We start from the raw sequence: 72,089 nt of genomic DNA, 5'->3' as shown, positions 1-72,089 counted from the left end.
TGTTTTGTGTGTGAAAATATTTTAAAATACTTACTTAATATTATAAAAATATGAAAAGCCATTTTCTATATGGATAATATAATTTTGCATATATATAGGCTATTGTTACAAAAATACATAATTCTAGCCTAAAAATGCAAATATGATTGTAAAAATATAATTAAAATATTTAAGGGTTTATATGGGCATAAAATGATGAATTTATATAATCAATCTTCATAAAAAATAATATGAAGAATAGTTATTAAATATTTTTATAAATAAAATACATAAATAAATTAGTTTTTAAGTCCTGTAAAAATTATAGAAAAATTATAAAAATATTGTGCATGTTTGTAAGTGTGTATGCAATATTTTAAAAGTATGTATGCATATTTAAATATGTAAAGGAAAAAATTGCGTATCAACAGCGAGTATTGCAGTGTTCGCTCCGGGCTAGAAATGTCTAGCGCACAGCCGTCGAGGATGACAACGGAGTGTGGTGGTTTGTTATGGTTTATTTTAAAAAATGTGACTTGAGTCCCACATCGATATATTAAACTGCTGATGTGGGGTTTATATAGTCTTGGGCTCTCCTACCTCAATAGCTAGCTTTTGGGGTGTGGTTCTCCGTAAGTTTTATCAATGTTTCTCTCAAAGAATTAGGAGAAAATGAAATTTCATAGGCATTAAGAGGGAGAAGGGAGGGGCCAAAGTTTCTGCGTTTTTCAGTAACTGTAGAAAAGAGGAAAGAAAAAGGAAAGATAAATAAAGAAGTTGTAGAAAAAGGAAAAAAATAAATAAAAAATAATAGACGATACAAGAGAAGTATCATTTTTGCAATGAGAACCTTATTTAGGGGATGAATAGAGAGGGGGTAAAGGAATATGAATGGAAAGAAAAAGAAGTGAAAGAAAAAGTTTGAGATGGAAAAAGAATAGGAAAAGAAATATATAACAAAAATGCAATTCAATTTTGCATATTTATCTTCTTTTTTAAAAAAATTTTTCTTAATTATTCATTTCACGTTCTCTTTCATTTGACTAAAAAAAAATTCAGAAAAAAAAAGTTTCACCATCTATTGAGTGAAATTGAATTACTCTATACATGTATATAATGCATATTAGATATATTCAGAAAATTATAATAATGAAAATGAAGTTCATCTTAACTCTATTTTAAGCAAATATTTAAACCTTTTGATTTCATCAATATGTAAAACTAATTATTGAATACATGTGCATGCAAATGTTTATCTCTTTTTATTGTGATTACACTTATTAAAAAAATTATGTTTAAATTTATAGTTGTCTTTAATAACCACGCAAAAACCAAGGGCATATTTAAAACAATGGAGGATTTGAGATTATATGTTGTTCAATGAGTCGATCACCATTCTTTTTCCTTGCTCCTAATTAAGAAGAAAAAAAAAGAAAAAGAAAAAGAAGAAAAAATGAAAAACAACGGAATAACAAATCTGACAACAAGGAGCTAAAATTGGTAATATCATTTGCTTTCTACTTTTTTTTTAATAATTTCTTTTTTTATTTTCTTTGAAATATTTTTCTATTTTATTCTTTATATGCAATTTTTTCCTTGTACATTTTAATTTTCTTCATATATATATATATATATATATATATATATATATATATATATATAGGTATTTTGTGTGTTTCAAAGAAGTTTTGTATCAATAAGAAATTTCATAAAATATATGCTTGAAGCAATCATACACTTTTTTCCATCGCTTTATCCGTATATAGTTATTATTGTTATTTCGGATAATTTTAGAAAAAATTTCACCCTATCTATTATTTCCATGTAAACTACTACATTTTGATGCTAGACAGACACAACACCAAGTAAAATACATCTATATAAGTAAGAGAAAGTGTAAACTTTTATATATCCAATTTATGATTTTTACCTATACTTATCTATCTATAAATATCTTTATGTCACGATCCAAATACTTAACCCGTTGTGATGGCGTCTATCGTGGTACTAAACAAGCCGACATTTCCATAAAACACATCAATATCATAAGAAGATAGTTCAAAACCTTTTCATAACAGAGATTTCATAAAAAGAGTTAAACTCAAAATAAAATGCGAAAAGATAGCCCGACATCGGGGTGTCACTATGTCATGAGCATCTAAAATCAATCTAGTATCAGAGTTTACAATAATCCGCTAATACTAAACAGAAAGAAAAGATAACAATGGAGGGAAAGACAAGGGCTGCGGATGCCAGCATCTACCTCGTATGTCTTCGATAGCCAACTGCGCACGAACTCAATGAACTCTGCAACCGGTCTCACCTGAATCTGCACACAAAGTGTAGGTAACGTGAGTACTTCCTTCTCAGTAAGTAACGGAAACAAATAAGGAACTGAGAAGCAGTGATGAGCTATGCAAATCCAGTTTATTCCAAAAATTTAGCAGTTTTCTAATCTAGCAGTTTAGGACAAATCAGCTCAGGCTCAAGTAGACCAGATATCAAGTCTTCCAGGAATCTGCACAACAAGGACAGATAACAACTTTAGAGCAACAATAATTGAAGGCAAGTACAGTCCCTCAAGACAACAGTCTCTCAACTCAACTCAACAGCTCAATCACTCGGCTCTCAGCCCTTAGTACTCACACTCAATAGGTACATGCGCTCACTGGGGGTGGCAGACTCCGGAGGGGCTCCTTCAGCCCAAGCGCTGTAATCTGCACGAACAACTCACGTGTTGCACGGACAACTCACGTGCCATAATATCAATATCTCACCACTTGGCCCTAAGCCTCACTCAGTCATCAACCTCCCTAGTCTCTCGGGCTCTCAGAAATATAAAACAGCCCAAACAGAGATAATAACATCTATCAATAATCAACAGTAAGAGACTGAGTCATAATAAGCAAGAAAAGCTATGATTGAGTACAAAACAGCCATTACCAACTAATTTGGCAAGTACATGACCTCTACAGGTCCCAACAGTGATATCATAGGGCCTAAAACATGATTTCTAACATGAAGTACAATCAATTTCTATGAAACAGAGGGGACATGTAGCAAACTGGGAACATAGGGATGTATTCCCCTTAACCCAATCAACATCGAATGCTGAACATCCCTGGATCTGATAATGAATTCATTAGTAGGAACCACTCGAACATCCAATGAACCTGGTCCTCGGTCAAATTGCTTAAAACTGTGCCCATTCTGTAGCATTCTCTGGTTATGCAAACCTGTCTGGGATAAAGGTCATTCTTTTAGGATGGTGGAAAGCTATGTGATCGTTCCATGGTCTCCGTGGAAACTCTTGGCGGTATTGGCTCCTCTGAAGATGTTCTAACAACCAAATCTACAATAGCAAGTTGCAACCCTCAAAATGTTTGAACCCTTTCTTGCAATGATCCAGATCCCGGTATTTGTCTGCTACAATCATCGGAACAATAGTATATGTTTGTCCCTCAATTCCCTCCATTAAAGCTTTAGTTACCATGGCCAACCTGGTGTAAATTCTGTCCCCTTGGTTTGGAAACACTATCATACCTAGAAAGCAGACGATGAATATAAAAGCCCTACGATGAGTCCAACCCAGGGAAGTGATGGTTAATTCATTATAAAAGATACGGTAAGATTTACTGTGTCCATATCGTTCATATAGGAAGCTGAAGGTTATGTAGGACATCTTCAGGCACTCCAAGTCATCATTCTTTCTCAGAACCATCATCTTTAGAAACCCCTTGGTAGTGCGATTTTCTGGTACCAGTAAACCGGGACTATCCCATGATAATCCAGCGAATCTTCTTATTTTTCTACTCCTCCGAGGTTAGTCTTGATACTTACTAGGTACCGTTGTGGTGTACACATACTACGCTTCTGCAGAATTTTTGTACAGATCCAAATATTTGATCGTTAGTAGTTGTGCCTATCGTTGCCGTGGAGACTCAAGGTAAACCTACTGCTGCGTTTGATGGCTTCAAAGTCACCTTCTTATTTTGTATTTACATTGTTCACTCTTATTTCGAGACAGTTCTATTTTAGAGGTTTTCTAGCAAACTCTGTAGAGCTTATGACTTGTACTATCAATTTTGGGTATGTAAATTTTAAAGATATTTTTATTTCAAATTGTTAGATGTTATTTAAATATTGTTGTTGTTTCATTTAATGTTAGGCTTACCTAGTCCCTAAGACTAGGTGCCATCACCATACCCAACGGAGGGAAATTTGGGTTGTGACAAAGTACGTATGTTAGTATTTAAAACAAGGTAATAATTTATATAATATAAAACTTAATCAATTATAAATTTCGAAATATTATAAGTTTCTACAGAGTTCAAATAAGAAATGATTTAAGGTCCAAAATTCTAGGTGATTTCAAATTCCTAACTATAGGAAAATAATGAAATGACCATTTCAACTAGTGGGAAATTATTTTTTAAAGGGTAAATGAGGAACAATCAAGACACCTACTAAACTAAATAACCTGACACGTATAAGTACAGAACAACAGAGTACAATATCTATATAAGACTACGCATAATGATAAAACGATACGGTAATTGCAGTAAGAAAAGGAAAACAACAACTAACAACAGAACATCACAATAATAACATAGTAGGATGAGCGGAACACAGTTTAAATTCGGTGATCATAGATAAAGGACATTCAAATAATAACTTAACAAAAACATGCGCTTTCACACCAGGTTTTAGCCAATAACCATCATGAGGTACCGAACCTCCGAGTATTCACAATTCATGGGTCCAAATTCGGGAAACCTAACCACTTGGCATACTGTGCCCTTATTACAAATTTATAACCACACTGGTGACTCACGTATCAAGAGAGTCATTCTCACATAGAAGGCAAGTAACAAAGGTAAGCATCAATACTCAACAATTAGACCTGTCAAATGCGCCGGATCGACCCATGAATCGGCCCACATAATTCATTAAAATTGACCGGTTAACCGGACCATGACCCATGAAACCCTAACCGGACCAACCTATTAATTTAATGTGCCTGGGCCGGGCTATCCACTAAACCGGATCGGACTGGACCAGAACCAGTAGCTGACCCACAGGTCAACCGGCCCGGACTAGCTCATACACACACACACACACATATATATATAAGTTGTTAAAAAAAAATGAATCTAAACATTGAAGAAAGAGTATAGTACCAAACACTACGAGGCGTCTTGTCGAAATAGTTGAATTCCATATGGTTTAGACTATTAGTTATAGAAATAATAGAATTCCATATGTTTCTCAAGTCTTCATGTTAACAAATTCATTTTATTCTAACGGGTTTCAAGGACATGTAGTAATTTCAAGTTCGTATATATGTATAAAGTTTGAAATTGTTATTGTTTATTAATTTTTAACTTTTTTTAATTAAATTGGATTCGGCCCATAAGGGCTCGAGTTAAGAGATTATGGGTTACGGGTCCGGGTCGGGTCAACATATTTTGATTATAAATGGGTCAAATCCGTCCCGGCCCCTATAAGAAAGTGAACCGAACCGGCCCGGTTGAGGACCCATCGGCCAAGAGTCAACGGGTCCGGGTCAGGTCGACCCATTTAAAAGGTCTACTCAACAATATTAAGATCCATCCTCTTAAACGATAGGAGTGCTTAACTACATGTATTCTTGTGCAAGTGTTCTAATATAGATCATGCCATCTAGTAAGTATAGAAAAAGAAACGGACAACACGTAGAATGTTCTCCCACAATTTCCACAAAAATAGAACTCACACAGGTAAGTGCATCACTACACAAATATCAATAACAAGAATGCCCTCAGGCCATCACAAGTCATCACAAATCAATCCCCGACATAGCCCACCTTGTCTCGCCACTTGTACAATATTAAAGTAAGTGACCACCTTGTCTCGACACACGTGCAATATAATGTTCCCACCTTGCCTAGTATCACAGGCATATTTAAGCCACACAAAAACAGCCCGTGCGGCAGCCAAGTCTCACACTTGACTTCAGCCTACTCCAACACTTAGTCAAAATTTCAGTAACTTTGGACTTAGAATATTTTAGGCAGCTTTTCAACGTAGTAAGTTAGGACTGATTTTAGGCAACCAAAAATAAGTAAAGGAACATAAAATATAGATGAACACAAGGCACAATATACAGAAAACTCTTTTTCCAACTTTGTATTTAACTCGAGCTTACAAAGAAACTCAACTCAAGGTACATTCGGGTACAAAAAGAAGATCACTCTTCACCCTCACAAGACTACTCTTAGTCTTAAACGTTTCCACTCTTTGAAAATAGACTTAGGACTCTTTCCTAACTCAATTGTGCACTACACACGTTTTTTTGTCTTATAAAAGCATAAGGGTGCTGCATTTTATAATAACATGAAACAGCCCACTTTGCCCATTTTAGGCTTAGACACTTGCCCACTCAACCCACTACTTTAGCCTAGTGTAGCTGATAACCCCCAACTACTAGGATCATGCAAATCATGCTAAAGAATAGTGGGATCATGTCCCCAAAAACGTGCTAAAACTCCTGCCAGCATTTTAGCAAAGCTTAACTGCTGCCCATGTGCACAGCATGTGCCGTATTGGCCCTTGACTTAGTCAATCTAAAGCTTGGTGCCCATTTTCATGCGTTGGCTTAAATTAGGAACCAATGCCATTGTATCCAGCTATATTTTAGCCACATTTCCCTATGCCATTGCACACGAACTTGGCCCGTTTGCCGCAACTCAATGCCATGACAAGTCTGCCCGCACACTGCCTTCCCGTTGCACTTTGGCCTGCCTTTGCCACTTCGTTTTTGCCTTGCTTTGGAATCAATACCTCATGCCTTGATGCATTTTCCATGATCAAGGGTCATCCTTAGCCCGCAACTCATTGTCAAACCCTTGCCAAGCTGCCTCGCCTCCATCAAAGCTATTGGCCATCACTTTCCCGTTTCCCTTTTTATCTTGGTGCTACTCGTGCACCTGCCTTGCAACACTCTTGGTGCCTCATAACAATGCTTTCATTGTCAAGTCAAGCTCAAAATGGCGGAGGTCTAACAAACCACCCACACCCTTTGAAACTCGACGTCCTCGTCGAGGTTAGCTCAATTTATGAGTCCTAAGGGGTTGACAAGAAACTCCCCTTGGCCTCCCTTCTCTTCAGCCACAATTGCATTGACACCAATAGTTTATTTTGTCACTGTTCATTGCTCCCAATGCAGCCCTCTCGTCCGTGGAAGTCATAGCATTTAACACTGCCTTCTTCGGGCAGTCCCTTGCTCGATGTGGTCCATCACAAAGGAAACAACCACTGAATTTGCTTCCCTTCTCCTTGCATTTTAAAGTTCCAGCCTCATGCTTTCCCTTCCCTGTCTTCATTAGCATTGTTGTTTTCATATTTTTTCCACTCCTTAGCCTTGTCCTTCTTTCCGTAGTTGGACTTTTAAGTAAAAATCTGATCACCCAATGCATCAGCCGCAGCCACAACACTTGCGAGATTTTGAATATTCTGCCTTCGCAACTCAAGTTGTGCCCACTGTTGCAGCCCGCTCATGAAGTTGTGCAACTTGTCTTCTTCCGACATGTTGCTGATGCTCAAATCAAAGAAGTGAATTCTTTGACATATACTCTAACTGATCTGGTTTACCTTAACTTTTTTAGTTTGTCCCTAGTAATCCAAGATGTATTGCTAGGAAGGAACTGATCCTTCAATTCCTTTTTAAGCCGCTCCCACGACTCAGTCATTGGTCTGCCCAAACTTTCATCTTCAACCACACGAGTGCGCCACCATAACTTAACATCGTCACTCAAATACATGCTAGTCAAGGTTACTTTCTCCTTCTCATCATGCACACGAATAGCATGAAAGTAATACTCCATATCCCAAAGAAAATTCTCCAATTCACGTACACTCCTTGCACCACTAAATGCCTTAGGTTTAGGAATTTTCACCTTGAGACGTTCAACACTACGTTGAGGAGCATCCTCACCCACATCACGTCGTAGAACCACTGTCTCGACCTTCAGATCTGCGTTCTCTTGAGTTAGCCTTGCCAGTTCTGCCTCAAGATAGGAAAGCCTTGTCACGAGAGTCTGAATTTCTTCACCATCAGGAAGAATCCCATCAATGCCTCTAGTTTCGTTGGCCTTTCTTGCAGTTCGTTGTTACCACCAGCCATGTCTTCAAACAAGACCATGAAATCTACCACTGCCCGTCGTGTCTCTATCATGAACATGGCTTTGATACCAGTTGTCACGGGCGTGTTTTATGTCACACAAAAACAGCCCGCGCGGCAGCCAAGTCTTACACTTGACTTCATCCTCTCCAACACTTAGCCAAAATTTCAGTAACTTTGGACTTAGAATATTTTAGGTATCTTTTCAACGTAGTAAGTTAGACTGATTTTAGGCAACGAAAAATAAGTAAAGGGACAGAAAATATAGATGAACCCAAGGCACAATATACAGGAAACTCTTTTCTCAACTTTGTATTTAACTCGAGCTTACAAAGAAACTCAACTCAAGGTACATCTGGGTACAAAAAGAAGATCAGTCTTGACCCTCACAAGACTACTCTTAGTCTTAAAAGTTTTCACTCTTTGAAAATAGACTTAGGACTCTTTCCTAACTCAATTATACACTCCACACGTTTTTCTCTCATACAAAAGCATAAGGGTGCTGCCCATTTTATAATAACATGAAACAGCCTATTTTGCCCATTTTTAGGCTTAGACACTTGCTCACTCAGCCCACTATTATAGCCTAGTGTCGTTGACAACCCCCAACTATTAGGATCATGAAAATCATGCTAAAGAATAGTGGGATCATGGGCCTAAAAACGTGCTAACACTCCTGCCAGCATTTTAGCAAAGCTCAAATGCTTCCCATGTGCACAGCATGTGCCGTAACTGCCCTTGACTTAGTCAATCTGAAGCTTGGTGCCCATTTTCGTGCCTTGGCTTGAATCAGGCACCAATGCCATTGTATCCAGCTACATTGTGGCCACATTTGCATATGCCATTGCCCACGAACTTGGCCCATTTGTCGCAACTCAATGACATGACAAGTATGCCTGCACACTACCTTCCCGTTGCACTTTGGCCTGCCTTTGCCACTTCATTTTTGCCTTGCTTTGGATTCAATGCCTCAAGCCTTGATGCCTTTTCCATGATCAAGTATCATCTTAAGCTCACAACTCATTGTCAATCCCTTGCCAAGCTGCCTCACCTCCGTTAAAGCCCTTGGCCATCACTTGCCCGTTTCCCTTTTTGACTTGGTGCTACTCGTGCACCTGCCTTGCAACACTCTTGCTGCCTCATGACAACGCTCTCGTTGTCAAGTCAAGCTCAAAGTGGCGTAGGTCTAACACCTAGCCACATGCGCAACCTCCCCCCACACCACACACATATATAGATCACCTTGTCACGCCGCATCTGCAATTATCAATGGTAACAATAGCACGGCAGAAACCTCGTGCATCATAATGACAATAACCGCATAGAAGAAACCTCGTGCATCACAATGACAACCGAACGGTAGAAACCTCGTGCATCACAAAATAAGTACAACAACAACAATGACAATAAATATAAGAGTACGGCAAGAAAATCAACTCAAGAACTTTCGATCGCAAAGAAACGGTAAATCTAATTCACAAATGATAACCACAATAGAGAATACTAGGCGTAATAAGAACAGCTCAATAAGGGAGAAAACAATATGTAACAACGATCCCACAATATGCAGTTCAACAACAAAGGAGCTAATACGAGTCAAATAATTCCAAATAAAGACCTGCCAACTAAGATATAGGATATCTAAACTTCTTTTAAGGTTGGAAAATTACGAAGAAGATACAACAAATTCAATTAAGGATAAGCACCGGAAAGATAACCATAACCTCAATTAAGATTAAACAATTACAGGATGAGATAATACTAATTTCAAATAAAGATAAGCAGTTATGAAAAGATAGCATGACAATAGAAGAGGTAAAAATCTTCAGTTAAGTCAAATAAGAGTCAAATAGGAAGTAAGAGTGAATCATAAAGCAATTAATTCCAATTAAACTATGTAGAGATGAAACTAGTAAATAGGAAACTCAATCATATCAAGAACAACTTCATACTCAGTGAATATAAGGACCTAAGAATCCTAAAAGGCCAACTTTCCAAAAATAAATCTGAGCACGCACTTGTCACCTCGCGTATACGGACTGCAATTAGCATAGGAGACTCAAATCTTAAGGGGTAGTTCCCCAACACAAGGTTAGACAAGATACTTACCTCGAACCAAACTCAATCAATCAGTAAGAATGCTTCTTTCACGATTTTCCAACTCTGAATGGCCAAATCTAGTCACAAACAATTCGATACAATCAACACGAGCTAAAGGAATCAATTCCATAAGAAAATACCACGCTTTAAGTCAAAAGTCAAAAAGTCAACACAAAACCGAGCCCTGGGACCACGTCTCGGAATCGAGTAGAAGTCACGAAATCTGAATACACATTCAACCACGAGTCCAACCATACCAAAATTAGTCAATTTTGATCACAACTCGACCTTCAAATCCCCAATATATAGTTTATGAAGTTTCTACAATTTTTTTTCCAAATTTCCATCTCAAAGTACTAATTAAATGATGAAATTAATGATATATTCATATATATTAACCAAATCCGAGTTACAATCACTTACCCCGATGATTTTCTTGAAAATCCACAAAAAATCGTCACAACTGAGCTTTCAAAGTCCAAAATATGAAATAATACTGTAACCCTCATTTATATAGTACCAAACCTGCCTTCCAAAGTGCTGACGGCACATTTTCAAGTACAGTCGCACATCCCAGGTCCTGCGGCCGCAATCCAAATTGTGCGGTCGCACTTCAGCAAATTCTGCCCTGCCAAGATTTAGTAAAATGGTCATAACTTTTTGTACAAATGTCCAAATGATGATTTCTTGTGGATCAAAAGATATAAGCTTCTGAAATCGGACCAGTGAACCTGCAGAACACCTTGAAGTGCGACCGGAAGAAGAATTGTGTGGTCCACACTTTCCTCTGTGGTCCCCATTTTTCCTTTGCCTTAGCACTTTTTCTTGTGCCTCAACACTCCAAAATGTGCGGCTCGCACTTCCAAAAGTACCAGAACAACATCAGAGTGCCGAAATACACGGACTCGCTCAAAACTCACCCCGAAACACACCCGAGGCCCCCAGGACCTCAAACAAAGATACTATCAAGTCCTAAAACACCATACGAACTTGGTCGAGCCCTCAAATCACATCAAACAATAACGAAAATACGAATCGCACACCAATTCAAGCTTAATGAACTTCAAACTTCTGCAACCGATGCCGAAACATATCAAATCACGTCCAATCGACCCCAAATTTTGCACATAAGTCATATACAATATCATGGACCTACTCCAACTTTCGAAATCGAAATCCGACCCTGATATCACCAAAGTCAACTCTTGGTCAAACCTCTCAACCTTCCAAAACTTCAATTTTTTCATCTTTCGTCGAAATGCTTCAAATTACTCTACGAACCTCCAAATCCAAATCCGGACGCACGCCTAAGTTCCAAATAACCATACAAAGCTGTTGAGATCATCCAAAACCCACTCCAGAGCCGTTCACACAAAGTCAAAATTCCGGTCAAGTCTCACCGCTTAAGCTTCCAAAACTAGAATCATTCTTCCAATTTGACTCCAAATCATCTGGTAACTGAACTCGACCACGCACGTAAGTCATAAAACATAACACGAAGCTGCTCAAGACCTTATACTGAACGGAGCTTAAATTCTCAAAACAACTGGTCGGATCGTTACGTACTTATTGTATTATATATAATTAATATCTTTCACGTTAGTTTTATTACTATTTAGAAAATTGAAATGAACTTAAATTAGTTTTAGTTCATTGCAGAAACAAGTTATGTACAAATATGTATACACACTTTTTTAAAAGTTAAAGAAAATTGTATATTTAATATTGTAACTAATTAATCGATGTGTATTGGTTTCGAAGTTTGAAACAGCCTCTCTGCCCTTCTAGGGTAGAGGTAAAGTTGTGTATATCCTACCTCCCAAAACTTCACATGCGAGAATATATTAGGTGGTTGTTGTTTCTGTTGTTGTTGTTATGTATTAGTTTCGAAGTCAAAGTTCACCATCTTCGCTAAACAAATATACGTAAATATACTATTAAATATCTTATTCAAATATGCCATCAACTCGATCATTCAAAAATAGCTCGCAATATAGCAGAGGGAAAGAAGAGATAGGATTTTTTTAATACTTTTAATCAAATAAACTAAACAAAAAATATATATGACCTATTGCACGTTTATTTTACACTTAACTCAAACAATATCGAAAATCACAGTAACTTCATCATATGCCTTTCTGTAATTGTAAATTTGTTGGCGAAGGATAATTCTCACGGCACAAAATGTATATGCAATAATGCAGTTTATGTTGCAACCATGTTGATTAATATTGATTTTTCTATATCTATATTGATTGGGTTTTTTCCTTTAAATATATATTTCACATTGCACAATAATATCATTTAATTATTTTTATAATATTTAATACTTTGATATCAATAAAAAGTATTGCTTATTAAATCTTTGTTTATTGAACTATTCAAAAGTCCTGATATTTTGGACTTCAATATCGAGAAGGTGGGTGGTTTTGAAACAAAAATGATTTCATCCAAAAAAATAAAAATAAGATAACTATCTTGGAAGTCTTGATATTCAAAATTTCACAAATAGCTAAGAAATTTTGAATAATATAACATGGCTGTAATTCGGTTGATATTATATTTGCACAATTTTTATATCATACACGCAAAATTATTCTCTTCAACGATTTTTCTTATGTATAATATTTGAAAACTACACTCAACAATTAGAAAAAATAACAAGAAATTATTAAGAGTATATAAGACAATAAGATAACTATGATAATTAGAGATAAGGCCAAAAATTACAATAAAATATATTTCTTCCTTTATTGAGCTGGCTAATGAAATTAACTTTCATTATTTTCAAAACCTTATACCTGTTATACATTATTTAATAATTTTTAAAAATTATGTACTTATTGATATATGGTACATGCACCAAATGCATGCCTAAAGACAAAGAAGGAAGTATTTATTATAAATAAAAACATGATAACTTGTGATTGTATTGAGAAAATTGAATTTACATATTAAAGTGATTGGAAGATGACATGTCATGACGCGTAGACCGGTCAAAGAGTTATGATTGGCAAAGAGGCACGAGTTGCAACAGATACGAGCAGAGGCATAAGGGGAGGCACGAGCGGATACTCAAAAGATTTAACTCCCGTACCTATTTAAGTCCAAAAATCAAGAAGAATGAATCTGACAGCACAAGAGAGTACAGATACAGTATTTAATGAGCATTAAATACTAAAAACATTAGAGGATCTGTATTAAAATACAATGATTATGTAACATAGCATTTAATGTCTTTAATTGTCTATAATGGCCTTATTATGATAAAGGCAAAACGCATATTTCCAAGATAGCTATAAAAGGGGAAAAAATGGGTCAATTGTAAGGACACGAAATACAATCTGAATACATTGATTTACTTTGTTATCTTATAGTTGGCAAAAATCACTTTTCTTTATTCATTCTTTGATTATCAGTAACCCGAGTTCTTCTAAATTAAGGCTTTAACCGAAATTTTACTTTTTGGTTAAACAAATTGGTTCTGTTACCGAAAATCTGATAATCTATTCTATTTTAGTTTAACTCTCCTTGTTGCATCAATCATGTCGAACAATAATGACAACATTCAAGGAAACCAACAACTTCAGGGAAATTTACAGGATAATCACAACCCAGTCCCTTCTCCAAAAATCTCTCCTTGGCGGTCTCGAGAAGGCACTCCTAATGGATCTCATGCAAATGGAAACGCTCAATTTGAAAATGTTGAAGCTATCGATGAAGCTTTGCAAAAACTAATTGCTGAACAGATCAATAAAGCTCTTGAGGCTTTTGCTAGCCAGTTATCAGCAGCACCACCCACACCCACTCCAAATAACAACACTTTGGAGAACCCTCGCTCTAGGCTTGTTAATTCAGGTAGTGGTGAAACCCCCAGCGAATCATAAGAGGGAGTACCAGGTAACTTAATCTATTCTGTTTTACAAAATTTAGTACTAACATTGCAGAAACAGCTCAAGGAGAAAAGTGACCGCATAGAGCAAATACCCGGGGTGCCGCCCGTAATCAAAGGGATAGATATAGATAAATATTCGCAACAACCCTGGAAGCCAAGTGCTGCTCCCCTCACAATTCCAAAGAAATTCAAAATGCCCGATATTCCAAAATACGATGGAACAACTGATCCACGAGACACGTGACTGCATTCACAACAGGCGTAAAAGGCAACGACTTGACCAAACAGGAGATCGAATCAGTATTGGTCAAGAAATTCGGTGAAACACTCACTAAGGGTGCATTAACATGGTATTCTCTTTCACCCGAAAATCCTATAAATTCTTTTGCTGAGCTTGCAGATTTTTTCATCAAAGCACACTCGGGAGCACAAAAAGTCGAAAAAAGAATGGAAGATATTTTTAAAATCAAGCAAGGGGACTCAGAATTGCTTAGAGAGTTGTGGATAGATTCCAACGTGAAAGAATGACATTACCGCGTGTACCTGACAATTGGGCAGCTATAGCCTTCACAAGTAATTTGAATGAAAAAAGCTCAGAAGCTACGAGGCGACTCAAGGAAAGTCTTCGTGAATTCCCAGCTACAACATAGAATGATGTTTACAACAGGTATAGCACGAAGCTGCGAATAGAGGAAGATATTATCTTACAGTCTCAAAAAGAAGAAAAGGTAAGTTCGAGATGGGCGAAAATCGAATAAAGGTCTGGTAAAAATAGGTACGAACCATACATGGGACCAGCGGGAAAAGACTCACGATCAAAACAGGACAATCAAAGGTATGATCACAGGTCGAGGAATAGAGAGTCGGGCTCGTCATCAAGATTTGAGAATGATCGAAACACGCGTGAGTCACGAGATGATGATAGAAACTTGAAGGCGAGGTTTGGTGGTTATAATTTCAATGTGAGCACTTCCGAACTCGTAGCTGTTTTGAGAAGCATGGGTGACAAGGTACGATGGCCAAAAGAGATGAGATCGAATCCAAACAGGCGCAATCTTGATCATTGGTGCGAATTTCACAACAATCACGGGCATAAAACGGCAGACTATAGGTTTTTACGAAGAAGTTGATCATTTATTAAAACAGGGTTATCTCACCGAGCTATTCAGTGAGAAAGGTAAGCAAGCATATATGAAGAATAGGCAGGAGCCCCCTAAACCACCTTCTCCCAAAAGGACCGTCAATGTTATAAGTGGAGGTGAAGACATCAATGGTGTGACGTATACAGCAGCCAATAAAATTTCCAAAGTCACAATTACCCAAGGGAAACGGGTGTGACATGTCTTAGAGGAAGAAAGCATTACGTTTGATGATGCAGATGCGGATGGCGTATTATCTCCTCATAACAATGCACTGGTAATATCTCTACTTGTACATGATACTAATGTAAAACGAGTTTTGATTCATCCAGGTAGCTCCGTGAACATTATGCTGTTAAGAGTATTACGTGAGATGCAAGCTGAAGATAAATTAATACCAAAGGGGTATACTCTATCTGGATTCGACAATTCCAGTGTCGTGACGAAAGGAGAGGCAATACTTACTACATTCGCAGAAGGAGTTGCCAAAGATACAAAGTTTCAGGTAGTAGATATGGAGATGGCTTACAATATGATCATTGGGAGACCATGGATCCACGAGATAGATGTCGTCCCGTCAACCTTGCATCAAGTTATTAAATTTTCATCACCATGGGGAATATGTCAAATTCGTGGGGACCAACATACATCCAGGAACATCAACTCTGTAGCGGATTCAATTACGAAAAATAAAGAAAAATAGCAATCACAGAATCCAGTTGAGGGTACCACAACACAAACCTCAACTGAACAAGGGCGAACAGATATGGACTCAAGGCCAGATACCATTCAAGAACCAGAGGAAAATGAAAATATCAAGACAACAATTGAAGAACTAGAGGCTGTGGTGTTATTTGCACAAAGGCCTGATAGGAAAGTCTATGTAGGGGCCAATCTAAGCCAGGACATGAAAGGTAAGTTGATTGAATTTTTAAAAAATAACGTGGATTATTTTTCTTGGTCCCACTCTGATATGACAGGAATACCACCGGAGGTAATGACTCACAAATTAAATGAAGACCCGTTGTATCCTCATGTCAAACAAAAGAAGAGAAAGCAAGGAAGTTTCAAAATCAGGTGATTCAAGATGAGGTTCAAAAATTACTAAAGATTGGGTCTATTCGTGAGGTAAAGTATCCTAATTGGTTAGCCAATACTATTGTGGTACCGAAGAAGAATGGTAAGTGGCAAGTTTGTGTAGATTACACAGACCTTAACAAAGCATGTCCTAAAGATTCTTTTCCACTACCACATATAGATCAACTAATTGATGCTACTGCAGGACATGAATTATTAAGTTTTTAGATGCGTATTCAGGATACAATTAGATCAAAATGGATCCGATAGATGAAGAAAAAACTTCCTTCATAACTGACAGGGGGACTTACTGTTATAAAGTAATGCCTTTTGGTCTCAAAAATGCTGGTGCAACATATCAAAGACTAGTGACTAAAATATTTCAAGAACATTTGGGGAAAACTATGGAAGTCTATATAGACGACATGCTTGTCAAAACGCAACATTCAGGGGACCATATATCACATTTGTCTGATGCATTTCAGATTATGCAAAAATTTAATATGAAATTAAATCCTGAGAAGTGTGCATTCGGTGTTGCATCAGGTAAGTTTTTCGGTTTTTTTGTTTCTAATCGTGGTATTGAAGTGAATCCCACACAGATTAAGGCCATTGAAGAAATCCTTGACATACTTACAAGTAAAAAAGAAGTGCAGAGGTTGACATGAAGAATTGCAGCCTTAGGAAAATTCATTTCTAAATCATCAAAAAAGTGTTTTAAATTCTTTTCAGCTCTTAAAAAGCAAGATCATTTCTAATGGAATGAGGAATGTCAACAGACACTCAAAAATTTGAAGGCATATTTATCAAATCTGCCACTACTCCCAAAACCAAAGGTTGGGGAAAGACTGCTCATCTACCTGGCCGTCTCAGAAGTAGCGGTAAGTGTTGTTTTAGTCCAAGAGGACCAAGGTAAACAACCTCCGATCTATTATGTCAGCAAATCTTTATTAGATGCGGAGACGCGGTATCCTCAATTAGAAAAGCTTGCACCTGTATTAATCATGGCATCTAGAAAATTAAGGCCTTATTTCAATGTCATCATATTGCTGTAGTAACTGCTTATCCATTACGCAATATATTACACAAGCACGAGTTGTTAGGTAGGCTAGCCAAGTGGGCTATAGAATTAAGTGAATATGATATCACATACCAACCTAGAACTGCTATAAAATCTCAAGTGTTAGTTGATTTCGTGGCTGATTTTAGCCAAGGGATGCAATTAGAAACAGAAAAAGAATTGCAGGTGCTCAACGGAGCTAACCCAGGAATTTGGACCTTATTTGCTAATGGTTCATCTAACTTAAAAGGTGCAGGCTTAGGAATCGTTTTGGTACCACCTACAGGTGAAACCATTCGACAAGCCATTAAATGTCATTCTATAACTAACAATGAGGCAGAGTATAAGGCAATGATTGCATGTTTAGAACTGGTACGAGAACTTGGCATTAATCAGATTGTAATCAAGAGCTATTCGCATCTCGTGGTTAACCAAATTCTAGGAACTTATACCGCCAGAGAAGCACAAATGCAACAGTATTTAGAGAAGGTACGGGATCTAATCAGGCAATTCCAAACCTAGAAGGTTAAGATAATACCAAGAGATGAAAATGTTGAGGCAGATGCCTTAGCTAATCTCGCATCTGCAGCAGATGTGGCAAGCAATGAAAATGCTTCTGTAATACATTTGTTTCATTTAGGCTCAATCCAGAAAAAAATGAGGTAAATTTTAATAACTTAACCTGGGATTGGAGGAACGAGATTATTGTCTTTTTGCAGAATGGTATCGTTCCTGAAGACAAGAGGAAAGCTCACGCGCTTCGAAAAAAGGCTGCTCGATATTACTTAAAGCAAGGCAATCTTTATCGGAAAATGTTTGGTGGTCCCTTAGCAAGATGCCTCGAACCTTCTCAGACAGAATACGTAATGAGAGAAATACACAAGGGGTATTGTGGGAATCACGCAGGATGAAGATCACTGGTAAGAACCCTAATCAGCGCAGGTTATTAGTGGCCCAAAATGGAAGAAGAAGCGAAACGTTTCGTGGCTAAATGTGATAAATGCCAAAGATACGGTAATAATATGCATAGACCTACAGAGTTGCTACATCTAGTCACTGCACCGTGGCCGTTTATGAAATGGGGGATGGATATCATGGGTCCACTACCACAAGCAAAAGGACAGGTAAAACTTTTTCTCGTACTCACTGACTATTTTACTAAATGGGTGGAAGCAGGAGCATTCAAACAGGTGCGTGGAAAAGAAGTTAAAGATTTCATTTGGCGGAATATCATATGTCGGTTTGGTGTACCAAAGGAAATCGTATGCGACAATGGCCCTCAATTTATAGGCAGGCAAATCACAGAGTTCTTTCAAAGTTGTCAGATCAAGAGAATTACATCCACACCTTATCATCCGGTGGGTAATGGGCAAGTTGAGTCAACAAACAAAATCATTATCAACAATTTAAAGAAACGTTTAGAGGAGTCCAAAGGTAATTGGCCAGAAGTGTTACCTGGTGTTTTATGGGAATACCGCACAACAACAAAAACAAGTACGAGAGAAACATCATTTTCACTAGTTTATGGAACTGAAGCTTTAATTCTAGTTGAGATAGGAGAGCCAAGCACAAGGTTTACACAAGCGTTAGAAGAATCTAATGGCGAAGAAATGCGCATAAATCGTGATCTACTTGAAGGAAAAAGAGAAGCTGCATTAATAAGAATGGCAGCACAAAAGTAGGTCATAGAACGATACTACAATCGAAAAGCACGCCTAAGATTCTTCAAGATTGGGGACTTCGTGCTCAAAAAGGGTTTTCAATCTACGAAGGTAGCCAATGCGGGAAAATTGAGTCCAACCTGGGAAGGACCCTACAGGATTCATGGTATTGTAGGAAAAGGAGCATATGAGCTGGAAACGATAGATGGCAAGATACTACCTTCGCACTGGAATGTTGTTCATTTGAAGAGATACTATTTCTAAGGAATACCCACGGTCAGGTATCTATGTTTTAAAATTCTATTTTTGAATTGTTAAAGTTTTACTAACGATTTTAGATGATAGGCAAAAAGCTAGCCCATACTAAATGATGAGTCACGACCTGCAAGGCACGAGGAATAAATTAAACTTCCCGGTCTAGGGTTACAATTATTCTGATAGAAATTCAAACGGGTTAAGCAGTTTTCATCTATAATCGCACCTCCGAGTCTCTTATGTTTTTCCTTTTCAGAGAAAGGACCAAATGAGAGGAACAATCAAGTGCTCGAGGCTTCATACTTCAATGCTCAAACACTTGGGGAACTATATAATATACGCATGCATATGTATAAAGAAATCAAAGAAGATTGGGAAATAAACAAAGATCAAGTCTGAAAAGTTCACTCAATGAATGAGTCAAGTACAGAGCAAAGTCACAAGCTAAGCCTAGAGAAAGACCTTACCATAGATAGGGTAAAGTCAATGTACTGAAACGGGTTATAAATAAAAATCTCGTGTTTATTTTTCTTTTAAATCTGTTATAAGAAAAACAGTTACGAGAAAGTTATAGATGTAATTCAAATACATGTAAAGTGTTATTCAAAACTAGACAAAGTTCAAATAAAAACTTGTCAAAGTTTTTTCAAGAAACATGTGTATTCCTATTTCTTTTATCGTATATTAACGTCGTTATGAAGTTGAGACATCTTCTTCATTAAGTGTCGAATATAAAAGGGCCCTCTTTTATAAAATTCATGATTAATTTAAGTATTCATGAAGTTAACAGAAGCAATTTTTTAAGAGTAAAAATGCAAGTTATTTAGTAAGTCCTTAGAAATAAAAGCAAGAATAAACAAAATAGAAGTTCAAATAATAACAAAAAACTTCTTAATATTAAAAAGTTTAGACTAAATATGAACTTAGTCATAAACTGAAAATTGTTTATACATATCTCCCCATAAAAGGTCTGGGGATTAAGTTTCCAAAGCAAACCCTCAAATGAGACCAAGGGTTTTAAGCACAATTTTCCAATAAGGAAAAAAGAGACACAAAGGAATTTAAACAACTTAAACTTGTCACTGAGAAGATGAAGGAACTGAAGCAGGTACATCAACAGCAGTGGGTTCAACTTGGCTTGAAGGAGTGGGGATACCCGTGTCATCTTCAACATTTCCGAAAGCTTCGACCACGGGAGAAGGAAAATCTTGGTTCTGTTGAGTCTTCTCGATAGTTTCCTTGATCTTAGCAAACTCAGATTCCAAGTTAAAATTCTCTTGGATAGCTTCAACAAGGGTATCACGGCAAGAATTCAAAAATGCCCAACTCACTTCAATGGCAGACTTATCTTCAAGGATCTCATAATCTCTTTCCCATTCAGTGATTTCGTTCTTTAGATTTTCATTTTTATCCAAGGCAGATTCATAAAAAGCTTGAAAAGAGGCGTGGGAATTTTCTAAGGAACAAACCATATCAGAAGAAAACCGGATGTCTTCTTGGGCTTGAGTCAAATTCTACATGAGTTCACCAGCATAGGATTCTTTTGCATCCAATAGAGCCTTCAAATCTCTTATATCTTCACTCACCTTGGAAAGCTGCTCGAAAAAAGAAGTTTCACGACGAGCCTTTTCCTTGTCTGATTGACTAGAGGAAGCCTTTTCAACTGCCAATTTCAAAGTCAAAGCCCACACCTGCTGCTCCAAGGTCTTTTTGCTTTCTTCTAAGTACTCCACGTCGATCTGAAGACTTTCATACTATTCCTTCCAATTATATGCCTCCAATTGATAATCACGCACTAACTGCTCTGAGAGGGTAACCCTTTTCATTATCTCCATGCCGATGAGATTGGTCTAAAAAGGGGAAAGGGAAGGAAATGAGAATCCCAAAGATAGAAAAATGACAAAGTAAAAGTTAGAAAAAAGGAATACCTTTAAAGAAGCATGCACAATGTCATTCATCAAAGTCAAAGAACTATGGCTCTCTAGCTTGGCTCTCTCAACAGGACCAATTAAAGGCTTTATCCACACATCTGCTTGACCTGAGTTCCTTAAAAGGTTTCCCTTAGCGGGGACTTTAATAATCACTTGCCTCATAGCACTACTCCTATTTGAGGAGCCAACCTCAGCACGGTGAGTAGGTGGAGGAGGAATTATCGAAGGAGGAATAGTAGAAGTAGTAAAAATAGCATGGGGAGGAACGGAAGCAGCCATAATCGGCAAAGTAGGAGTCACAGGCACGGGAGCAGAAAAAGAAGCCAAGAGAGCTTCATCAGAAATGGGACCTAAACTTTCACTACCAAACCCGCAGTCAAAAAGCTGCTCAACAGAATCATGAGCAACAGCGGGAACATCATCAACATCAACGAGGATCACTACCAGGTCTTCAACAGATTCGGTAAGAGGAATAGAACGGCGGGGGGATGCTTCTGTTTCATCATCGGAAATAATGCGTCTACGAGCCCGTGGCCTTGTTACCAAGGAACCCCCGTCTTCCTCTTCTTCGGAGTCTTGGTCGTCAACGGCTTTTTATTTTCGATGAAGAGCCTAGAATTATTTCTTGAGCCCTTTCCAAAGAGATACGAGAAGCCGCAACCGCCTCAGCAGTAACTCCTCGAATAGCAAATCCTGATAGAAAGAAGGATTGAGATAGGTTCAGGAAAAAAACAATATGTAAAATGAAATAAAAGCTCTTACCATAAGTTTTTACTTTCCAACCAAAATGTTGGGAAGGGGTCTTCCAAGATCTACCATCCATTGGTGCAATACTCAACAACTTTCCTACCCAATCACAAAAATTGGGAACATCTTCCACAACTCCCATGGTTGCTGGAAAAGAAAAGTAAAATTAGAAAAATCAACAAAATTGAAGAAAAAGGTACGAGAAAGTTAGAAGACTCACGTGCAAAATTCCACTTCTCAGGAAAGGGAAATTTCTTATCACCCACTAAACCAACAGTGGGGGGGGCAGCAACAAACCTGGCATACCAGCCACGGTATTTGTCATCTTCAGGGCTAACTAGAACTCTTTTGCTCCTGGCTACTAGTGTAAAAACACCATTACGAAAGAGTCTAGGGGAGTAAAGATGAATTAGATGCGGGAAAGTAAAAGGCACACTGGCTATGTTGGTCAAATGCCTCAAACAGGAAACAACCCTCCATATTATTGGGCCAATTTGACCTAAGTAAACATCAAAGAAATGACAGAACTCGAGAATAACAAGATCGATAGCAGGTTTGGATCCTAATGTGAAAGGGTATGTACAGATAAAAGAAAAACCGGTTAAGTAAGAGGTAATTCTTTGATTCGAAATAGGAATAATGATAGGAAAGTCATGACTCCAATGGTAGTCTCTACGAACTAAAGAAATCAAACATTCAGTGATTTGAGTGGGATAGATATCAGCACGATCTAAAGAAGATACTTGATTTCTAAGAGATTCTCTGTCATTATAGAAAGATAGTTTCGCAGGAACTATCTCCTCTACTAGAGGTTCATGAAGAGATTCAAAAGATTTCTTACCTCTAGAAGAAGATCTGTGTGAAAGAAAACCTCTAGTTCTAGAAGAAGGGCCAGAACTAGGCAAAGGAAGAGAAGAACCACGCATGGATGAAGATCCTAAATTACGAAGTCTACCTCCTCTTCTGCTCCTACTGGGGGCATTAGGGAAGTTATCAACTATGTGGACCCTTCTAGGGTTAGGGTTTGATGAAGACATGATAGTACGAGGAAGAAACAAACAAAGATTCAAGAACTGAATATTTTGAGAACTTTACGTGATAAAGACAAAAAAGAAAATTATATTTATACTGCGAAGCAACCGTCAAAGGAAAAGGTGCAATGATGGAAAAGTCATAATGAGAACTGACACTTCATGGTTAGTGAAGCTGTGAAAAATCCCTAAAAAGCGCTGCAAAGTTGCAGAACCAGTAAAAGGGGTGCCACGCGTGAAGAGCATTAAATGAAAGTGACAAATGAAGCGTTGATTCTGCTATAGTATTAATGGTGACAAAAATTCCCATTTTAATGAATTCCACTTCCCAAATATTCAATTGATGAATAAATGGCAAGTGGGGGACTATCTGTATTTGGAAAAATTGAGTTTACATATTAAAGTGATTGGAAGATGACGTGTCATGACACGTAGACTGGTCAAAGAGTTATGATTGGCAAAGAGGCACGAGTTGCAACAGATACAAGCAGAGGCATAAGGGGAGGCACGAGCGGATACTCAAAAGATTTAACACACGTACCTATTTAAGTCCAAGAATCAAGGAGAATGAATCTGATAGCACAAGAAAGTACAAATACAGTATTTAATGAGCATTAAATACTAAAAATGTTAGAGGATCTGTATTAAAATACAATGATTATGTAACGTAGCATTTAATGTCTTTAATTGTCTATAATTGCCTTATTATGATAAAGGCAAAATACATATTTCCAAGATAGCTATAAAAGGGAAAAAATGGGTCAATTGTAAGGACACGAAATACAATCTAAATACATTGGTTTACTTTGTTATCTTATTGTTGGCAAAAATCACTTTCCTTTATTCATTCTTTGATTATCAGTAACCCGAGTTTTCTAAATTAAGGCTTTAACCGAAATTTCACTTTTTGGTTAAACAATGATATCAAATAAAAATATAGGAGTAAATATTAACTTGAATATATTGACTGAGATGATTGAGTACTTTTGTGGGACATAATATTTTCCTTTATAGAGTTAGCTAAATAGGATCAACGATCATTATTTTTCTTAAAATTTTATTTTTCTATTTTTAATATAATTTTTAAAAAAAATATACTCATTGAAATAGGATACACGCGCAACACGTTGTACCCTAAGACTAGTTATAATAAATATCTAATAGAATTATTTAAGTTTCTTTACTATTTCATTGTGTATTTTAGTGGATTGAAAATATATAGTATATTTTGCGGTTTGAAGATTGAGAATGATTGTATAATATAGTGCTTTGAATGCTTTTCATAGTCTTTGCTTTTTGGTGAGTTTGTTTATGTCAGTTCACTATATACTAACTATAGTAGAATTCTTCATACTTGTAAGTGCGTGGATACTTTGAAAGCTAAAAGTTCATGTTTGTAGTATTAAAAATTATGTTGGATACTTTGAAACAAATGTTTCAAAAAGACACCGCTAATGTATATTTATTTTAAGAAGGTATATATCTCTTTAATGTTGGGTTAAGAAGGCGCTAAGCAAGTACTCTTGCTCCTTTTCCCTTTTTTTTTTCTTTCTAAATACCTTCCATTTATTTAGAAAATTTATTTGTGTAAATACATACAGATATGAAATTTTTATCTCTTGTATGTCAACTATATTTATAAGATAACATTTGGAAAATTTATTGTTGTTTTTTACAATCGCGCGGAACACGGCATATTTATTAGTTTTAGTTTATATATGAGGGTATTGGATCGAGTAGGTTAGGTCATTCCTATTTTAATTGAATTATTATTTATTAGACTGAAACAAAAAATAAAAAATCGTGTCACTATAATTTTTGTGAGTTAGTAAAAATTTTATAATTTTCGTGTGAGAAAATATATAATTGTCAGTTGGTGTGGTCATGGTAATCCTTAGCCTAAGAAAAAATGAATACTTTTGAAATTTATAGTCCAAAACATATCAAAAAGGGGTCCAGAGTATTTGTGGGGTTATAAAAACTTTTTATTAAGGGTAAAATTGTAAGTTTAAGTTAAATTGTTACCAATTTTAGAAATAGGACATTTTTCTGAAACAGACCAAAAGGTAAATAGGTTCACGTAAACTGGAACAGAGGCGACATACAGTACTCTGTAGTAAAATGAACTGTTAGGTTACTGGATGTGGTTCAGAGTTGCTAGTTGCTACGCCCTGGATGTGACACGAACAAGAATCATTCATTGGATTTGGAAGCATGAAGGCATTACTAAGGGAACATTTTTACATATTCTTGCTCATCTACTTGTTGTATTCCATCCACCAGAGTTTTGGCGCTACAGATTATATAACTACAACCCATTTTCTGAAAGATGGCGATGCCAATTGCCAATGTTACTTCAGCTGGTGGAACCTTTGAAATGGGGCTCTTCAGTCCAGGTAATTCTAAGCTTCGTTATGTTGGTATTTGGTACAAGAATATATCTGTTAGGACAGTGGTGTGGGTTGCCAACAGGGAAGCTCCTTTGACCAGTGGATCAGGTATCCTTAAGGTCATTGAGCCAGGTCTTCTTGTCCTTCTTAATGGCACTGACAAAGTTGTATGGTCAACTAATACCTCTAGATCTGTGCAGAATCCCATTGCACAGTTGTTGGATTCTGGAAATCTTATTGTGAAAGAAGCTGGTGATAATAACCCCAGTAATTTCCTCTGGCAGAGTTTTGATCACCCGACTGATACACTATTACCAGGCATGAAGCTTGGTTGGAATTTTGTAACTGGTCGAGAGGTGTACTTGTCATCGTGGAAGAACGAGGAGGATCCAGCTCCTGGCGATTTTACCTATCACTGTGATCCTTCTGGTTATCCACAGAACGTGATCCTGAAAAAGGGCACAGATGTTGTATATCGCTCTGAACCATGGAATGGTCGCCGTTTTAGTGGGGCACCAAACTCTAGAGAAGGTACTTTCTATACATTTGGAGTATTTTCTAGCAAGATAGAGGTGTATTTTACATATAAGCTCCTATATTCAGTTATCGCGAGATTGATAATAAGTCAGAATGGTGTCATACAGTTTTGGACTTGGGGTGACCGACAACAGGGCTGGGTCCCTTTTGTCTTAATGCCCTCAGAAAACTGTGATGATTACAAGTTGTGTGGTGCATATGGTAGCTGCAACAGTCAAGATTCTCCTGTATGTGGTTGCTTAGACAAATTTGTGCCAAAAGATACTGAAGATTGGCGGAAGACAGACTGGTCAGGTGGCTGCGTCCGGAGAACTGCACTAAACTGCCTCCAAGGAGACGTATTTTTGAAGTATTCACATATCAAATTGCCAGACACACGGAACTCCTGGTGCAATGTGACTATGACACTAGAAGAATGCAAGAATATCTGCTCTAAAAATTGCTCTTGTATGGCTTACTCAAATCTTGACATACGAAATGGAGGAAGTGGATGCTTATTGTGGTTCGAGAATCTGCTTGACATTCGGCAGGTACCCAATGAAGAGCAAGATATATACATCAGAATGGCTGGTTCTGAATCAGGTAGGTTTATTGCTGAGTCCGAGTTGCCAGTGATTTCTGATTTATTATACCTGAAGATGAAAAAAGAACTTATGGTTGCAGGTACTTTTAACAAAGCAGACCTTAACTTCAAGTTCGAACTTGTCCTACGCTTGTAAACATCTACTAGTGATATATTAACTGCCAAGTCCTGCTTGGCCGGTATATAGGTGGGAACTAACAAATTCATTAGAAGACAAATGTTACTACTTTAGTGAAATTGATCTGAATTATAAGTTGAATCTCTAAGCATAATGACTGGTTAGACCTCAGTCACTTCCCTGTAAGTAATTGATAGGCACAAAAGTTTTCTACAGACCTAGCAGTTCATATATAGCATCCATCAAGGTAAAAATCTCACTCGCAAGTTGAGAAATTAGATATGACATGCAGTACTACAAAGGCTAGCAAGGTCGTTATAGCTCAATATCAATTATCAACTCCACTAAGGATTGGAGAGACCAAAAAAAAGGCTACGCCCGTGCACTAAGTTCCCGCTATGCGTGGGGTCCGGGGAAGGGCCGGACCACAAGCGTCTATTGTACACAGTCTTATCCTGCATTTTTGCAAGAGGCTGTTTCCACGGCTTGAACCCATGACCTTCTGGTCACATGACAGCATAATTACCAGTTATGCCAAGGCTCCTAAAGAGCCAGAAAGTGAAATTTATTATTTTAATTTGCTGGTTACTTGCAGGTAGTGTACAGCAATCGGATGGAAAGGAAGGAAATGTACTTTTCTGGATTCTTCCATTATCTGTTGGTGTGACTCTGGTAATCCTTAGCCTGCTGGTCTGATACAGAAGAAGGAAGAACGCTTTACAACTCAAAAAGAAAGGTAAGCTGGATAAGCCCTTTTTTGTCCCGTCTGAGCAAAGTAGAGGAATAGAATAAATGTGAAAACAACTACCTATCTTTTTTGTCTGGTGTTTGCAGAACTCACATAATTTTCTTTTGGCAGGAAGATGGGGATGCAGTGGCAGCTATAAGATAGATTACAACAGGAGTAATTGTGCTGAAGAATTTGAGATACCACTGTTTGACTTATCTATGATAGCCAAGGCTACTAATAACTTTTCAATGGACAAAAAGATTGGAGAGTGCGGTTTTGGACCTGTTTATAAGGTATAAAAACTTGAGGCCTGGTGCAGTTTTGTACAAGAAAAACACCCAATTAGGTATTGAAAATATTAACATGCAGAGATTGTGATGTTTAGGGCACACTTGAAGGACAGGAAATAGCTGTCAAACGGCTGTCTAGAACTTCAACACAAGGAGAAACCGAGTTCAAGAATGAAGTTTTATATATCGCAAAACTTCAACATAGGAATCTGGTGAAGATTCTTGGCTGCTGCATTGAAGGGGAAGAAAAAATGTTGATCTATGAGTACTTGCCAAACGGGAGTCTTGATTCATTTATATTTGGTACAACTTCTCCATCCAATATTGTGCATATTGATTAATAATTGCACTACAATGAACTGGTATCTTTAGGAGTACTTCAATAATCTTCTTCCAATCATGAAAACACAATGAAGCAAGACAAAAACATGTAAGAAAAGAACTAGGAAGTCAGCTGCATAAGAGCGTAATCTATATATAAATATAAAGGAGGGACTAAGAGTGATGACTTGGCACCTCTCTTTGGCCAAGAAACACATTTCTCTTTTTTCTCCTTTTTTGGATTTTTCCCTTATTCTTCTTTTCCCTTCAATTATTACTTATGTAGTAAAAAGCCCCAAAAAATCTAGTTAAAACAATAACCGTGTGTCATTCAAAAGTTACGACCATTTCCGAAGAATCATCAATACATTAAAAGCCCAAGAGTCTCCCTAGGTTAAAAGGCACAAAACTACAATTCATTGTACATCAACTCTCGGTGAAAAATATTTTACAGAAACTCCTCTACCAAAAGTGAGGCGGTATTCACGAAGCTATTGAGCAAATTTTCTGCCTAAGAGCATGGATATTTTGATCGTGAGTCTTAACTAATGCCGCTCAAGTCTGCTTAGGATATTGCAGTTGTGGAACTGTCCCTTATGCATCCTATACGAATGGACTATCTCGCAATTTCTCAGTATTTTACAATAAAATTTTGAATTATCCCAGTTGTGATTTTGATCGCCCCTTATGCATCCTATACGAATGGACTATCTCGCAATTTCTCAGTATTTTACAATAAAATTTTGAATTATCCCAGTTGTGATTTTAATCGCCAAAAAGGTCAGAGAAAATTTCATTATTCTTTGTTTTAATTTGAATCTTTAAACGCAATTTAATAATTTTCTTCTTTATAGGTTTCTAATTATGGATGTATAAGTCTATATATAAATATAAAAGAGGGACAAAGAGTGATGACTTGGCACCTCTCTTTGGCCAAGAAACACATTTCTCTTTTTTCTCCTTTTTTTGGATTTTTCCCTTATTCTTCTCTTCCCTTCAATTATTACTTATGTAGTAAAAAGCCCCAAAAAATTTAGTTAAAACAATAACCGTGTGCCATTCAAAAGTCACGACCATTTCCGAAGAACATCAATACATTAAAAGCCCAAGAATCTCCCTAGGTTAAAAGGCACAAAAATACAATTCATTGTACATCAACTCTCGGTGAAAAATATTTTACAGAAACTCCTCTACCAAAAGTGAGGCGATATTCACGAAGCTATTGAGCAAATTTTCTGCCTAAGAGCATGGATATTTTGATCGTGAGTCTTAACTAATGCCGCTCAAGTCTGCTTAGGATATTGCAGTTGTGGAACTGTCCCTTATGTATCCTATACAAATGGACTATCTCGCAATTTCTCAGTATTTTACAATAAAATTTTGAATTATCCCAGTTGTGATTTTAATCGCCCCTTATGCATCCTATACGAATGGACTATCTCGCAATTTCTCAGTATTTTACAATAAAATTTTGAATTATCCCAGTTGTGATTTTAATCGCCAAAAAGGTCAGAGAAAATTTCATTATTCTTTGTTTTAATTTGAATCTATATACGCAATTTAATAATTTTCTTCTTTATAGGTTTCTAATTATGGCTGTATAAATCTATATATAAATATAAAGGAGGGACTAAGAGTGATGACTTGGAACCTCTCTTTGGCCAAGAAACACATTTCTCTTTTTTCTCCTTTTTTTGGATTTTTCCCTTATTCTTCTCTTCCCTTCAATTATTACTTATGTAGTAAAAAGCCCCAAAAAATTTAGTTAAAACAATAACCGTGTGCCATTCAAAAGTCACGACCATTTCCGAAGAACATCAATACATTAAAAGCCCAAGAGTCTCCCTAGGTTAAAAGGCACAAAACTACAATTCATTGTACATCAACTCTCGGTGAAAAATATTTTACAGAAACTCCTCTACCAAAAGTGAGGCGGTATTCACGAAGCTATTGAGCAAATTTTATGCCTAAGAGCATGGATATTTTGATCGTGAGTCTTAACTAATGCCGCTCAAGTCTGCTTAGGATATTGCAGTTGTGGAACTGTCCCTTATGCATCCTATACGAATGGACTATCTCGCAATTTCTCAGTATTTTACAATAGAATTTTGAATTATCCCAGTTGTGATTTTAATCGCCCCATATGCATCCTATACGAATGGACTATCTCGCAATTTCTCAGCATTTTACAATAAAATTTTGAATTATCCCAGTTGTGATTTTAATCGCCAAAAAGGTCAGAGAAAATTTCATTATTCTTTGTTTTAATTTGAATCTTTAAACGCAATTTAATAATTTTCTTCTTTATAGGTTTCTAATTATGGCTGTATAAATCTATATATAAATATATAGGAGGGACTAAGAGTGATGACTTGGCACCTCTCTTTGGCCAAGAAACACATTTCTCTTTTTTCTCCTTTTTTTGGATTTTTCCCTTATTCTTCTCTTCCCTTCAATTATTACTTATGTAGTAAAAAGCCCCAAAAAATTTAGTTAAAACAATAACCGTGTGCCATTCAAAAGTCACGACCGTTTCCGAAGAATCATCAATACATTAAAAGCCCAAGAGTCTCCCTAGGTTAAAAGGCACAAAACTACAATTCATTGTATATCAACTCTCGGTGAAAAATATTTTACAGAAACTCCTCTACCAAAAGTGAGGCGGTATTCACGAAGCTATTGAGCAAATTTTCTGCCTAAGAGCATGGATATTTTGATCGTGAGTCTTAACTAATGCCGTTTGCAAGTCTGCTTAGGATATTGCAGTTGTGGAACTGTCCCTTATGCATCCTATACGAATGGACTATCTCGCAATTTCTCAGTATTTTACAATAAAATTTTGAATTATCCCAGTTGTGATTTTAATCGCCCCTTATGCATCCTATACGAATGGACTATCTCGCAATTTCTCAGCATTTTACAATAAAATTTTGAATTATCCCAATTGTGATTTTAATCGCCAAAAAGGTCAGAGAAAATTTCATTATTTTTTGTTTTAGTTTGAACCTTTAAACACAATTTAATAATTTCCTTCTTTATAGGTTTCTAATTATGGTTGTATAAATTATGTAAACGTCCACTAACAGAGTAGATAACACGTGGACAATAGAACTTCTTTGCGATAATCTCATTTGATCGCCATGGTAAAAAAAATCTCATTGCTTTAATTAAGATCTTTACCAATTCTAAATCCTCCAAGAATTGTAAGCTTTCATTCATTATAAAGGTCTATTGTTATGCAAAATTATTCCGATCACCAAATTAAATCACTTTTTGCTGGTGCTAAACAAAAGATCATTGGTGATAACCTATTGATTGATGTATGACATTCTTCAGATGGCATTATCAAGTCTTTCAGAGGTACTTAAGATAATTGGTGAGAATGAGTTCTCCGATTAACAATACCCATATATAAAACATTAGGAGCATTGCATCATCTTTCTTTTTTGTTGGATTGGCAGGGTCTGAATTGTTTGAGCAGCTTTTTGGTATTAGTTTTTCATAATAAGTCTTCACATTTGTTTGTTCAGGATCATAACAAGGGAAGACTAGACTGCTTTTATTACCTCATTGCAGTATTACGCATTCTAAATTTGGGATATTTTCTTTCATGTAAGAAAGCGTTGGTATGTTATATCATTTATATATATATGCGTGATTTTTTTCAAGAATACAGTAAGTTTTATAGTCCGAAAAAATGATACTTCTCTTAGTTAATATTTCAAGTGCAATTTGTGGTTATGAATTGTAGATAATTTATTTTATTACATCAATATTATCTAAGAAATTCACGTATTTTCATTTGTTGCTTTAATGAAGATCCTTTACATATAAAAGAGGGTCATTAAAATCTGATGTGGTACCTCTCATCATTCAGAATACATATTTTCCTGTTTTCTCAGTTTTTGGGTTTTTACCCTATTTTCCTATTTATTTGCTATACTAAAAACCAAAAGTCACATATTAACTTCTATTAATTACGCTTGTCTCTTTAATTTTTTTTTCCGTTCTTTTTTGGCGACTTACCCTTCTCAAAACGTTTTCTGTATATTTTCTCCAACGTTTCATTGAAAAGGCACCGCACCTGTTAAAGAAACCAAAAAGTTACGTTTCATTGCCGCTGCAGCTTTGAGTTTAAGGTTTTGATGGGTTGGTAGGGTAGTCACTTTGCTGCTAAAGTTTCTATATCTTTGGAGTATAACATATTTATGTATATCTTCTAAATGCATTTTTATTTTATTATTTGGTGTTTTACTTTTTGCTCCTTATTCTTCTTCTTTTTTTAAATGACTGAGTTAATTGGGTCATAAAAAGAGTTGGATTAGCATTAGTTCAATTACTCTAACTAATTTTTTGTTAGCTTTTTATGAAGTTAATTTTTCATATGTGTTTTGTTGCGTTTTTAGTACTTTCTGTTAAAAATGGATTTAAAAATTGAGATTATGAATGATTTTAAAAGTTATGATGCAAACAAGACAGATTGTTGGGTCTATAGCCAGTTTTCTTCATCCTTGATGCTTCTAATATGTCAACAAATATATTCGCAGAGGCACCATTGCAAAGAGCAAACTCAATAGCAAATCAAGTACTTACATCATAAAAAGGTTAGAAGTGTTTACAATCACTTCAACTTTCGTACTATTTTTAGTTCGTCTATGTTCTTACTTCTTTTTATCTTGATTCTTGATATTGTTTGCTTATTTGAATTAGCAGGATTTTTATTTTTGAAGGTCCCACGAAACGTATCTATCTTTTTTTTCTTCTCAACTTTTACTTTTTCCTAATTTTCCCATTTATTTTTTTAAGCATCTTAATTATAAACCATCACTAGTAGAATCACCCGCGCTTCGCGCTACATATTAGTAAATTTACAAAGAGACCAACAGGCTAAATAATATAGTTATATCATTCTTTTTTTTAGTAGAAAAAAAAACACTTTTAAACAATATATATATTGGGTTAATTCACATGTTAGTTCATAAATTTATTCATTTAGAGCAAATACTTCTATGCAATGCTATATATAGTTTATTATACATTACCAAGGAAATTATTTATATAATTAAGAAAGATTTAAGGAGATTCAGAAAAATTAAAATTCCATAAATTTTATTTTAAAGCTACTCTACTAATTACACAAATAAAATTATTTAAATTTATTAGTTGTATATTAGAAAAGGAAATCGTATAAATGAAATACAAAGTTTTTATTAGCATCAAATAATCGTTAGGAAAGACTACCGCCTCTTGTCATTGCAACATATTTTAAAACTTTTTGATTTTAAATCATACACGTGGAGGGTACAAAGATTTCTAGAAAATAAGCAAACTATAAAATTGAGAATATAATATTATGATTGAGAAAAGCAAGAGTCCGAACTCTTATATTCTTTCTTGTAAACGCATATTGTACAAATAACTATAATTGCAAATGAAATTAAATTTTGAATCAAATCATCAATAGATTCTCGAGGGACAAAAATACAAGAGTGGTCAAATACTCTCTCACTCTCTCTCTTTGAGAGTGAACTCGAACCTTTAATTTTGTTATATACTAATATTTTAATTTTCATATTATTGCTAATTTTCTATCAGAAATTAGAAAATTATATATATGTATTAGTTATTTGTTAATTGAATTTTTGTTTATAAACTCAATTTAAAGTTAAAAATTAAAAACTGTATTATTCTAAACATGCATTTATTGAGATGCTTATTTTATTGAGCAAGTGCAACATTATATTAAAGAAAAGAAAAACACGTTAAAGAATAAAAATCAGAAAGTATTTGCATACCATTCAAGTTGAGAAAATATTAGTTACAAACTTAAAATAAGAAAATGAACTAAAACTAATCCTGTATAAATGCTATAATAAAAAAAAAATTAATTATTGCCTCACAGTAGTTGCTCATGCATTTTGCTAATTCTTAAAGCAGAATTACGACATGAAATTATGGAAAATGTATTCTATAATTACCAATGAATGAAATAAAATATTGTTAATTACCTTCAAAATGGACTGGATTGATGCTTGACTTTACAATTGAATCAGCGGCTAAAGGAAGTAAACTGAAGAATTGGCACTGGAAAACGAAAAGAAAGCCAAGTTGGGTTCACAGTTAGTAGTCTTCCATTTATTAAGAGACACTTCCCGACAGGCAACTGCTTTTAATTACTACATGTATATACTTTAACTTTGAAACGACGCACTCTTTCATTTCCCGGAAGGCATATAGCACCTAAACGTAAGCGGCAAAAATATGAAAGAAGTCAAAAATTTGAGAAATTAGAAAAATGTGTATTCTGGTTAAAGAAGCTGTCACATCACCGGATCAATGTCCCTCAATTATATATATATAGATTCCTCTTGATGAAAAGTTGGCCCCGTTTTATTTCTTCCTCTTTAAAAATTAATTCCTCTATGGTTGTTTCTCCTCTGTGTTCTATTGTTCATCTCTCTACATTTGTTTGAGAATCCACAAATATTATAGGTACTCTTTCGATCTTCTCTTTTTGGAAGTCAAGGTACTCCTTTTTTTCTTTTCGTGTTTAGTTGCCTTCAATATACTTCGCCTATTTTATTTCCACATGACTTTGAAATATTAATCATTACGAATATGCAATTAGTCCGTTTGTCATTTCAAGTCATAGTTGAAGATAAAGGCATTATTCGCTTAGCCGAGTAACAAACAACAGCATCATCAACTTAAAGAATATAATGGTATTGGACTACTACGATACTGCAAATTGCTCTCATAAACAGAGAATATGAATCTATGCAAATATTTAACTTTTTTGTTTCTTCCTTATTTTTTTTTTCATTTATTGTAAGTTTATGAACCTTATGGTATTCCTCCATGTTTACTTAGTTTGTAACTTTATGAACCTTATGGTATTCCTCCATGTTTCGTATAAAAATTCATATTTTTGCTTCATTAGGACCTTTACCCAAGGTTATTCCTTTCATCGCATATTTGGAGTAGTAATATCATTTGTTCTATAATAAGTTACTGTTTTCTAATTATCACAATGGTTATTTGGATACAGGAGGTGTCGCAAAATTCCTTACAATCCTAAAATTTTGGATGTTCCATGTATGAATTGTACATATGGATGCACCATCTAACTCTCTAAATAAGTTCTGGGTTAAGTTTTTCATATTTTAATTTTTGGTTATGTATTTTCATTTTAAATTTTAGCTGAGCAATATTTTATTTTCTATTGTTATTTTAAGCTTTAGTTTATTGTGTGTCAATGAAGAAATAGGAGGAGAAGAAAAAATTATTTAGCATGTTTAACTTGTAAGGATTTTTTTTTTTTGTTTAGTTGTATCCATGTTACAGCTGTAAAACTTCAGTTAAAACCGCTCTCAGTTTGGTTTGTAATATAAATTAAAGACAATTGGCCTTAAAGAATTTAGACCATCTAAATTTTACTTTTGCAATTATATTTAAAAAACGGTCTTCTTTAACTGACAGAATTAAATTTTTTATTTCCTTTTTGAACATCCTATTTGCAGTCTCTAATGGAAGGACGGATTTTAGGGAGAAACTGGTTATATCCGCTCGCACGCATTTAAGTTAGATAGAGAAATGATGTATCTTTTATTCATTTATGCAATAGATCGACTATTTAATTTTGACATTCTCAAAGGGCTACAGAAAAAGGCGAAAGCCAAAATGCCAATAATTAATCAAGAAGAGCGAAAGGTGATAGAGAAACAAAAGAAAACAAAATAGTTGTGCTAAGAGCTAGCTTAAAAGAAGAAAATAACTCGAGATCGAATGTAAAGTTTAGGTTAAATGAAGATATTAATTTAGCTTGGCTTTTTAAATGTAGATATTCTCCCTTAAGCACGACTTAACTACGACATTATGTAAGATTTCGGACAATGATTCCTAATCAATTAAACCAGATATAATTGATGATATTATTAAGATTTCAAACAACATTAACCAGATAAGATTAATTCAAGGATAAATGATAATACGATTTTCACACACACATATATACACACTATGTACTAAAGTTTGTTATTGAATAATTTTGTGTGGAAGTACAGGTTGTCGTAGTTTTAGTAACATTACTTTTGTTCCTTAGATATGCAGAGTGCCATAGTATTTTATAAATTCATGGTTATTTTTATGACCGCGCGAAGCGCGGGCTAATACACTAGTAGTGATATACTTTGCAGCCCAACCATATGATATTCTTTTTTCCAAATAGAGGATGTACTTTAGTTTTATGTTTTGGTACTTACTTTCTAGCGTATTAACGGGCCAACAAATATTTTGGCAGATGACACACAAAGCAGGGTACTAGACTGGCCTAAGCGCTTTCACATTATTAATAGTATAGCTCGGGGACTTATGTATCTGCATCAAGATTCTCAATTGACAATAATTCACAGAGACCTGAAAGCTAACAACATCTTGTTAGACAAAGATATGAATCCGAAGATATCAGACTTCGGATTAGCAAAAATATGCGAAGAGGATGACATTGGAGCCATGACAAACCGAGTTGTTGGAACATAGTAAGAATCTCTATTGAGTAGTTGGAAATTTGACCCTGAGATAAATTTTGATATAGTTAAAGTCATGTTTTTCAGCATTAGTAATTTTATTATTTTACGTACATCTTTATGCAGTGGGTACCGCTCACCAGAATATGCATTGCACGGGAAATACTCAGTAAAATCAGATGTATTTAGCTTTGGTATATTAGTACTGGAAATTGTGAGTGGGAAATGCAACAGAAGATTCTCTCATCCAGACCATAGCATCAATCTACTTGGACATGTAAAAATTTTAATTTGCTCTATTATATTTACCTGTTCGAGTTATCTACTAGTAAAGTATCTGGCAAAACTAGTGATACTAATAATCTTGAAACATGTACAGGCATGGAAACTCTATAAAGAAGGTAGGTCAATCGACCTACTTGATGAATGCCTAGGTGATTCTTGTTCGACAACTCAAGTGGTACGATCAATCTGCGTTGGTCTATTATGTGTCCAACAATGTCCTGAAGATCGCCCAAGTATAAGGCTGCTTGGTGGGCCGGGCCTGAACCGGACCGGACCGGGCCCGCGGTCCTAACGGGCCTGGTGGGTCTGGTGGGCCGGTCCTGGTGGTCCTGAGAAGCCCGTGACGGGCCGGTCTTGTACTATTAGCTCACGAGCCCGGGACCGTTTAGTCCGGGACCGTCAGACGGGCCTGGCGGGCCAAACGGCTATTTTTTTTTTAAAAAAAAAAAATTAAAATTCTCCAACGGCCATATTTAAAATCTAGCCATTTGGGCTGAAAATATGACCGTTTTTAAGTTTAAAAAATGGCCATTTGGCCCCCAAACTTTATATAATTACACTTTTCCCCATTTTTCAACTATAAATACCCCCTCATTCTTTCATTTTTATTCACCAATTCATCAATATCTCTCAATCTCTCTCAATCTCTCTACTACAATTACTTAATTTATTGTTGAAATTTCGTGAAAAATTGTGAAGTTGTTGAATTGAAGTTTTCAAGTGTTCAACGATTTTCAATTTTCAAGAAGTTGTTCGGCAATCCGGTAAACTCGTTTCAACTCTTACGTTTTAAGAATATATTTTTGTGTGGTTTAGTTTGCATAATTATAATTAATATGGCATTTACTTTGAAAAAAATGTTTGGTAAAGGAAAAGATAAAACCGGTGAAAGTAGTGGCCAACCAACTACCCTTCCCCCGGCTCCCCGACCTAGAAAAGATAAGCAAGTTGAAAGTAGTCGCCAACCTAGACGTCCTCCTCCTTCCGTAATTCTTGATAGTGATCACCCTTGTTTTCAATTTACCGATAGTGAATTTTATCATAATGTTGCACCAGGTGATAGATTAGATGATGAAATTATGAATGCTCTTTATCCTAATGAAACCATCTTAGAAAATAATGAGGAAAATGAGGATGATGATGAAACCCAAGCACCGGATTTAGATGATACACCTACTAGTCCTCTTAATAACCCAACTGATGCACCGGTCGACCCACCTGTAGAAACTCCTACTTTTAATAGAGAACCTGCTAAACGCCTAGAAACATCATTAGTTTGGAATTTTTTTACTCAAGTAAGAGAACAAAATAAGGCTAAGTGTAAAACTTGTGGGAAATTAATGGCGCATAAATATACTGGAGACCGTAGCGGCACGGGTAGTTTGACTAGGCACATAAAAACACACCCTAGAGATAAGGCTAGATTTTTTCAAATGAAAGCGCAGCTAGAGGGGACAAGTGTAGATTCTGCGGTTAACCCTAGTACAGGTTCAAATCTAGTTCAACCAGGAATTAACACTGTCACCGGAGGTATTTTATATTACGATCCAAATAGAGATCGTGAAGAATTAGCAAAGATGATTACTGTTATGTGCTTACCTTATACTTTTGCATCTAATCCTAATTGGGTTCATTATATTAGAAGAGTTTTTAATCCTACTTATAAAGGTTGGCCTCGCGCAACAGTTAAGAGTGATATTTATAAATTCAAACATGAATATGAACAATATTTGCGGTATTTATTTACTCATATACCTAATCAGATTTCTATTACTACTGGTATTGGTAGAAGTGGTAATGATTGTGATTATCTAACTGTTACAAGTCATTGGATAGATGAGGAATGAATAATGCAAAAACGCATAATTGCATATAGAATAATTAATTCGCATCACACGGGTAAGTTTATAACTAACACAGTTGCAAATATTTGTAGATATTTTTGCTTTAGCGATAAAATAATGGCAATTTCTATGGATAATGCTTCTAGTAACACTAGTGCTATAGGCATGCTTACAACAACACTAAATCCTGCATTTACTAATATTTTCCATGTTAGATGTATTTGTCATATTTATCATTTAATTGTCGGTGATGGTATGCGAATTTTAAACATAGAAATTGAAAAGGTTAGAATGGCTCTTAATTGGCTTTTTTATTCAAACCGTAGAAGTAGACTTAGAGAGTATTTTAAAAAATGTGATGAATATGGCCTTAGAGAAAGAAAGGTTCCTAAACCTTGCCCGACTAGATGGAATTGTATGTACGAAAGTTTAGTAGTTGCATATGAATATAGAAACCCAATTAATGCAACGTTTAATTCTCGGGTAGGTGGTGAGGATGATGATGAAATGCTTACTACTCAAGATTGGACGAATGTTAAAATTCTTTTAGATTTTTTAGAACATTTTCAAATTGCTACAAATGCATTTTCTGGGCAATATTATCCTACTATTTCAAACTGTTTAGTTTATATTGCAGCACTATCTGATTTGTTTGTTGAATTTGGTGAGGGTGGGGACATTTATGAACTTGCTATAAATGAAATGAAACAAAAGTTTAAAAAATATTTTTTTCCTATCCCTCCTATTTATGGTCTTGCTGCAATGTTAAATCCTACAATGAATTTTGTCACATCTTCCTTAGTTTTTTTCCTTCTAATGGTGGTATTAGTACCTTGTTGTGCTCATTCCATTGGGGGAAGGATGACTAAGAAAGATATGCCATTTTTGGTAATAAAATTTATTGCTTCTACCCTTGAATATCTTTTCGCAATATTTCTTTGTCTTTACTTAGAATTATTTATAAGCTACAATATATACATAACTACAAGAAAATATATAAGAGAATATATATACATAAGATACAATATATACTACAAGAAAATATATAAGAGAATATATATACATAAGATACAATATATATACTACAAGAAAATATATAAGAGAATATATATACATAAGATACAATATATACTACAAGAAAATATATAAGAGAATATATATACATAAGATACAATATATATACTACAAGAAAATATATAAGAGAATATATATACATAAGATACAATATATATACTACAAGAAAATATATAAGAGAATATATATACATAAGATACAATATATATACTACAAGAAAATATATAAGAGAATATATATACATAAGATACAATATATACTACAAGAAAATATATAAGAGAATATATATACATAAGATACAATATATATACTACAAGAAAATATATAAGAGAATATATATACATAAGATACAATATATATACTACAAGAAAATATATAAGAGAATATATATACATAAGATACAATATATACTACAAAAAAATATATAAGAGAATATATATACATAACATACAATATATACTACAAGAAAATATATAAGTAATAAGTTATAATATATATACATAAGATACAATATATATACTACAAGACAATATATTATGCATGACAATTTAGTGTTTTACTATTGTTTTGTTATTTTTCTTTTTCGTCAAGCACTTTAATAATTAGATCTACATATATACTACATATATATTTTTAATATAGCTATGATACTACAAAAATTGCCTTAAAAAAACCGCTAGGCCCGCAAAGTCCACGAGCCCGGCCCGTTAAGCTCAGGACCATATGGGCTTACGGGCCGGTTCCACCCGTTAAGCCCACGAAGCCCGGGACCTCCAGAACCCAGGCCCACGAAGCCCGGCCCGTTTAGCCTACGAAGGCCCGGGGCCGGCCCAGAATACAGCACTACCCAAGTATGTCTTCTGTTGTTGTGATGTTAAACAATGAAGGTGCATTGCCACAGGCTAAACATCCAGGTTTTTACATAGAAAGAAATGCAAAGGATGAGGAATTTTCTTCTAGCCAATATGCAAATGTAAATGTTACTATGAGTAAGACCCCCATCACAACATTAGATGCCAGATAGTTAACACGGATTCACTTGTTTGCGACAAGCAGGGGCGAAGTTACGTGCGACATTGACTGCCCTTTACCAAAAAATTATACAGTGTATAAGGTAAAATATTACTTGTTTTTCATAAAACATAGATTTTGAACAGCCTTGTATAGCCCACTAGCAAAGGATAATCAAAATTTGAATACCTGTATACGGGTGAAATCGGGAGGCCTGATTTCACGATCACTGTGTCTCTCCCTTAGCTTCAAAAAAAGGCTCGAAGACCCGGGGGCGCAACTCGAAGCTTCGACCTCGAAGGTTCTTCACACTCGACCTCGATGCAGCATGAGCCGATGGTTATTAAGGGTAAGCGGGAAGTTCCCTAGGCATGTGGTCCAAACTGACATCACCTGCAAGAATAGTACCAGTCTGCACCAGACTGCTAGGTAGTTGTGCCAGCTATCTTACTTTGTAATAATATATATGTACGATGAAGGGTTTCCCTTCTCCTATATAAAGGGGACCTTTACTGTTTTTTGGGATTCATTCCAACAACATTGAATATATTAGAACATTCTCTTTGCTCCCTAACCCATTCTCTCTTGACTCCATTATTTACATTTATTGCTTGCATTAACCATGTTCTAGTTATTGTTCTTCCGTTATTGCTCATTATTGGCTATAAAGAGTCGCCATCAAATTTGTCGTAGTTGTTAATCATCCATCGACTGCCCTTGGTCGTGCATCGATTATCCTCGGCAGGGCTTTCGACTCGACCTCGAGACCCCAAATTCGCAAGCTCGAGGCCCCGATTATTAGCCATTCGGTTTGATTACCACATTGTTTTCAAGCTATTATTTTGTTTCCAAGTCTTTTACTTAGCATCCATTTCCTAAAAACTAGTATAAAAAACATATCACATATTTTTAGAACCACAAAATCAAATCTAGTTGTTATTACCATTTTCGCGGTAAATAGTTTGGCGCCCACCGTGGGTCTAAAAATAATAGTGATTGTTTTCTTGCTAGTTTACTACATAACGCAAGTTACCTTTCACACTTTTTCTTGTCCAAGATCTTCGATTTCAGGTCAAAATGTCTAATCCAATAAACGCACCTGAAAATAACAGCCTTAAAGACTATAGAAAAGACGGTATGGTTATTCCAGGTATGGGTGTGCCACCGCAAAACCCTGAGAGTGCACCAAAACCGATTCCCAAGGGTACGACCTCGTGCAACGCCCAATACGTAATGTCGGTCCCCACATTAACAAGAGCACATGCCACAAAATTCAGTGAAAAGCTTAGAAAAATCCCACCCGGGAAAAAAGAGAGATTCCTCAGCATGTCGTTCATATGATCATGGGGGGACCGACATCCACCAAGGACCCGTGATCAAACGGATAAAAATGTTCGCTACAACAGAAGGGCCGATTGAGGCCGCATGACCAAAGACACCTTAGCATTCAACGAGGAAGATTTCGAAACCTTGACAAAACCACATAATGACGCACTGGTAATTTCATTTCTTTCAAGTAACATTCAAATTAAACGTGTACTCGTGGATCCAGGTAGCTCGGCCAACATAATCAGGTCAAGGGTAGTAGAACAACTTAGGTTGCTCGATCAGATCATACTCACCTCTCGGGTCCTCAACGGCTTCAACATGGCCGGCAAAGTAACGAAAGGGGAGATCACCCTCCCGATCGATATGTCCGGTATAGTTCAGAACACCAAATTCCATGTCATCGGCGGTGACATAAGGTACAACGCATTGCTTGGCAGGCCATGGATACACAATAGAGGGAAGTACCGTCAACTCTATATCAGATGATGAAGTTTCTAACAAAGGATGGTATAAAAATAGTATATGGAGAACAACATGTAACAAAAGAAATGTTTGTGGTCCACTGGGAGGCGTCAAATCCTATACACTCTACCTTGGAAGAGTCGGGAAGCGTACGGACCTCCGAGGGTGATAAAGAATATTTCCTCACTCCCCGAACCTTCGTTGCCCCTGAAGAATCGGATGCAACGAAATCAACAATAGAAGAGCTGGAGCAAGCTGTTTTGATCGAACATCTCCCAGATTGGAAGGTATACCTGGGAACGGGATTAACCCCCCGAACTTAGGAAAAAACTCATTCAATTTCTTATTCATAACATTGATTATTTCTCTTGGTCCCACTTAGATATGAAAGGGATCACACCGGAAATAACCACCCATCGACTAAGTGTCGACCATAGATTCAAACCAGTAAAGCAAAAAAGAAGACCCCAGTCCGAAGTAAAACACGCATTCATCAAGGACGAGGTAACAAAACTCCTTAAAATAGGGTCTATTAAAGAGGTAAATTATCTCAAATGGCTGGCCAATGTGGTGGTAGTTCCCGAAAAGGGAAATAAGTTGAGAATGTGCGTAGATTATAAAGACTTAAATAAGGCATGCCACAAGGATTTGTTCCCATTGCCTAACATCAATCGTTTGATCAATGTCGCGGCCGGCCACGAGACCCTCACCTTTCTCGACACCTACTCGGGGTATAATCACATTCAGATTAACCCCGGGGATAGGGAAAAGACTTCGTTCATCACAAAGTATGGTACTTGCTATTACAATGTAATGCCCTTCGGGCTAAAAAATGATGGAGCTACGTACCAACGCCTAGTTAATAAAATGTTCGAGCATCAAATAGGCAAATCCATGGAATTTTATATTGATGACATGCTATTTAAGTCGCTACGCGCAGTGGACCATTTGACTCGTTTGCAGGAAACATTCGACATCCTCAAAAGCTATAACATGAAGCTCAATCCCGAGAAATGTCCCTTCGGAGTGGGTTCGGGCAAATTCTTAGGCTTCATGATGTCAAACAGGGGGGTCGAGATCAACCCCGCCAAAATCAAGGCCATCGAAGAAATCACGGTGGTAAATAATGTAAAGGTCGTGCAACGGTTGATAGGGCGGATAGCGGCTCTGGGCAGATTCATATCAAGGTTATCAGACAGGAGTCATCATTTCTTCTCTTTACTCAAAAAGAAAAGCAACTTCGAATGTACTCCAGAATGCCAACGCGCCTTAGAGGAGTTGAAGTGATATCTGACTAGCCCACCTTTACTCCACACACCAAAAGAGGATGAAACGTTGTATTTATACCTGGTCGTATCCGAGATAGAGGTAAGCAGTGTGCTAGTTCGAGAAGAGTAATGTACGCAATTCCCTGTTTATTATGTAAGTCGGACCATAGGGGATACCGAAACCAGCTATCCGCACCTAGAAAAATTAGCTCTGGCATTAATAAACGCATTGCGAAAATTGAAACCTTATTTTCAATGCCATCGTATTTATGTTTTAACAACATATCCTCTCTGAAACATATTGCATAAACCCAAATTATCGAGCCGATTGGCCAAATGAGCCATCAAACTCGGCGGGTATTATATCGAGTATCAACCCTGAATGGCTATCAATTCCCAAATTCTAGCGGACTTCGTGGCCGATTTCTCGCCCTCTCTCGTGCCCTAGGTAGAAAAAGAACTTTTACTAAAAATGGGCACATCTTCTGGGGTGTGGACCCTGTTCACTGACGGCGCCTCGAACGTGAGAGGATCCGGGCTCGGTATAGTCCTGAGGCCGCCTACGGGCGGCATAATCAGGCAATCTATAAAAACTGCAAGATTGACTAACTACGAAGCCGAATGAGGCTATGATTGCAGATCTAGAATTGGCCAAAGGCCTAGGAGCTAAAATCGTCGAAGTAAGATGCGATTCGCTTTTGGTAGTATATCAGGTAAATGGGAGTTTCAAGGTCCGAGAAGAAAGGATGCAAAGATACTTGGACAAAATTCAAGTCACGTTACACCATTTCAAAGAATGGACTCTGGTCCACATACCTCGAGAGCAGAATAGCGAGGCCAATGCCCTCGCAAACCTGGGATCGTTTGTTGAAGAAGATGACCTACTCCCTGGGGCTGTTGTTCAGCTATCCAAATCAGTGGTCGAAGAAGGTCATGCCGAGATCAACTCCACTAGCCTGACATGGGATTGGAGAAATAAATACATCGACTATTTGAAAGATGGGAAAGTACCCACGGATCCAAAACAATAGAGGGCCCTGTGAACAAAGGCAACCCAATTCTCGCTCAACGAAAATGGGACTCTGTACAGAAGAACCTTTGATGGCCCCCTAGCAGTATGTCTGGGGCCGGGAAACATAGATTATGTACTTAGAGAAATCCACGAAGGCACCCGCAGAAACCATTCTGGTGCTGGTTCCTTAGCCTAAAAGATGATCAGGGCAGGCTACTATTGGGACAACATGGACAAAGACACCAAGGAATTCGTCCGAAAATGCGATAAATGCTAGGGATTTTCCCTTATGATTCACCAACCCGGTGAACAACTACATTCGGTCTTATTGTCGTGGTCGTTCATGAAATATGGGATGGACATTGCCGGACCTCTACCAATGCACCAGGTAAAGCTATATTCATTTTATTCATGGTTGACTATTTCTCAAAATGGGTGGAAGCGCAGGCCTTTGAAAAGATAAGAGAAAAAGAGTTATTACTATTATACTTCATTATTTTCAATTTATTAATTCTTTTTTTTGTGATACGAGATTTAAATAATATGAATTTTGGGAATTAGTTTAAAATGTATATTTTCTTCATATTGACTTGAGAAGTATTGCTACTTGTAGTATTTTTTGTATAGTTTTTAAATTTAGCTTCATCTGGGACCACATTATGTGTCGATTCGGGATTCCTTCCTAGATAACATGCGATAACGGGAAGCAGTTCATCAGAAGCAAAGTAACACAGTTCCTCGAGGATCACTAAATCAAGAGAATCCTGTCGACACCCTACCACCCATGCGCAAATGGTCAGGCCGAATCTACAAACAAAACCATCATTCAAAACTTAAAAAAGAAGTTGGAAAGCGCTAAGGGGAAGTGGAGAGAAATATTGCCTAAAGTGTTATGGGCATATCGAACAACTCCAAAATCAAGCACAGGAGAAACACCTTTCTCTCTAGTATATAGCGTCGAGGCTTTGATATCAGTGGAGGTTGGAGAGCCAAGCGCCAGATTCCGACACACCACCGAGAATTAGAACAATGAGGCCCTAACTATGGACCTCGAACTATTGGATGAAAAGCGAGAAGCTTTACTGGTCTGAATGGCCGCCCAAAAACAAAGGAACGAAAGGTATTATAACAGGAGATTAAAATCTCCAACATCTCGGGGTCAGGGACTTGGTCCTAAGGAAAGTCACTCTCAACACCCGAAACCCCAATGAAGGAAAGCTAGGCCAAAACTGGGAAGGACCATACTGCGTCCTTAGAGTAATCGGCAAAGGGTCGTACAAACTCGATATCATGGAAGGCGAACAACTTCCAAGCAATTGGAACATATCAATGATCAAACGATACTACTGCTAGGTGTCCGAAGGAAGACTCCAAAACACCCTCGGGCTCGAGCACCTTGGGTTCTTAAAAGCATGCGTTGTACTCTTTTCCCCGGGCTTTTATCCCGAAAAGGGTTTTTGCCGGCAAGGTTTTTAATGTGGAAACATCTATACACTACCTAAGGAAGACTCAGCAAGTATTCAAGGCTTCTCTTCAATCAACCTCGAATACTGGCGGGCGTCCCCACGGAAGGTCACCTCCTCGGATAAGCCAAGATGTGCTGAATAGGGTCTCGATAGGAAAACAATGTACCGGGCCAAACAGTCGAACAAACTGTGTCCGTATAGAATAACCGAGCCCTTGACAACAAAAATATGTATACTTGCACCAAGTAATCAAAGAATACTTCCCCCTCCACCAAAGCATTCCAAAGCATTACAAAACGGCTCCAGAGCCAAAAACGTCCCGAACACTCGGGGACTAACGTTAAACTCAAAATCGTATGACCCCCGGGTCGAAAACTTCAAACTCGTAAAGCCCTCAACGAGGCAACATCAAGTTTACAATAACGGCCCTAGGGCCAACTAAACATTCAATGACCCAGGGACTACCGAGGTCATAAGACCCCATATGGGCAATCTTGACCCCGTAAGACCCTTTTAAGGCAACACCAAAACTATAAGACCTCAAGCAAGGCATAAACCATACTTGTACCAAGTAACCAAAACTGTAAGACCTCAAAAGCATGTAAAAATTATAAGACCTTACAAAAAAGGTATTACCCCGACCTTAAATTTAAGGCTATATATTCGAACTTGTAAGATACCCTAAAAAGGCATACCCTTGATATATATGCCGAAACTACCTCACTCATGGACTGAAAGGCTCTGGCCAAACATAATGACTACGGTCACAAGGTTGTACCAACCTAACTAATGCGACTCGGGGATGCTCAACCATCGCTATAAAATCACAGGCCTTCAAATGCTTCGAAATTATTTTGAAAAGAACCGATTAAACAGGCTACCCTCGACATAGGCACAAGTGTTTCGACCATGTGAGCTCCAAACTATAGGCTTCAAAACATTCAGCTACCGAGCAAAACCTACCAAAAGTGCTCATTCGTCGCCACATAACACAATCGAGGCTCTCATCGAGCCGTCGAAGAGTTGGGCAAATGTAATCTCAAAAGGTCCTTAACGAGGAAAAAATAAAGCCTATAAAAGGTCGTACCGACCTAATGCGTAAGAGCCACTACCTCCAGCCCGTATGAAAGGTCGCACCGACCTAATGCATAAGAGCCTAAGGGGCAGCTCTAAATTCAAAAACTTAAGGGCCAATGAGCTCTAGTTGAAACCCGACTCGAAGACCGAGCCCAAAACAGTTAACTAAAAAAACCTAAGGGCAAACGCGTAAGAGCCACTGTCGCTAGCTTAAAATCAAAGGCCGCACCGACCCAATGTGTAAGAGCCACTATCGCCAACACTAAAATCAAAGGTCACACCGACCCAACGTGTAAGAGTCAAGACAAGTTTCTAGACCTGAGGGTAGGTAAACCCGCGCCGAGATCCCGACACGGGGATTGGGCCCCGAACGTTCGACCTTCGATGGTTACGAGTCGCTCAGCAATAGCAAAAACCCAAGGGTCTAACCAAAGGTCTAAGATTTCGGATCGATTATCAAAAAACATCAGACATTATTCCTAAAAGGCAAAGGAAAAGAGAAGTGATAAAAACGAAAAGCCTTCTATATAGATTGCTCACAAAGGTATGTTTACAAGGACTTTAAAACCCTTACTAGGAAGAAGCTAAACAGAACCATAATCTATCATCGGGCCTGAACCTTCGACGGCTCCACCGGAGGTTGTGCCCCAATGATTCCGGCCATGAACCTAGGACCTTCAATGGCCTCTTCCCCTCTGGGGATTCCTCCTTCATTCTCATCATCTCCTAAACCACTACTCAACGTACCTCCAGAAGCAAACATGGCAGCAACCTTCTTCTCTAGGGTTTTCACCCTCTCGAGCTCGATAGACAAATCAATGCCCCCCGCGTGCATATCCTCGAGAGTCTGCCTCCGAGATTCTAACTGAGCATGCTCCACGGCTCGAGTCAATTTCAGTTTGGCATCCTCGGGCACTCTCCCGACTTGAGCATTTATTACAACGTCATCCTCTTTGTGCAAGGATATAAGCGCCTCAGCTTTAGTTTTGATCCCGGATAGCGTAACAACTAACTTAGTATGGAGACCTCTATACTTGTCACTATCCTCCCCCGCATCATGAAGCTGGTGCCTGACTAAGGCCATCTTTTCCTAGAGGGTATCCCTCTTAGAAGTTATCTCTCTCACGTGCCGTTTGAGTTCGAGAATTTTGGAGTCTCTAGCTCGAAGCTCCTCCCTTAGTGGGGCATCTTTATTCTCAAATTACACGAATTAGATCAAAGATATCACCATGCTGAGATCTGGCAAACATTCAGACAAAAGCAAACGGAAACTAGGTAACTTGTTCAACAAGATGAGTCTTCTCACGCTCGTGACAAGTCATATCAGCTTGAAACCTCGCGAAGGTCTGATTATAAAACGCCCTAGCCTAGAGCCATGAAAGAGACAAGATAGAAAAACAAAGATCAGGACGACAGGTAGAATTTACAAAAACTACCTACTCACAAAGTTTGTTCATCTCTCTGAAGACGAGTGAGGCATCGAGCTCAGGAATTTTCTCAGAAGCAGCTAAAGGCCTTTCAAATGCATCTCTAACTCCGATGGGCACCCCCGCATCGGAAGGTTCTTTATTCTGGGCATCTTGCATTTCCTCAGGAGGTAAAGTCATTCCCGGAGGAGAATCACTCACGACAATAACACCAGCCGGATCAATCGGAGCCGTCTCTTGTCTCTGAAGGGCTTCAGAACTGGGTTCCTCCAAATCACTTACCAAATGTGTCTTAGCTCGAGGAATATTTTGTCCATCTGGCTCAGGGACATTACTCAATACATCTTCGATGGCCTCTTTAGCCCGAGGTTGGACCACGACGACACCAAGCTTCGACTCGGGAGCCACCGTCTCTACGACATAAGGGTAGATGGGGTTTTCCCCTCCCTCGGATGCTATTGAGAATTATTTTTTCCCCCGCCTTCAGCTCGGGGACTCCCCGCTACTTCTGGAGTTAAGGCTGCTGGGTCGACCTTAGGTTCTTCCACTTTGGTCTTCTTGGATTCCAAAGGCTCATTAGACGATTCCCTTTGTCTTTTCTTCCCTCTGTCGAGTCTCGAGGTATCCTCTTCACCAGATAGTGTTTCCTTCATCAAGGGGATCTCTTCCAGACCTGCACGAATGCAAAAGGTAAACACATGGAGTAAGGACGCTATCAGCAGCAATTCTGTTAGAAGGTACGACTGCAGCAGGAGTAAAGGCTCACCATGGTCCTTGGCTTCCCATCAAGCTTGGGACAGATCACGCCACACACGCTCAGCGTATGGGCAAATCAAACCCAGCCTGTCGACCCAGCCCAAGAGGTACATAACCACGCTGGGGTAAACTGCTACGGCTGCATCAGCAGAAGAAATTAGCACGTGGAAATATGTATCTAAAAAGAAGCAAGGAAACGCTAAATAACGTATCTGTTTATGTTCCATGTTCCACCTTTCGGGGAACGACATCCTTTCCACCGGGATCAGGTCTGAAGTCCTAACTCGGACAAAACGGCTCATCCACCCTCTATTCCCAACTTCGTCGATACAAGCAAAAAGTGCCCTCGAAGCTCGACAGTGGAGCTTAATCAAGCCCCCACGGAAAAGTCGGGGGCTGTACATCCTGACCAGGTGATCGAGGGTGAAGGGCATCCCCCCAATCATGTTCACATAATACCTGATCATGTAGACAATGCGCCAGAAGAAAGGGTGAATTTGTCGAGGGTCACTCGATACCGTTGGCAGAAGTCGAGAATCACGGGGTCTATCGGAGGCAAAGATGGCCCCACCAGCCCAAGGGTAAATGGGTAAGTATACACACTGAGAAAATCGGCCTTGTATGTCGTTATATCCTCCTCCCGAGAAGGGACCTCCACAAGCGCCGCATCCCCCCAGCGGTAGTCAGTCTTCACCTTTTTGACGTCTGTTATTGAGCTAATATATTAAGACACAGGCTCACGTCGTCCCGGCTTCGGAGAAGGTTTTTCGATCATGAAATCAAAACTCATTGCAAATGACCCTAGAACGCCTTCCCCAACGCGAGGAGGCTCTATTGCTTTGCCTTTAGACGAAAGCGAGGAAGAGAAGGTTACATTTTCCTGAGAAACAGAGGTGGAAGTTTTCGCCATTCTCAAAAGATTTTAGGGGGGAAAAGAAAATTGCGTTTAAAAAAGAGAACAAAAAGGGAAGGTAGAAGGAACTTTTTTGAGGGCTTGGTGGTGCAGTGAACAATAAAGAGCGAGAGAAGAAGTATTTATAGAGGCCTAACACGTACGTTGGAGGAGGCCAAAGGACAACCAGTCGTTGTAATCAATTCGAAGGCTTTTAAGGGATGTGTGTACGCGACCTTTTGACATCTTATTTTGTCGTGCCAATCATTTGGCAAGGCGTGACTACCGTCGTGATGGAAGTATCAAAGGGGAAGGAATTCGAGGTCGTTTCTTATTCGTTTTACTGTAAGAAACGCAGCGACTATCTGTATACGGGTGAAATTGGGAGGCCTGATTTCACGATCTTTGTGTCTCTCCCTTAGCTTCAAAAAAGGCCTCGAAGACCCGGGCGCAACTCGAAGCTTCGACCTCGAAGGTTCTTCACACTCGACCTCGATGCAGCATGAGCCGGTGGTTATCGAGGGTAAGCGGGAAGTTCCCTAGACATGTGGTCCGAACTGGCATCACCTGCAAGAATAGTACCAGTATGCACCAGACTGCTAGGTAATTGTGTCAGCTATCTTACTTTGTAATAAATATATATGTACGATGAAGGGTTTCCCTCCTCCTATATAAAGGGGACCTTTACTGTTTTTTGGGATTCATTCCAACAACATTGAATATACTAGAACATGCTCTTTGCTCCCTAACTCATTCTCTCTTGACTCCATTATTTACATTTATTGCTTGCATTAACCGTGTTCTAGTTATTGTTCTTCAGTTATTGCTCATTATTGGCTATAAAGAGCCGCCATCAAATTTGTCGTAATTGTTAATCATCCATCGACTGCCCTTGGTCGTGCATCGATTATCCTCGGCAGGGCTTCCGACTCGACCTCGAGACCCCGATTTCGCAAGCTCGAGGCCCCGATTATTTGCCATTCTGTTTGATTATCATATTGTTTTCAAGCTATTATTTTGTTTTCAAGTCTTTTACTTAGTATCCATTGCCTAACAACTAGCATAAAAAACAAATCACGTATTTTTAGAACCATAAAATCAAATCTAATTGTTATTACCATTTTTGCGGTAAACAACACTCTTATTGAATTTTCTAGCTTTGACATTAGCGACAAGCACCTAGTAGTTGCAACACGCTTTTTTTCATTTTGTAGCAGTGTAGCACTGAAATGTGCTCCCTCCAAGCCGATTTCTCCGCCCTAAACTATTCAAATTCTGAACTATATAATGCTTTCCCTAGCAAAATAATTTTAGTAATCATTTTAATATTTCATTTTACTATTACTAATATAATATATACATCAAATTCACATCTTTAATACCATATTACTTCATATACAGACCAACAAATTAGAGTTAATCTCTTTTCTCAAAAGGCAGAATTAGCATTTGTAAATTCCAATGTGCACACATGATTATTTTAATTAATGAAAAAGTTCATATAGTAACTGATAGCCTTTGCTGGTCTGAAATTTAATTGAACACCGAGTATTGGCAGATGAAGCAGCGACGCCGGCAGTAAGGTAATAATCGTGAACTCAGGAGAAATGAGAGATTTTTAGCAATGCAAATTGAAGGAGCAGTAACCAGAAGGAGAATTTTGTTTTTGTTAAAAATTTAATTCCTATTTGATGTTACACCAAATTCAATTAATTTAATACATATCAAGAATTTGTTGGCTTGCTATATTTTCTGTTTGTCCGACATTAGATACAATGTATTGGATCAATTTATAACGATGGAGCATGCATCTTGTCATAAATTACACCAAAGGCAACTAGCAGCTTGTTTGGATGGTTGTTACCTGTTATATTGTATCGCCCTATTACTTTAAATACAATGTTTGTTTTGATTGTTACTTAAATTTTATTGTATGGTATCATTAAATTCATCGTTATATAATAACGAAAAGTGTCACTTTATGAAACGGCGGATTTAGTGTGGTGGCATCGTTTCCTTGCTTTTTTCTCTCATCTTGTCCTTCCTTATTAGTATTAAATAATATTTTATCATTTACCCTACTTTTTTTTATAATAATTCTACTCCGTATCCTATCTTTTCTTAGTAATTTTGCAAGTTTATTCTTCGTATTGTTGGTGCATTATATTATGAAGTGACGGCAAATGATACAAACTATCCAAACATTGTATTTATCAAACAATATAATACAATATGATATATTATAAAATGACACGTAACAATAATCCAAAAAAGCTGTAACACTTGAAAGCTTTTACCACTTGTTTGTTTGTGAGGCCGCGCCTTGATTTCATATCAAGTTACAGTAAGTCGCTTTGCTTTAATTTTAAAATAGCTATGCTAATTCCAGAGTATTTAGTCAGTTGTAAAATTGATTAAAGAATAAAATTAGTTCCTCGGTTTCAATTTATGTGACAGTGTTTGATTCACGGAGTATAAGAAAAAACGGGAAAATTTTAAAATTTGTAGTTCAAAACAAGCCAATTGTATGGCTGACAATCATCTCATTAAAGATAAAATAAGAAGTTTAAAATTAAATTATTTCTAAATAAAAATATTTAATTTTTTATATTTTTTGGGACAGACCAAAAAGAAAAATATTCTATATAAATTATCAGCTTTCTTAGCCCTTGTCGACTAAGAAATAAGAATAGTCCATAGCTTATTGAGACTGCAGTTACAATGATAAATTTCAACATCAAACATTAGGGATGAAAGTGACATAACTATGGATTTCTCAATAAGCGCCCACCTTCAAGATAATTCAGAACATTCAACAAGACAAACAAAAGGGGATTCCCTTTATTTTAGGGCTATGTACAGAAAATACATGTATTGAATGCATATATATAAAAATAAAAATCCCGCAGCTGTAGTAAAAGGCACCTCTGACTATTGATGCATGCGAATCCTTTATTTGTTACAATAATTAGTCATTGATATTTGATTGCTCAATTACCAAAGACCAAGTCAATTTTCCACTGATAATGATTGATGCATATGGGACAAATTGCTTCTCTATACAAATCGAAAATACTGCTCAACATTGATTTCTTCATTTTTTAGGATTGACAGCTAACTCTCTTCTAAAAAAGACATCTTCGTGCACTTAGCTCCTGCTACATGCGGAAAAAGGTCGGACCACATTAGGTCTTAACTCATCCGACTTTACTTTGTATTTGTGCAAAAAGTAATTTTTATTGCTTCAAAGCTCCCTTCACAGTAATCTCTCTAGCAATACAAATTAAATCCTAGTTGCAAAGACTGCCTTTATGTTCTCACTCATCAAATGTGATTCATGTTATGCAACATTTTCTCAAATTAGAGGGGCTACCCTTCCCCCCCCCCCTTTGGCATATTGTAAACCATGAATAGAAGTCAGTTCATGTAACCAAAGGTATAGGATCAGGGGTAGATCTACAGTGTAAATTGGGGTTCACGTAAACTCATGATTTTCCTATCAAATTAGTTTTTCCATGTACATAATTTAAAGAAAGGATCTAATATTAACTTTGGGAACCGGGTGTTCTATAAAGCTAAGTGGTTCACTGGTTGTCCAGGTGTTTTACTTTTCCAACAACCAGGGATTGAATCCTTCTTGGGATTTTCTCGTCCTTCTCTATTTGTTTTTTCTTTCTTTCATTGTTTCCCCCCTAAAATCTATTAGTCTTCCTACTCCCAATTTATGCTAACCTCGATCTTAATTGCAATCTCTCAATTAATTTTCTCTTAAATTATACAATAACTTGCTTGAATATTTTTGTTTAAATAAAATTATTGGACTTTTGTCTATAATGTTTTATTACAACATATAGTTTATTTTGTAAGTAATTCACATATATAGAATTAGTCAAATGTTAAGATTTTTTGTGTGTTTCTTTTTTCACTAAAATTTGAACAAGTTTTAAATTTTATGGTATTAAATTGTTATTAGAATTTTATTTTTCCTCTGTCTTGAATTTTGATGGTAAGAACTGAATGGTTTAAAAATTGTATAAGTTATCTCTTTAAATAATATTTAAAATTGACAATAAGTCATAAAACACTAAATGTTTCCGTATCAATTGACATTGTTGACCAAAAAAATTTTTGACACTATTTACAAGTAAAAATTGCACGGGGCGCCCTATTTGGTCGCCCCCATTTAATCTATACTCATTTTTTAAATTTTTTTTAACTTGTACCCACTTTTTAAATAACTTCAGGCCCTTTCTCCTCCTTCCTTTTCTTCTTCTTCTTCTTCTTCTTCTTCTTCTTCTTCTTCTTCTTCTTCTTCTTCTTCTTCTTCTTCTTCTTCTTCTGTTGGTGTTGCTATGGAACTTCAGTTCATGGGATGATTGCCATAAATATGGGCTATAAAATTGAAAAGTAGGGAACCTAGTTGTTCTTATGTGAAATTTTCCCTATTTTATCTGCTTTGGATTGGATTGTGCATAGATAGATTTGTTAGATAATAACAGTGGGACCGTATATTTACATTTTTGCAAGCTGGTTCATTTTTACGTCCTTTCTTCACGCAAATCGTCTACTATCTTGAACTGCACATACCGTAAAGCCAATGGTTTGGAATATGCTTCCTTCAGTAGTTAAGTTTTTGGAGTTTGCTGTCTTTTGCAGCCTATATTGTTAATTAATAGCTAAGGCAAAACAAAAACTGAAGTTCGTCAGTTACAAAATAAAAACTTTAGCTCTAGCGCTGAAGTTCGCCAGTTACAAAAATAAAAATTTCAGCTCTAAAGTTGAAGTTCGCTAGTTACAAAAACAAAAACTTTCGCCAGTTACAAAATAAAAACTTCAGCTCTTCGCCAGTTACAAAACAAAAACTTTAGCTGTAGAGCTGAACTTCAGGCCCGTTTACTAGAATGCTGAAGTTTTGCGTGATTGCCTTTGCTACTTCAGCCCCGTATGCTGAAGTTATGCGAAAAATCGGGTACATTTGCAATTTTATTTGCAAAACGGGCACAAGTTAAAACGTGATACAAAAAATGAGTATAGATACAAATGCCCCTATTTACAAGTATCAAATTTGGTTAAAGCCGGTTGTGCACCCACGGACTTAAAAACCTCGATCCGCCTCAGCATAAGATGGTAGTGACAAGAAACAAGGACGACGATTTGCAGTAATAGAAGATTACATATGTAATTTCCCTGACTAAAAATGAAATTTTTGCAAATTTCTCTTGAAGGAAAAAATTAAGCAGCCAATTATGTCCTGTAGCATGTAAAAGTGGGTAGCCCATCTGGTCAAATGAAAGAGACCGAAGTATTAAATCTGTTCTTATTAGTGAATCTATTTCCTTTTTGGTCCATTCCAAAAAGAATGACCCCTTTTTAAATTTGGTAACAATTTAGCTTAAACTTACAAGTCTACCCTTAATAAGAAATTTTTATAACCACACGGGCCCCTTTTTGATTTGTGTAGCACAACAAATTTCAAAAGTATTCATTTTCCACACATGAATATTCAGAGTATCTGCTTGATTGCTGGGGTTGACTATTCAAACGAGATGAAAAGGACAAGTCAGATCTAGTGGTTTTAGAAAAGAGTTATTCATTAATGCACAAGACAAATAATATGACAGGGAGCCTAATCTTGTCTTAGAAATGTTTGATTCTTCTGAATTCCAATAACACAAAGATCATCTGTTTGAAACCAAGGGACCAAACAATTTCCATGAAACGCTTTGCAGGTTTCTATTTCCTTTCTTGCAATATACTGTCATTGCTCTTCATAATTTCCACTGCTTTAGACATTATATCTAAGGATAGCCCAATCGAAGATGGCCATACCATAGTTTCAGCTGATGGCTACTTTGAGCTTGGATTTTTCAGCCCTGGAAATTCCATGAATCGGTACGTTGGAATATGGTACAAGAAAATTTCCAAGGCTCAGAAAGTGGTCTGGGTTGCCAATAGATCCAACCCACTGAATGACACATCTGGCGTGTTAACAGTCACTGATAAAGGGATTCTACTGCTCATGAATGGCACCCAAGATGTGATTTGGTCATCGAATTCATCGACATCTTTGAGGAATCCAGTGGCTCAGCTTTTGGACACAGGAAATCTTGTCCTAAAGGATGGAACTGATCTTGTCTGGCAGAGTTTTGATTATCCAGGCAGTACGTTATTACCGGGCATGAAGGTTGGTCGTAATTTGGTCACTGGCCAGAATTGGACACTAACATCGTGGAGGAGCAGTGATGACCCTTCTCCAGGAGAATATACGCACCGTGTCGATACAAATGGTTACCCTCAGTATTTTTTGTTGGAAGGTCCTGTAATAAAGTATAACACGGGACCATGGAATGGACGTTCTTTTACCGGGGGACCAAATTTGAAACCAAATCCTTATTATACATTTGAGTTTGTGATGAATGACAAGGAGATCTACTTTACATATGAGCTTCTCAATTCTTCTCTTCCCACCTGGGTGGTCTTGAATCCGGCAGGCCTGATTCAACGGCTTTTATGGATTGAACGCACCGAAAGCTGGTTTCTTTACTCAACAGGACAGATGGATAACTGCGATCGTTATGCCTTGTGTGGTCAATTTGGGAAGTGCAACATCAATGACTCCCCTCCATGTGATTGTTTGAGAGGATTTAAACCTAAATATCAACAAGAATGGGATGCAGCAGATTGGTCTAATGGATGCGTACGAAGAACTCCATTGGCATGTGGGACAAGTGATCGATTTCTGAAATACTCTGGTGTGAAATTGCCAGATACACGCCATTCCTGGTTTGACAAGACCATTGGCCTTGAGGAATGCCAGAGGTTGTGCCTCAGGAACTGTTCTTGTGTTGCATATTCTAATCTTGATGTCAGAAACGGTGGGAGTGGATGCTTACTCTGGTTTAACCAACTCATTGATATAAGGGAATATGCTCAACTTGATGAAGATCTCTATGTGAGGATGGCTGCATCAGAAATAGGTAAGTCTATTAATCAACTCCTTATGCTTAATTGGTGGAACTTTGCAGTAATAGCATCTTAAAGACATGCTAATCTGTTGGTTATGTATCAGCTTTACATATAGTACTATCATACCGGAATTTTTTCACATTTCATAGTAAACTTTTGACAGGTTCAAACCATATAGGAAAGACAACAAATGCAGCCATTGCAATTGTATCAATGGTTTCAGCGATAATCGTTCTTGGTTTTCTGTCTTGGTCTGTAATGCGAAGAAAGAAGAGGAAAAGAGGTTAGCAAATTTGTCCATCATGTTGAATAATATCTTAAAGTGCAGATAGGAAAATCTACTACACTACCTGGCTAGCCAGTGGTTGACTGGCTTCTTTCGGTCTGCTCTGAAGAATTTTGGAAAGTATAGTTGCTTCATTAACCTCAATGTCATCTTTACAAAAGTTTTCCATTTTGCAGCCGGTCAAGAAGGAAAGGAAGAGATGGAACTACCCTTGTTTGATTTGATGAGTATTACTATTGCAACAGACAATTTCTCATCAGATAATATCATTGGAGAGGGTGGTTTTGGAGCTGTTTATCGGGTAACTAGAATCATTTACTCTTATGTATCTTAGTCAAAACATATGAATGATGCTCTTGTGGCTTACACTTTGTGTGGATGTGTGGCAGGGAAAACTATCAGCTGGACCAGAAATAGCAGTGAAAAAACTCTCCCAACATTCTGGACAAGGTCTTGAAGAGTTGAAGAATGAAGTTGTTCTGATTTCCAAGCTTCAACACAGAAACCTTGTTAAGCTTCTAGGCTGTTGTCTTGAAGGGGAAGAGAGGATCCTAGTTTATGAATATATGCCGAACAATAGCTTGGACTTCTTCATCTTTGGTTCGATTCTCTTAACTCATGTCATTTAAGGATCCATCTTATCATATCAACATTATTATGCTAACACAATATTCTCTCTCATTCTAAGATGAATGAAAGCGCTCCATAAAGATAAACCAGGATAAAGAGCACTAAACTGAATTATCATGACATTTTCTGCAGATGAGAGCAGGAAGAGACAACTTCCCTGGGAAAATCGCTTTCAAATTGCTATGGGAATATCAAGGGGGCTTCTTTATCTTCATCAGGACTCCAGATTAAGGATTATACATAGAGATCTAAAGACCAGCAATATTTTATTGGACAGCGAATTGAATCCCAAAATTTCAGACTTTGGACTGGCTAGGATTTTTGGTGGGGACCAAATTGAAGAAAAAACAAAGCGAGTAATAGGAACATAGTAAGTTTTCATTGACGCTTTCATCTTCACCTTCACCAAATCATTAACATATAGTATTTAACATTATGTTTTCATGCAGTGGCTATATGTCTCCAGAGTATGCAGTTGATGGGAAATTTTCAGTGAAATCAGATGTTTTCAGTCTTGGTGTTCTTTTACTAGAAATAGTGAGCGGAAAAAAGAACAGGACATTTCAACACTCCGACCACCATCACAGTCTTCTTGGACATGTAAGCAAGATAAGCATTTGCTTCGTCCGTTTCCTGCTGCACTTGTATTTTCGTGAATATCATTTAAAACTAAAATGATTTTGCTTTGTAGGCTTGGTTATTATGGAACGAAGGAAAGGCCCTGGAACTAATGGATGGATGTTTGAAAGAATCATTTGTGGAATCCCAAGTGTTAAGATGTATTCATGTGGGGCTATTATGTGTTCAAAAACTAACAGTAGACAGACCAACAACGGCATCAGTTGTTTTCATGTTGAGCCATGAAGAAGTGGCATTACCTCAACCAAAGGAGCCTGGTTTTTTCATAGAGAGGAATGCATCTGAAACAGATGATTCAAATGAGAAAAGATGCCTCACTGACAATGTCTTGACATTAACTATTCTTGATCCAAGATAGCAATGGCAGGACTTGGGACCTAAAGCAATTTCTTAGTGACTTTTGCCATTACACTAGAAGCTTTTGTTATGTAAAGCGATTAATATATGTATATGTACAAAGGATTCGTTAGAACAGTGTAATTTTCCAATGAAAGAGACTGAATTGAACCCTCTTCAGACCATGTAGCTTACTCCTAAGGGTGAATCGTCTTTCATGTCCGTAGCTAGAAATAAGTGAGTTCCCTTAGTTCTTAGATCTAAGAAGAGGAAAGACGTAGCTTGTTAACCAGGCTCGTAAATACAATGATCATGATAGGCATCGATGGACTTAAATAGCGCCTTGGCGACCACCTGGACAGGTGGAACTTGCTCAACAAATTTACTTTGCATTTCGGAGAAATTACCTTACAACTTCACTAGGTTAAAAGTAAGCTTATGATATGGTAGGAGATCCTCGAGTTTTTCAATTCAAGGATTCTTTGAAGGTCTTAAATCATGGAGAACTGCTATCTCTCTCTCTTATTTTCTGAGTTCTGAAGGTTAACTCATTTGTACCCAACAACAGATCAATGGTTACTATGGACTAGCATTTGCTTAGCTTATCACTTTTTCTTCACGCAAGGAAGGCCAGATATTTCATGATCCTTCTCTTTCATAATCTCCCTTGACTCAACAAAGGCACAATCAAATCATACCTGCAGTTGAACTTTCCCCAACTTATAAGTGGCAGCTTCTTCCAACAACTGAACTACTCCAACTTTTGGCTAGCTGTGCAATTCATTTTTTTCAAAGGCGGCTTGCACTACATCTTAGGGACTGTAACTCTGACCCTGGGACGTTGACATAAATAAAAAATCCAGATCCAATTATTTGACGTCAATCATATGGTATCATATCATATATTTATATTTATTTATTTATACTATATTAAAAGTGGGAAGTCTTTTAGTTAAAATTACTAAAATAACCTTCTTATTACCCTAATATCCTATTTATTTAAAATTAAAAAAGACAAAACGCCTTACTCCTAAGAGAAGACAACGCTACAACCCCAAGCAGTAAAATGGTTGACTTTTCTCTTGCAATTTCAGTGGTCATTTCTGTTTTACTAAGTATAGTGCATTAGTATGTGAAGAAGAATTGTGTTTGCCATTTAATTCATCTCAAGTCTAAAGACATGGCTTTGATTGCTAATAAAGTGGACGAAATTATGGACAAGTACGATAGATTCTGAGTAATTAATGGCCGAAGCAATATGCGCAATCGGATGTTAGTTCTTTCCCGGGAAGAAGATGATTTTCACAGGTACTAAGTCAAAGACCTATGTACTTACATATTATATAATCCCTCCGTTTTATATTAGATGAGGATGTTTGACTCGGCACGAATTTTAAGGAAAAAAAAAAGAAACTTTTGAAACTTGTGGTATTAAATGCTTAAGGGGTAAAATGTTTGTGGAGCCATGATATTTGTGTGGCTCTTTAAAGTTGAATTATTTCCAAATTTAGAAATGTGTCATTTATTTTGCAACGGACTAAAAAGGAAAATACCCCATCTAATATGAAACGGAGGGAGTACTTTATAGAAGTTGTCTTGGTTTTAGCTTATGCCAATTTTTCTACACCACAATACAACATATGCATGTGTAACGTGGGGTAACATTCACAAATAGTCATATAACTATTACTTTTTTTCACCAAAGTCATATAACTTAGTTTTCTCACACAAAAATCGTGAAACTTACAATAACTCACACAAAATTCATAGTGACCGAAAAATACAACTTTTCAGTAGTATTTTCTTATTCCATATTTTTTTTAATCTAATATATAATATTCAACCCGGCCCGACTCAGCCGACCCAAAATTGATCCATATATATTAATTAAACTAATACTAAAAGTGAATCCTTCAAAATACGATACTTTTATCTTTTATTTTATTTTCAAGATTTTCATTTAATTAAATTTATATTATTTTTCTTTTAAATTCTCCCTAATTATACCTTTTATTTCTTATCTTTTTGGCCAAACTCTCATACATTCTGAACTAAGGTTTTTGTGGGGGGAATAATTTAATTTTAGTATTATTTTAATTTATGTATATAAATATTGGGTAAGCTGGGTTGGGTCATTCCTATTTTTAAGAGAAAAATACAAAATTAGCTTGGTTTGAAACTAATTATATTTGTTAGTAAGAAAACAAAATATATATATTCGACTATTATTTTTTAGAGTGATTAAAAGTATGTATTTTTCCTATTTTAATTGGTTATTATTTATTAGACTAAAAATAAAAAATAAAAATATGGAAGAAGAAAATACTAGCAGAAAATTGTGTTTTCTAGTCGCTGTGATTTTTGTATGAGTTAGTGATATCTTTATGATTTTGTGTGAGAAAACAAAATTATATAGTTTTGGGATGCCCTTTTGGAAGATTTTCTGATCAACGATATTATCATAGGGAAAAATACACTAATCCCCAAAATTCTCCATACTTTTCACTTAATAATTCATCTGGAGTTTGTTTCATTTGAACACTTTATCTACATTTCAAATATAAAATTAATAGGCAGCCAAATATAGATACGTGTTATTCACACACTATAGTGAGCAATAAGACTAGGACATGTGAATTTAACTTAAACAAAATTTTCGAAAAAAATAAATAAAAGGAAAACCCACCCACCCCTTCGTCATCTTCCCCACTGCTTTAGTCTTAACCACTGGCTCAATTCTTCTTCTTCCTAATCTCCACACACAAAGTACAATAATCAATGGCACCCTCGACGTTGATTCTTCTTTTTTGAGGTGCTTCTAAAGCTTCTGACGCTATCAATAACGTTTCCAAGCTTTTTTAATAATTGTTTGAAATCTTTAGTAATTATTATAATAATTTTTCTAGTGAGCTATGATGTCACCTAAATTTACACCACTAATTGAAATTGTGAAGCAGTCGATGCAATTATAATTACCCAACGTGAGTCGGGATCGATTCCACAGAGAGCTTATATTGAATTAGGTATACATCTAGACTAAGTGTATGATATGTCCCAAATGCACTTCCACATATTTGGTTGTTTCTTTCTACTTCTAATGTTTATGTTAATGTTTGCAAATGAAAGGCTAGAGAATGATATTTTTGGTGTTGTTATTTTTCAAGTTTATAAAAGATCTAGGTTCGTGACTTCCACCTAGGTGGTTGCCTAACAAATTGTGGGCTTTAGGGTAAGTTTGATTGGTCGGGGTGTAATATAGCAATCACACACAATTACCTACTCAATACCTCACGGCAGTTAGAGTGGTTTTGCCAAATTTTACTTTCTCAAGTCCAAATGGGTAATGCACAAAACAAGTGATAGATGCTCAAGTCGGGTCTTACTATCTCTAGATTCAACCCTTTAATTGGAGCTATCAATTTAGTGAGTTCACCCCAATTCCTTGTTAGCCAAGTTTTCCTAGACTTAGTATCTCTTTCTCAAGTAGAGTCTAAGTCAATCAGGCATGAATCAATGTTTGCAGCCATTAATTCTAAATTCAAGCAAGAACTAGGCTATCACTCACTCAATCACAAAAAAGCCCTAAAATAAATACTCATTAGGTTCCTACACTAGGATTGGGTCCTACACTAGGGTTGGGTCACAACCCTGGCTAGAAATCTAGCTACTCATAGAGAAAATTGAAGAAACTAAAGAAGTAAATAAGATTAAACTCATGATAGATGATAAAGGGAAGAAAATTCAATATTAAAATGATAAACTATTACAAAGTTATCCAAAGTAGTAAAGGAAAAACGATTATCTATTTTTTGATGTTCAAACTTAACCTAATTTTGACGAAGACTAATTATACACAACTGAAACTATTAGACAAAATTGCCCTTGCGGAGGTTCTGCGATCACACAATTATGTGTGTGGTCTGCACTTTGATATTGTCTTGACATGATGGACCTCTGCGCCGCACAATTTTGGGTTGTGGCCACACTTCTTCATATTCTGCGGGCCGCATATTTATGAGTGCGGCCGCACTCTTGAGCTTGAACTTTGACATGAGAGACTTCTGCGGATCACATAGAGGGCGGTAGCACTTTAGAATTCTGCGGCGGCACAATAATGGTGCGGTACGCACTTCTTCAAGGACCAAAATCTCATCTCTTTAAACCTCATCTTTTACGGCCGCATGATAATTGTGCGGTCCGCACTTTGGAAAGGGAATATGTCAGAGGTTCTTTCATGGTCTGTGGCCACACACAATATTGTGCGATCCGCACTTTGCTTTTTTTTTTTTTGCTTTGTTTTAGTCCTTATCCAAATTACTCCTTCTTGAGTTGATTTTTACCTCTTTGGCTCATTTTTCAATAATCCTTCAAGTAAGCACATTTTATCAGTTCTCGGAAATACCTTTAAGAATTTTTGGGCTAAAATGAAAGTAAAAGGTGCAAATAAGTGGTCAAAATCCCTATTTATCAAGCTAATAGAAGAAGAAATAATCTGAGCTGAGAAAAGATGAGAAAAATGAAGAAGAATAAATGTTTGAGATTTTATAAATTCAACTTCATTTTTAATCTGTTTGGTGGAATTTTGAATAAATTTATCTAAGTGTGGATTGTTTAGTAGTAGAAGCCAAAAAAGGGTATTTGTTGGTTTTCTTAATTTGAGGATTTGACTGAGTACAGGCAAAAGCAAAACTGGAAGAGAACGGTCTATACTTACTAAATCGATTTTTTTCACAGCTAAGTCCTAATTAAATTCCTATAGGAAATAGTTGAGTAAGAAAGAGAAAGCAAAGGGAAAATACACAGAGCTCTTATGTCGCTATCAATCGAGCTGAGAGCTATGGATGGTGGTGGACTATTAGAGGAAGAGAGAGGAAGGTGGTGGACCTGGCAATGGTGTGCGAAAGAATATAAGGAAAAAGAAATTCAAAAATAATTTTAATCTCACACTTTGAAAAATAGTGTGATACACGCACTATATCACATCACCAATTTCTATCTATATAACAATTTTGAGATGTGGTTGGACTGTTCAAATAGAACGGACTTAAAATAGATTGTCTAAGTGAAAAATGTGTAAAACTTTAAGTGGTTGTTGATGTATTTGCCTTATTTAAGAGAAGGAAAATTAATGTATAATGAATGCATGATCATGGCACTAGTATCATAAATTATCACCTCCGTGACAAGATCCACAAAAGAGCACACTTTAATACTATTCTGTTGCTTCATTGATTTGCACATATGAAAGATCACTTTTTCATCACCCACCCGGAAGGTGAGCTCCCATACTTCCACATCAACCAATGCCTTCCCAGTTTCAAGGAAAGGTCTTCCCAATATTATCGGCACTTCATAGTCGACCTCGCAGTCCAGAATCACAAAGTCTGCAGGAAAAATAAACTTGTCCACCTGAACAAGAACATCATCAACAATACCAAGCGGCCACTTCATTGTTCTATCCGCCATTTGCAACCTCATTGAAGTAGCTCTCGGTTGACCAATACCCAAAGTTTTGAACACAGAGTAAGGCATCAAATTGATACTTGCTCCCAAATCACACAATTCCATTGCAAAATCCGCACTCCCGATATGTATATTACGCGTTCCCTAGACAAGTTCACATCATCTTGAGCCTCCACCTCATATCATGAATATCAATTCTCACTTCCGCATTCAAATTATCTTTACTCACTTGCTCATCAACTATAGGAACATCATCATCTTGTACTTCAACCTCATCACTCACAATTTCCTTTTGCTTGGAGGTATTCACATCACCACCTCGACCACTTCTAGTAATCACAACCATTGCATGCCCGGTGTTGTTCCCACCCTTCGGGTTTACTACCGTATCACTAGGTAGAGCCCCCTTATGGGATGCCAACTGGGCATCAGAGTCGGCATTCTTTTTCATCATTTTTTCAAATATCATCTCGATCCTTCCCATCCCATTGTTTGAAGAGCTAGGACCTTGGGATGGAAATGGCGGTGGGTTGTTTGGTTGTTGATACATCAAAGGTCTTTGAAAGTCTTGCCCTCAATTCTCTTGATTGCCATTATTCCAACCCCCTTGGTTGTTGTTTCCTCCCAAATTGTTGTTGTTGCCACTCCAGTTGCCCTGCTTGTTTTGATTTCCCCATTTCTGATTGTTGTTCCCCTAGTTGCTATTGCCTTGTTGGTTTTGATTCCCCCAATTTCTTTGGGATCTCCGCTATTGTTGTTGGTTAGGAGCATTGACCCTTTGTCCTTGATAATTGTTCATGTACTGCACTTCTTCACTTTGCTCATCATACCCATCATCTTAGTTGAAACCACCACTACCTTGGTCATATTGATCCGGACTACCTTAAACTTGTTAACCTCTTTGTCGCCTCTTGTTGACCAACATGTTGACACCTTCCATAGCATTTACTTGTCTCTATGCTTGAACTTGTTGCAATTGAGCTTTTGTCAACTGGTTCATTGGTGTAATCAACTCTGCTACTGCCTGGCCATGGTCGTGGAGCTCGTTGTGCAAGTGAATGACAGTCGGATCACCCTATGGCACATTAGCTCGACTTTGCCAAGCTGAGGAAGTATCTGCCATCTCATCCAATATCTCACACGCCTCAGCATAAGGTGTGTTCATAAAATTTCCCCCCGTTACCTAGTTCACTACACATTGATTGGTCGTGTTAATGCCACGATAGAATGTCTGATGGATCATTGCTTCGGTCATGTCATTGTTCAAAAATTCTTTCACCATTGTCTGATATCTCTCCTGGATCTCATGAAGTGGTTCATTAGGTTCCTGTTTGAAGGCAAAAATCTCATCTCTCATAGTCGCCATATGCCCTTGCAAGAAAAACTTAGCTATAAACTTGTCCACCAACTCATTCCACGTAGTGATGGAATGGTTAAGAAGCCTTTCGAGCCAGTCCAAAGCTTTCCCTCTGGGTGAAAAAGGGAACAATCTCAATCTCAATGCATCCTCTGACACATTGGTTTGTTTGCTTCCCCAGCAGGTATCCACAAAGCCCTTAAGATGTTTATATGCATTCTGATGGGGAGCACCTGTAAAATACCCTCGCTGCTCAAATAAAGTCAATATCACATTTGTAATTTGAAAATTGCCCATCCGGATCTGGGGTGGGACAGTTGCACTTGCGTATCCTTCATTTGGAAGCACCCGAGGAGCCACTCTTGGAGGAGGCGAGGGAGGGTCTAGAACATTGTCATTGGCCTAGCGTCCTCTTCTTTGACCTTGAGGTACTAGAGGCACCTCATCTTCACCATTATCATCTACCTCCTCCCTTGATAGAACATTTCCAATAGGATCATTGTCTGCCATTTTGTACCTGAATTGATGACACACACAAATTAGTAACACAGAAGGAAAGAAAAACAAGACACAAAACTAGTTAGATAGATAGCCAAAACCGTTTAGTTCCCTGGCAACGACACCAAAAAGTGATCGGTTCCAACCCTACACTACTATAGAGTGGCAAGAGCGGTTGATGTAGCTTTTACCCGAAAGGTCGGGATCGAATCCACAGAGAGCTAAGATATGTTTGGAATTGGATTCCTATCTAATCTAGCAATGTGCAATGCTCTTAGTTGCACTTCTAATTATTTTTTGTTTGTTTTCTATTCTACTTTAAGACTAATGATGTAGGAAAATAAGCTAAGTATGATAATTGTTTTTGTAAGATTTTCTTAATTGGTTTAAAGGCACTATAGAAGTGACTTGCACCTAGGTGGGTATCTAACGGGATCTAAAACTTAGGGCAAATTTGTTATAATTGGGATTGTGATATAGCTATTACACGTAACTACTCACTCTATACCTCTCGGTAGTTTGAGTGACTTTGCCCTAATTGAATTTCTCAAGCCCAATTGGGTGTTAAACAGTGCAAGCAAATATGGCTCAAGTCGGGTATTACTATCTCTAGGTTTAACCTTTTTATTGGGACTATCAATCTCTTGAATACACCCCAATTCCTTGTTGGCTTGAATTTCCTAGACTTAGCCTCTCTTTCTCAAGAAGAGCCTAATTAAAAAAGACACAAATCAGTGTTTACAAACACCAATTCAACATTTAAAGCATAAATCAAGCCAAATGTCATTCACCCATAAATATTCAACCCCTAAAACTGAAGACCCATTAAATACTCACACTAGGGTTGAGAACGACCCTAGCTAATGGGTTTAGCTACTCATAATCAAAGAAGAAATGAAAGATTGAGATGAAATATAATCCATAAAAAGTAATTACAAGATTAAAATCTAAGTTTAATTGCTAAAGAAGTTCTAAAATTAATCAAAAAGGTAAAAAGAGGCGGTTCACGTGCTCATCTAAACAACAGATACCCTAAACTTTTGAAAAAGAACTATTTATACACAACTAATTTTTTTGGATAAAAATGCCCATACGGAGGTTTCGCTGACAGTGAAAAATGGACCGCTGCAGCGCTAAGGCAACCGCGGCCGCACAAAATCAAGCGCGGACTGCGGTCTTTAGCTTTTAGCTCCATTGTTGGTTCTCTGAATCTAGCTTCCGCTGAGGGCGGTAACATCACCATGGCCACGCTAAGGCTACCGCTGCCGTGCAATTTCACCGTGCGCAGTAGTACTTGTTAAGCCCAAAATTCCATCTCTCTGAACATTGCCACCGCTGAGAACGAAGTCAAGATCGCCTCAGCAGTGGTCCCTCCGCGTCCACGGTTGTTTCTTTGTTGTCAGTGCTCTTTTGAGCCAACTTTTGAACTTTTGCATGTTTTACTCCTTTTTGAGCAGGTTATGACTTCTTTGTCTCTTTTTGACCAAACACTTCAAACAAGCACAATAAATTAGCTTTCGGAAATACTTGTACATATTTTTAATCCAAAACCTAAGCAAAAAGCAACATAAAATAGGCTAGAATCCCTCGTTATCAACTCCCCCAAACTTAAGCTTTTGCTTGTCCTCAAGCAAACAAAGTAATTCTCACCTCCTCAAAATAAAAGAAAGGAAAATTCAGCTGTCCTAAAGTAACATCATAGAATCAATTGGGACTAACAATTACCCTCAACTCAAATGCGTTATTAACAATACACAACCTTTTTAGCACTACAGCTATAGTGCGACACAAAAGCATCAAGAGTTGACTTAACTCATCAAGGAAACTCTTTCTATTAATTTGGTTATTGTGGAACCCAAACTCATACTCCTCTACTCTCCATAAGCAAACCTCACTTTTAGATTGTAGCACTCAGAACGAGGATTGGGGAAAACACACTCATCTCTCTTAAAGGAAGGTCACAAGTCCGACTCTAAGTACCATAAGCTTGCCCTTTATGTGAGTCACCACTAATGTAAGCTCACTCAACTCAAGATCATATAGGGCTTTTGCGGGAATGTAATGAAGGCTTTTGGTTCAGGGTAGGATATATTGGTCTAAGAAGGTTTCATCTTTCCTTAAGCACTTCATTTGTTTCATTTTGGCACACATTTTCTTGACTTTTTGAGTCATTTACTTATTCTTTAGAGGTTAGAGAGACACACTGACATTCTTTCTTGTTCACTTCAATCCTTTTTCTCCTTTCTAATCTTTCTACACCTTTCATCTTTTTCTTTTATTGAATCCCTTCATTTCTTCTACATTGTTCACTTTCTTTTTGACTTTTTGGCTTTTCTTTCTTTTTATTTTTGCCTTTCCTTTTCTTCATTTGTACCTTTTATCACTTCTGTATTCCTCGTCTCCCCCCCCAAACTTATGCATTTGACTTGTGCTAAGGAAAGATCAGGTGCTAAGAGAGGATCATTTTTGAACGGATAAAGACTTGTATCATGGTTTTTGAAAGAATAAGGGCTATGTCTCAACGGGGTTAACTAGGGATATCATCATTGGTGGGCTATGGATGTTTTCAAGTCTCAATTAGGATCAAGGAGAGCCTATAATCACTTCTCAAGTCGAGCTACACTTAAGATTTCGCCTAGACAAACATTCAAGGCAAGTTCTAGACTCATTGGCACGAGACTTGGACTTGCAAATCAATACCTCACCACACAAGCTATAGGATTGCTAAAGAAACAGAGTCGAGGGCCCACAACAACCTTATCTAAGATTTGAGCAACACAAATGGTTCCGAGGAACCACTCGATGATTGTTTAGTCAACACAAGAGTCTCAAGGTCAGAACTATCACCATCCTATACACACCAATTTGTTTTTAACCATAAGGTCAAAGGTAAATGTGTTAGGACCAAGTGAAGCTTTGCCTGATGCACTATTACTCCCTAACTACTATTTACACAAAAGCAAAAAAGAAAAATAGACGCAAACCCTTAAGAAGGTTGTCATGCCATCCATCATCGGGAAGAGTCACCTGGTTCATACAAACTCCACATTTAGAAAGAACTGTGGCATTAAGAATACTAAAGGCTTATTGATCATCGAAACTTGTAAAATAAGAAGCTACGAACCGAAAAAGAAGCTATTAAATGAAATAAGAAGCTATACTATTAAAAAATTGCATAAGAAATTATGAAGTAAAATGCGAAAAGTAAACCAAATATGTACAATAAGGGATTTAGATGAATATACATAAGAGGGAATGAATATATACATGAGAGAGTAACTTTATATGCAGACCAAGATTGAAAAATAATGAAAAGTGAAATAAATGGTAAATTATATACATACCAAAAGTGAAAAATAAACATAAAGAAAAAATAGTATCATCATTACAAACCAACTACCAAATCATCAAAGTAGGACCACTCCCTCAAATGAAAACTAGTATTGTCCTCAATGCTAACTAACCAAAAATAAGATAAAAAGGAAGGGTTGAGAGTAAAGAAAACTCCTTATGGGTCCTCTGTATGCATGGGGCCCTGTGGCTGGGTCCTGGATCACTTGGCTCGGGGGCCTGTGGCTGGCCAGAAGCACCTCCCTCAGGAACCTCCAACTCAATCTCTGCATCATCAACTCGGGGCATCACTCTCCTCCTCCTGGGCTCTCCCTCAGTCTCCTACTCCTAAACCTGCTCTGTCTGAGCTGCTGGAAGATGGTCTTGTAATAGTAGCTCCAATGGTAGGTCTCCAGCTGACTTCATCTTCTCCACCTCTCCCCTCAATTGCTTTACCGAGTCCTTCGAGGCCCGAGTCTTTTTTAGTTTCTTTGTCTTCTTGCTCAGCTCCTTAAGAATTTTTCCTTGAACTGCAAGAGCAACCATGATAAGCTTTTGGTTCTCTAGGAGCATCTTCTGGTTGTCCAGAAGCTCCTTGAGAGACTCCTCTGCTGAAGCTGGCACATGTGGCTGTGCAAGAACTGGCTGGGCTGCCACTGAACTGGATAGCACAGACAACTTAGAAGTTGCTGCCTGTATCTAGTTGTTGAGGCTGGAAAGTGTTTGGTTCAACCTGTGAGCAGTCAATGGGTACGCTGAGGATGATGGCACTGATGACGACATAGAAGTAGATGGTACTGAGGAAAGATCCGGTATGGCAATGGGAGGCTGTGAAGTAGTGACTACCCCTATTGGCTCTTCAGACTGGCCAGTAGAAGTAGTAGCTTTGCCCTTGGATCCCTTGGATTTGGGGTTGCCTGGACCCTGAAGGTTGTACCATGAAAAGGGCTTCTTGGGCTTTACCATGACATCGAAATTTCTTTTCTCCACCTCCTGATCCTCTAAGTACATGGTGAGGAAGTTTGGGAAGGGGTAAGATCTATCACCCTTGTCGACCACCCTGGTGATCACCCTAGACATGATATTCCCGACATTGATCGGGTACCCCGCCATGATAGCCGCCACTACGATCGCCCGAGAGATAGGCAAGGTGTTGGCGTGAGTAGTGGGGTATAGTCTGCTACATACAAAGGTCTCCCAACCTTTTGCCTTAAAGTTCAGGGTGTTCCTCAAGATAGGAACCACTATTGCCAACCACGTTGGAGTAGTATCCGGGAGAGCCAGAAGTGATGCCAACCACGGGCGGGCTTCCTCATCCAATGCCAATTTCTCTAAGTACATTGCCTCATCTTCATCATTGAACCCAAGATAATCATTTATTGTCTTCCCATCAAACTTGACTTTCAGATTTCGCACCTTAGTCACTTTTGTTCCCTTTTTGATGAGGGAGGCATTGGCGTAGAATTCCTTGACTAGGTGCTCATTGGCATCCGACACCTTGATAGTGAAGTACTCCCATCCCACTCGTTAATTTAAGTGTTGCTTCACATTAGGGTTGTGGGGCAGAAGGTCCCGCTCTATAAATTGACACTCATGAATTAGGGACTTCTGAGGCCACCATTCCCTGAATTTATGGTAGGCCATCTCACTGACGAATCTCTGCTGCCACACCTCTGGGTTTCGGGTCCTTTCCACACCTCCAGTTTGGGTATCACCCCCTCTTCCATCATCCGGTACCTCAGCATCTACAACTGTGGGATCTTGTGCCGGTGGCGAAGCTGTGGGTGAGGCTGAAGTTGAGGACTCACCACTCTCCTCTAAGCCATCAGAAGAGGCATTAAAAATAGGAGAGGCCGGGGGTATAGGTTCACCAATCAATCTGAGTCTCCCCGGGAAGTCTGGTACATGTGTAGGTACTGAGTCAGCCTCTGATGCCTCTCGGAAGGGCACATACTCACTCCCCTCTGAGTGGGAAGCAGCTCTATTTGCAACTCTAATGTTCTTCCTCATTTCCCTAATTGATTTCCGAATTGCTGGGGTCAACTTAATTTGTCCTTGTCCCTTACCCCGGGAGGACTCTACTCTACCCTTTTGTTTCTCACCGCCGCCCCTAGATTTAACCATTGTCTGCAAACATAATTAGTGGAAGAT

General features: G+C 37.4%; 2 protein-coding genes and 1 pseudogene across 2 annotated transcripts; 2 read left to right on the top strand and 1 right to left on the bottom strand.

Annotated features, from left to right (window-relative positions):
* Positions 1 to 25,365: 25,365 nt before the first annotated feature.
* On the top strand, positions 25,366 to 40,757 carry LOC104242864 (G-type lectin S-receptor-like serine/threonine-protein kinase At4g27290; annotated as a pseudogene).
* Positions 40,758 to 56,034: 15,277 nt separating this feature from the next.
* Positions 56,035 to 59,470, top strand: LOC104241125 (G-type lectin S-receptor-like serine/threonine-protein kinase At4g27290). The gene is made up of 7 exons (XM_009796044.2): positions 56,035 to 57,410; positions 57,563 to 57,682; positions 57,862 to 57,986; positions 58,075 to 58,285; positions 58,448 to 58,685; positions 58,765 to 58,915; positions 59,007 to 59,470. The coding sequence occupies exons 1-7, from the start codon at positions 56,147 to 56,149 to the stop codon at positions 59,310 to 59,312; spliced, it is 2,415 nt and encodes an 804-aa protein (XP_009794346.1). The 5' UTR covers positions 56,035 to 56,146; the 3' UTR covers positions 59,313 to 59,470.
* A 4,926-nt stretch (positions 59,471 to 64,396) lies between these two features.
* Positions 64,397 to 64,858, bottom strand: LOC138873290 (uncharacterized). The gene has a single exon (XM_070151737.1). The coding sequence runs from the start codon at positions 64,856 to 64,858 to the stop codon at positions 64,397 to 64,399; it is 462 nt and encodes a 153-aa protein (XP_070007838.1).
* Between the last annotated feature and the right edge of the window lie 7,231 nt (positions 64,859 to 72,089).

This window comes from Nicotiana sylvestris, chromosome 7 (genome assembly GCF_000393655.2).
Source record: "Nicotiana sylvestris chromosome 7, ASM39365v2, whole genome shotgun sequence".
In the NCBI taxonomy this organism is placed as follows: domain Eukaryota; kingdom Viridiplantae; phylum Streptophyta; class Magnoliopsida; order Solanales; family Solanaceae; genus Nicotiana; species Nicotiana sylvestris.
This window is presented reverse-complemented; position numbering and strand designations above follow the sequence as displayed.

Coding starts and splice junctions, on each gene's coding strand:
- LOC104241125 (XM_009796044.2), top strand. CDS start 56,147: ATGAAACGCTTTGCAGGTTTCTATTTCCTTTCTTGCAATATACTGTCA. Junction 57,987..58,074: donor GTTTTGGAGCTGTTTATCGG/GTAACTAGAATC, acceptor GATGTGTGGCAG/GGAAAACTATCAGCTGGACC. Junction 58,686..58,764: donor AAGCGAGTAATAGGAACATA/GTAAGTTTTCAT, acceptor GTTTTCATGCAG/TGGCTATATGTCTCCAGAGT.
- LOC138873290 (XM_070151737.1), bottom strand. CDS start 64,858: ATGGAATTGTGTGATTTGGGAGCAAGTATCAATTTGATGCCTTACTCT.